Source organism: Pleuronectes platessa, chromosome 19, assembly GCF_947347685.1.
Source record: "Pleuronectes platessa chromosome 19, fPlePla1.1, whole genome shotgun sequence".
In the NCBI taxonomy this organism is placed as follows: domain Eukaryota; kingdom Metazoa; phylum Chordata; class Actinopteri; order Pleuronectiformes; family Pleuronectidae; genus Pleuronectes; species Pleuronectes platessa.
The window spans coordinates 3,801,375-3,870,502 of record NC_070644.1 but is presented as its reverse complement, the minus strand read 5'-3'; the positions used below and the strand labels follow the sequence as shown (position 1 = coordinate 3,870,502).

The window sequence follows — 69,128 nt, the reverse complement described above, 5'->3', positions numbered from 1 at the left end:
AATCCAGGCCGAGTATAATTTTAAATAGTTCATATGTTTAAAAGTAGGCTAAACCAAATTGTATTAAGCAATATTTGCAATATTATTTTGGCCAACACACATGTTGCGTAAATGTTCGTTAAAGACTGCATGAAAGTTGCAGTTATCTGATTTGCGTTGGTTCACACATTCCAACAAATATGACTAGATATAGGCTCATAATGCACTGACAGTAACAACATGGATAACTTCGATTTTTACTTGCTTCTTGATTTTCATTGCACAGAATACAAAACGAGAGAGAAGAAGGATAAATGGCTTTCGGATCAGTCCGCGCAATTGCGTTTTTGTAAATATAGCCAGTGTTGGGGAGTAACGGAATACATGTACCGGCGTTACGTATTTAGAATACAAATTATGAGTAACTGTATTCCGTTACAGTTACAAATTAAATAGATGGTATTCAGAATACAGTTACATTGTTGAAATCAGTGGATTACATGACGGTACTTCTCTGTTTCACGAGTTTATTCACTCTCTCGTAAATCCACCGGCGGCAAAGCCCCCAGGAAGCAGCTGGAGACCAGGGCTGCCGTAAGAGCGCCCCGGCCCCCGTCGGCGTGAAGAAGCCTCACCGCTACCGGCCCGGGACCGTTACAGGCCCGGGACCGTGGCTCTGAGAGAGTTCCGTCGCTACCAGAAATCTACGGAGCTGCTGATCCGCAAGCTGCCCTTCCAGCGCCTGGTGAGAGAAGACTGACCTGCGCTCCCAGAGCTCCGCTGTCATGACTCTGCAGGAGGCCAGCGAGGCTGATGCCGGGTTCACACCGGACGCTGAGGCGCCGGGCAGCGCTAATATCACCCGTTGACCCAGTAGTATAAAAGCATATGGTCACTTGTTGCTCCAACATTAACTGCAACAGCGTCCTAATTTAATGTCATCCATATTCAAGAACTTCTCCGCTGTTTGCTCCGTTCAATGTCGGGTGTCGAGGGTAAATTACGTACTCTCCACTCAAGCCAATGGGGAGCCCCCCCCTCTCTTTTTATCTTTATGACTGCTTGTAGTGGATGGGCAGAGGGGGGCATTTAATAATGTGATTGGTAAAATTGGTAAAATTAAAACTCCAGGACAACAGAAGGGGAATACAAACTATGGGATGCATACTTTATCATTTATATCATATAAAATATGTCATCAATATCGTTTAAAATCATTTTTCAGTGTGTTTACTGGCGCGATACGCTCGCGTCAAGCGCAAACAAAAATAGACTCGACGCCGAAACAATCGCTGCAAGGCGCGAGGCAGCCTTGGCGCAGCGCGACCCCTCAGCCTCCGGTGGGACCCGCACAGAGCTGGGAGTGGATGGGAGCCGGACATCCAGCTGGCCCGCCGCATCGGCGGAGAGAGAGTTTAAACTGCTGCTGCTCCACTGACAATAACAACGCCGCAATCCTACACTTAAAAAATGCAATACAAACCGGAAGTATTCCAAGTATTCAGAATATACGTTACTCAGATTAGTTAATGTAATGGAATACGTTACAGATTACATTTTTAGGCATGTATTCTGTATTCTGTAACGAAATACGTCTTGAAAGTATCCTTCCCAACACTGAATATAGCCTATAGGCATAAAAACGTCGGTTCGTCTTTCTTTCTTTGATTCTTTAATTGTAAGCCTTTTCTCACGCTTCTGCTCCTTTTTCAATAATTCTCTACATCGTGTAGGTCCAGGCCAAACGAAAAGGAGAGCATTTTAAGACGTCTGTTGATTTAGAACTTTTTATTTAATTATTTCTGTATCTGCCGACGAGGATTGATACACCGGTGGCCATGACTGATCAAAGCGAAACACAAGATGGTCTATCTGTTCAAACAGTCATTTTTTGCCACAACTCAACTTAATCCGAAACACTAGCTAAATTGCCAAACACAAGAAAACCAAGCACAACGCATGGGGATTTATTTCCAATGCTCTGCCAACGCATGGATTTTTTTTTTAAATGCCGCGTCAACTTATCCATTCAAACATGAGAAAGACGCAAGGCATGGTTCACAAACAAAAGGTTAAAAAAATCACAGCTGATTGGTGAAGTTATGCAAATCATATCAGTGTTACACCCCCCCCCCCCTATTTTTTTTTCTCTTCGGATCTGCATCGATCTCATTTTTAGCCTTATGCGAGCGGAGTTGACGGAAATCCGTCATAGCGACGGAAAACTTTAATCCATGTGTTTCATTATCCTCGTTGTCAAGATTCTTTTCAAGAGTGTTGTAGACTTCCAGTGCCTCTTCACCCAGTGCATGCAGTAGAATTGCTACCTGGATCTTCTTGTCCTTTCCTTCTGCACCACTCACGGTCATATATATTTGGAAGCGCTGTTCCCATCGTCTCCAATTTTCTCCCAAGTTGCCGGTTAACACCAACGGCGACGGTAGCTTAAACTGTTCCATTTTCAGTTAGCTGTTAGCTTTTCTCTCATCGCTAGTCTCCGTCCCGATTAGGGGTGGACATAATTAATCGACGATCGATTAATTGATCATTAAGAATTTCGTCGATGAAATAATTTTTTCATAGAGAAATTCGCTAATTACACATTTGACCACGGGGGGCAGTGTTTGAAAAAAATGCCACAGTCCTACTCAGTTACCTGCGACTGGCTGCGAGTTACCGTGTAGTTCCATTTACAAAGTAAACATCAAGAGGTCACGGCGAAGTGTTGCGTGGGACCATTTTGAGTTAAAAAATGACTTGGTTCACTGCCAACACTGCGAAGCTATCCCAGAGGCTGGGGGAGAGAAGGAGCCTGCGTTGTCTGACACGGACGAGGGGAGCGCAAACACCGGAGCCGCGGCCAGGCTAGCTAAGTTAGCACGGAGCTACCTGTGTATCACGGCGACGTCAGTCCCCTCAGAGCGGGTTTTTCTGCGGCTGGACTGACGGTCACCAGGCTGCGTTAGCGTCTGACCCCAGAGCATGTTAACATGCTCATCTGTCTCAACACAAATCCGTAGGCTGGTGCTGAAGTTGTATGTGAGTTACTGGTTATTTTTATGAAGCTTTCTCGACTCGGTACCTTGTTTGATAGATTTGAGTTACATTTGGCAAAACCTGTCAGACCTAAGTATTATATATTTGTAGTTGTTGTTTAACATTATGTTTTTTTAAATTATTATTATTTTATTTTGGAGGATAAAAAAATGAGGGTCAGTTGTGTTTAGTAGCATCGGCTTCTAGCTGTCGGCTCCGCTGCTTAAGATTACGGCAGCACATATTTTGTTCATCTTGTAATAAAGATCTCAATGAGGAAACACGCTTTTTTGCATTTCTGCATTTTAATGTAGCTTATAAATAGTGAATTTTTGAACTTGAAAATATTAATGATTAATCGAAAATTCGTCATTAACTCTCCCGACGATCGACGAAGACCATTTAATCGAACGCCCATCCCTAGTCCCGATACACGTTAGCTGTAGCTTCCTCTTCAGAGAAAAAAAAAAACTCGGTGTATATTCCTCAGGCAAAAAAATACGAATTGGACCACTTCTGACACCATGTAATAGTTTGTTATAACCACTGGAGACCGGAATGAAGATAATGAGATGACTTCTTTATTGCGTGCTTCAGCTCCAAAATACAGCAGCATCAAGTGCGTTCCCAGACGCCTCACATTGTGTAACACTCCGCGACTGTTGAGAACCCGAAACAGTGTTAGTGCGCGGCACTATATCCTACAATTGGCCACCACTTTTTCTAAGATTTTAGACATGAAGGGGAGATTAGATATTGGTCTGTAATTAGCTAAAACCTCTGGGTCTAGAGTGGGTGCTGAAGTGAGCGTGAGAGGCGGAAACACGGTGACGCTGCCCGGACCGGGTTTCATTCATTTTGTGCACGAAAACACGAGAAAAACACGAATAAAGGGGTGCGTTTGTTTCTGGTGAAACAGGGAGCGCGGTCGGGCGGTGAAAGGACTCCAGCGTTAGCATTAGCCAAACGGATAAAAGATCAAATTAATTTCACTTTGCCCGGAGTGGGGGGGGGAAAGGAGCGGACACCCAGCGGCCCCTGCGTGTTCTCCGGTACCTGCTCCGTGTATCTATGATCCCGGCGAACAACGAACGACACCGCGGGACGAACTCACCTCAAGAGTCCGAATAAAAGTGAAAGAGTTTGTACTTTGAATCCTGCACGATCCTTTATTTAGATTCCTGCTCAGTGGCCCCGCCCCATTACGACCGTGAAGTCGCTGCGCGCACGTCACGTCGCAGGTGTCCCATAGTCATGGCGCCGGCCGACCGCCGGGGGGCGCTGTTTCCCCTCCAAAGTTTAAAATATATTCAAAAACACGGTGCAAGTGTGAGGAGCCTGATTAAATATATAGATAAATATACGAGGAATTTTATTCTATGTGCAACTTTGTGTCGATTAACTGATTCGACAAATGTCATCTTGGTTTTAAGTTACTCCTTTTTTCTGGAACAAATGCGTCTAAACAATAATCTAATGATCTTGGATTTGTGGGCTGCTATGATTGTATTTATGTTTGTTTATATTTTATTTCATTTATAGATATTGAAACTTTAAAAAAATGAGAATCTAATAATACAATTGAATCTAATAAAAAATTTTACCATCTAATTTATAAAAAATATAGGTATATATTTTAAGAGAAAATCAAAATCAAAAAATGTAAAATTTTATAAAAATATATCAATGTAATTATTAAAACCTATATGTAACATATGAAACATAGCCATATAATAATTACAAAATATGTATAAATCTGAAAAAAATTGTATATTTGCTGATGCTACCATTTGTTTTTCATATTATTTCTATACATCTTTACATGTATATATAGATATCTTGGAGAGAGAAGCATCCGTCAGGTTCATTGTAATTGAATATGAAGATAATGAAGATCTTTGAACCCTGAAACTATCTACCTCCGAAACATTTTGATGGGATGTCTGTCTGCTAAGACTCATGGGAGAAAAGAAAATAGAAAAACAACTCCAGTGAAAACCGATAAAAGTAAAACCTTCATGGGAAATAAAGTGGAACAAACATCTGGTTACCTCTGTCTAATGATGACACAACAAAACAACTTCTTGTGATCAGCAGTGGTAGACAACCATTTTGTATCTGTAAACATAAGTCACTTGTTTCAAGAGTAAAAAAAACAAACCCCTTAAGAACACACACACACTGAACAGAGAACTCATATCCTGAAACATGAGCGTTTGACCTTCACTGAGAAAAAGCAACAGTGATAATATAAAACATTTGTACTAGGCGAGCAAGATGGCGCTGCGTGAGTGGCAGCCTGTTACAGCAGCTCTCACTTTCCGTACCTCTTTTTAGTGTGTAAATAGTGTTTTTAGTGTATTTTTCTTGTTGTTTTTTTTTTTACCACATTGACACTCTAAGCAAGTGCGCAGCTATGGATGTTCACATTTTAACATTCGTAGTTTGCTCCTTGCTGTTTTCGGCACTTTTTGGTGTGGCTGTGGGGAACCCATTCAACCAAGGCTCCATTGTTTACACCCGTGATCAGCTGTTGGGCCTGCGCCACACACCCCTTCTCTGCGCGGAGCGGCCGGAGATCCTCGAGGAGTTACGGAGGAGGAAAAGAGGATGCAGAGCGGGAGTGAAGCGCAGGGAGCGGAAAAGACGGTTTAAACCATGTTTACCGTCTGTCATCATGGGGAATGTAAGATCTCTCCCAAACAAGATGGAAGAGTTGACGGCGCTGACCCGACTGCAGAGGGAATACAGGGTATGCAGCCTCATGTGCTTCACAGAGACGTGGCTGACTGAACTTTCTCCGGACTCACACGTAAATCTGGACGGCTTCCAACTCGTACGAGCGGACCGAAAAGCAACGGAGTGCGGTAAGAAGAAAGGAGGGGGGATCGCTGTGTTGGTTAACGATAGATGGTGCCACCCGGGACACATCAGCGTGAAGGAGATACTCTGCACCAGAGATTTGGAGCTGTTAGCGGTCAGCATGCGGCCATACTATCTCCCGAGGGAGTTTTCACATGTTATTGTTGTGACTGTGTACATCCCCCCCTCGGCGGTCGCTGCTGTAGCTTCAGATCGTATCCACACAGTTATCTCGCATCTTCAAAGCCAGCACCCCCAAGCCCTCCTCCTCATCTCCGGTGACTTCAACCATGCCCCTCTGTCCTCTGCTCTTCCCACATTCACCCAGTACGTGAACTGCCACACTAGAGAAAATAAAACTTTGGACCTACTGTATGCAAACATCAAGGATGCATACACCTCATCCCCCCTCCCCCCGCTTGGTCGCTCGGATCACAACCTCGTTCACCTCGTCACGGACTACACCCCTGTGGTGAATAAACAACGACCTGTGAAGAGGCTTGTTAAGGAGTGGTCTGAGGAGACCAGTGCTAGGCTCAGAGACTGCTTCGAGACTACAGACTGGGATGCACTCTGCAGCCCCCACGGCACTGATATTGACAGCATGACCCACTGTATCACTGTTTATATTAACTTCTGCGAGGAGAACACTGTGCCCTCCAAGCTGGTACGGTGTTTTCCCAACAACAAACCCTGGGTGACCCCCGAGATAAAGACCCTGCTGAACGAGAAGAAGAGGGTCTTCAGTTCGGGGGACAAAGAGGAGCTGCGCAGAGTCCAGAAGGAACTCCGGCTGATGATCAGGAAGGGGAAGGACAGCTACAGGAAGAAACTGGAGAAGCGGCTGGAGCAGAACAACGCCAGGGACGTCTGGAGAGGGCTGCAGACCATCGCAGGCCACGGAAAAGGTGTGGGAAGACAACAACCCAGCGGGGACAAGGACTGGGCAGACAAACTGAATCTGTTCTTCAATAGATTTGATTCCCCTCCCCCCGCCCCCTCTTCACACCTCTCCTGGCCAGCCCCCCCCCCCCCCCCCCCTCCTCAGCCTGCCACCTTCGACACCTGACCCCCACCAGCCCACCCCCACCCCATCTCCAGATCATCATCCCCCCTTGATACTCTCACCACTCCTCACCCCCACACCCCCACCCCAATCATCCTCCACCCCCCTCTCTATAACAGATGATCAGGTGAGAAGCCAACTCAAGAAGATCAAGGCTAGGAAGGCCCCGGGCCCGGATGGTATCAGCCCAAGACTGCTCAAGGACTGTGCTGACCAGCTCTGTGGTGTGATCAGGCATTTGTTCAATCTAAGCCTGAGCCTGGAGAAAGTCCCAGCCCTGTGGAAGACCTCCTGTGTGGTCCCGGTGCCGAAGACGCCGCGCCCCAAGGAGCCAAACCACTTCAGGCCAGTTGCCTTGACTTCTCACCTGATGAAGACGATGGAGAGGATTATCCTGAGACACCTACGACTGCTGGTGGGCACACAGCTGGACCCCCTGCAGTTTGCTTACCAGCCTGGGATTGGGGTGGACGACTCAGTTACCTACCTGCTGCACAGATCCCTGCTACACCTGGAGGACAGCAGGAACACTGTGAGGGTCATGTTTTTTGACTTCTCAAGTGCATTCAACTCCATCCAGCCTTCACTGCTCAAAGTGAAGATGGAGAACGTGGGAGTGGACCAACACCTGGCTGCATGGACAACGGACTACCTCACAAAGAGACCACAGTATGTGAGGCTCCATCACTGTGTGTCTGACGTGGTGCTCTGCAGCACAGGTGCCCCTCAGGGTACGGTGCTCTCCCCTTTCCTCTTCACCCTCTACACCTCCGACTTCACCCACAACACCACACACTGCCACATCCAGAAGTTCTCTGATGACACAGCCATCGTTGGATGTGTTCCGGAGGGGAATGACCTGGAGTACAGGGCGGTCATCACAGACTTCGTCAGCTGGAGTGAGCTGAACCAGCTTCAGCTGAACACCAGCAAGACGAAGGAGATGATCGTGAACTTCCGGAAAAAAGCATCCTACTTAACACCAGTGAACATCCAGGGATTGGACATAGAGGTGGTGGAGAGCTACAAATTCCTGGGTGTTCACCTCAACAACAAACTGGACTGGTTGGACAACACACATGCCCTCTATAAGAAGGGCCAGAGCCGCCTCCATCTGCTGAGGAGGCTGAGGTCCTTCGGAGTGTGCAGGGCTCTCCTCAGGACTTTTTATGACTCTGTGGTGGCCTCAGCCATCTTCTACGCGGTGGTCTGCTGGAGGGGGGGTAGCACGGACAGAGACAGGAGCAGGCTCAACAGACTGATAAGAAGAGCGAGCTCTGTCCTGGACTGTCCTCTGGACTCCATTGAGGAAGTGGGGGACAGAAGGATGTTAGCCAAGCTGGCGTCCGTCATGGGCAACACCTCTCACCCCCTACATGACATTGTGGGGTCCCTGAGCAGCTCCTTCAGCAGCAGACTGTTACACCCACGGTGTAAGAAGGAGAGGTTCCGCAGGTCCTTCATCCCGGCCGCAGTCAGGCTCTACAACACCAGCACCACCTGATAATGTTGTAGTCCCTGTCGATTATCTCTATCTCCACTCAACCTCTCACCATAGCTGTATTTGTATTTTTATTTTTCTTATTTATGTTTGTATTTTTTGTTTTACTCAGTCCACTACCATGCACAATATTTATTTACAACACTTTACATCTATATTTATATCATGGTCACTTAAAATGGTTACATTGCATTATTTATATTTCCTGTATGCTATGTTGTAGTATTATTTATATTATGGTCACTTACTTTTTAATTATTTTTCTGTATCATGGTCACTACTGTTGCAATATTACTTATAATATTTTTGTTTTCATTACAATAACACTTACATCATTCCACTTTATCCCCAGCACCTGCTTTTGCACAGTGTCTGTTTTGCAGGTTGTTTGTTATCTGTTTGTTATCTGTACTCTTATTATGTGTAGTCTGAGTAGTGTACATATTGTGATCTTTTTTATTTGTGCTTCGGCACTGTTACTTTAATTCTGTTTTCCTTTATTGCTGTAACAAGTGAATTTCCCCATTGTGTGGATAAATAAAGAAATCTAATCTAATCTAATCTAATACAATATTTTCATATTTCAGCCTTTTACCACTTTTGACGTATTTAACTGTAAAGTGAATATTTCAGGGTTTTGTGTCTAATCTTCAGTTCTTGAAAATACCTGTGAAACAATTATATACAGTCATATTTAACAGTGCAAGATTATTGCTTGGACATTACCTAAATAATTGCCAATAAATTGAGTCATCAGTTAACCAATACGTCTCCAGTATCCATGTTCACAGTGGGTGTGTTTTGGGCGATCTGGTGGTCACGTGACCACATTATGCCGGACAACACTCAAACATGTCATGGCTTCATAAACACACAATCTAGATACACACATACAAAAGATGGTACAAATAAGAAATATATGAGGCGACAAAATGCTGAGACACTTTCAACGACACGGTGCTGTTTGATTGTTTGGGCTTCGATGACTAAACAGACCAAACGAGTGGAACCTGTGTCATTGATCCTGAGGAGCCGGCAGCTCATCGCTCAGCTGCTCCTCCTGGTCTGATCACACAGGTCATATGACGATGCTATGGCAACTTCCAACACAACACAACTGTCTCAGTTCATCACACACAGACACACACACACACACTGAATCGTATCCCCTTTAAGCACCAAACCATGGAAAGAACTAATCATGAGAATGAGCATTTTTTACTACCTTTTATTATTAATAAATTAAAAAGTGCGGAACGTTGCAAAAGAAAAAGAAAAATTCCAAATTGACGAGTTTGGAATCCAATCTCGTCAATTGTCTTCTGACTCCGCCTCCCGCAGCCAGGTGAAGAAGGCTGTGACGGTCTTCAGGGCCACGCCCTTATCCAGCTGATTGGCCGGGTCTTTTCTTGTCCCCGACTTGCAGAATGCGTCCTCGTCGTACATACACTCGAAGAATATCTGGAGGAGGTCTGGAGAACAAATACATGTCAGTCATCGTTTCAGCTATGACGAAACTGAAATAAATCTCATTTTTCTGTGAGGTGAGACAAATTCCTAATGTTATCAATTCAAGTAATTCAAGGGATTTGTATCTAGATAAGAAACCAAAAATTGATGTATTAGAAATAACTGAAGACGGCATTGTGTTTAGCAAAAGTTATTTGGAGTGATGTTCCTCAAATGAACGAATCAAGTTAATGTCAGTGCAGAAAAAATTTGAGATTCAAAGTTTTAATCCAAACTTTTCAAATGTCCTTAAAAAATAGACGGAAATATGAAAATCTCCAATTCCATATCACAAGGCGAAGTTCTTCTGCTGATGAGAATCATGTGACAAGAACTAAAGCTCCAGAAAAGCTACTAAATGGACCTTGTAGTGAGATTGAACTGTTCCACTGGTTGGATCACAACTGAGAACTTGTTACACAGTTTATTCTTAAGAAACAAAGAAAAGGGATGATGTGTGAGTTTCATTTGGAGTGAACTCTGACGCAGAACTTACTTGGAGGATGATCGAGGGCGACGATCAGCGACTGAAGTTCCTGAAGAGCATGCAGCTGTCGCTCACTCTCTGAGTTCCGGTACTGGAGCAATACAGGTAATCTCTTTTGAATGAGGGCCGTGTGCACTCGACAGTTGGTGTTATCTGCACAGTGAAGAAGGAGGCAGAGTAAATTCATTCGCCCGGCAGAGAATAAATATTGTAATCAGCGGTGCGATTTGAGCAGAGGAGTCTTTGCTCCGGCTGGTGGAGAGCTTACTTTTCACTGCTGCCTTACACACAGCCGTCATCAACGCCCTCAGGTAGGGAGACGAGCTCAGGTGAGATTCAGCCAGGTTCTCCTGAGAAACAGAGAGATCAGAGGAGGAGGAGGAGTAAAAACACGGCGTCTGTAAAATTCACAAGAATCAGCTCAGAAGTGATGACACTGAAGAGCAGTAAACACAGAGTTCAAAGTATGTAGATGTGTAACTAACGTATTTCTGGTCTAGAACTGGAGCTTATGTTTTCATTTGTTTAGTCAGTTTGTCAGCAGGATTCATCAAAAGCTACTGAAATGATTTCCATGAATATTTGTGGACCCAGGGAGGAAACCGTACAATTTTGGAGCACAGGTGGATCCAGGAATTGTATTGATGAGATCTTACCAACAGTCGTGGACCAACATTAGCTTCAAGGTCCGAAATATAATTATATTCAGTTACTTTACAACGAGGTGTAACTTAGCCCCACTCTGTCTGCCCTTCAGGATTTTTACTACTAACTCGCAGAGACTGGTTGATTTCACTTTCGTACCTTCACACATTTGGCGTCGAAGTCTTGGTTCTGTTGAGGAGTGGTGTCAGAAGGCAAAGTTTCAGAAGAGGCCTCTCTGTAAGCAGGACTAGAGACACTGCTGCCCTCTGGCTCAGGTTTGTGCTCTGAGACATTCGGTCTCCTAGGCACTGCTCCCTCTGGCTCGCTGTCTCTTGGCGGCTCCTCCAGGGTTGGACTCTCCAGCAGCTCCTTTGAGCTGCTTCCCCTGGTGTACAGATCCGGCTGAGACGATGCAGAGCTCAGCGGCTTTGCGCTGCGCTTTCTGTTCTTCCTGCGCTTCCTGCCTGTACGGCTACGAGTGGTGGGGGACCAAAAAACAAAGAGTCAGGAAGGATGTCAGTGTAAATGAGAAACTCTGAATATCAAGCTTTTCAACCAATTTGGAAAATACTACAAATTATTATCAGTGACCTAAACAGAAGCGAAATAAAACCCTAATAACAAACGGATTTTTTAAGTCAATGGAAACTAGTTAATCAGAGTTATAAATATCCTGCTAGCAGGAGAGATAAATATCAGAATCACAGACACTCTCCTCATGCTTCAGAGAAACCTAACACCAACAGGATCTTTCAAATCAGACAGCGTTGTCATCTCATACCTTCCCAGAGTTGTCCCGGCGTCGAAGTTGGGGTTCTGTTGAGGAGTGGTGTCAGCAGGCAAAGTTTCAGAGGAGGCCTCTCTGTAAGCAGGACTAGAGGCTTGCCGCTGTAGTGAAGGGGGGGGCATGAGAGAAGGCTCAACGGCGGCTGTCTCCAGCTCAGTCTCTGACTCTGCAAGGCTGTTCAAAGCCTGCATGTTTGGCGCATCATCTGGAAGAAGGAAAAGTACAGATGAATACATTTCTTCAGAATTCAATCAGCAATAGGTAATATTTACACTTAACAGTTCTTCACATATAAGTAATGTGAAATGGGCCAAACAGTTACAGATCTTAATTAAATTGAATGTGCTGATTTGGTCACATGAGAAACACATGGGACTGAAAATCTGACTGGTCATATCTCCTTTAACATGAGAAATAAACAACCACAGTCACAACAGTGTGATTAATGACAGAGAGTGAATGTGTCTGTATTGTCGTCCTGTCTCTCCGGTGTTGGACAGTGACGTGCGTCTCACCAGGCTCTCGGACACTGCTGCCCTCTGGCTCAGGTTTGTGCTCTGAGACACTCGGACTCTGTGGCTGAAGAAACTGGAGTTTCTGTTTGAGTGGAGACAACATTGATATGGTGAGGAAGTATAGAAGAGAAGGACGGCTTGGAAACAATACAAAAAACATTAGAAAGTTCTTATTTGTCTCAATTAGTTAAAAAGTCTTCAAACAGCTGATAGATGGTAACAGAGGGTTTCCCTCCATTGATATTTCTTGGGCCTTGATGAGTGTTGACCTTCATCACTGACCTGTTGTGAGATGAAAGCCTGGACTTCCTCTTCCTCCGGCAGAAGGTCAGTCCAGTTGAGGCCGGATTCTTCCCACAGAGAAGCCACAGTACGATGGGCCTGTGGACACGAGACCAGACAACGTCACAAACCTATGCTCTGAAATGTCTTTTCTATTACGTCTAATTTACAGCAGGGAGAAATATTTCATTCATAAACTTACTTAATGAATTAGAAAATATTTGCTTCAAATCAAAAGATCAAATCAGCCTAGTTGATTTCAATGAGATTTTTCATTTAACTGGTTTATAATGATTATAACAGAATCATAATAATAACACTGAGTGAATAATACAAAAAAAAAGATGCTACAGTGAACTCCAGTGCAGTGCAACAGTAAAATATTTCAATATAGATTGTATACAAGTCAATAATCTATGTGTATTTAAATGATATCTACAGCTGAGTCACTGGTTATAATCCACCTGCTTCATAATGAGAACAGGTAACAGGAAAAAAGAGTGAAGAACAGACTGAAGTGTTTCTTACCATTTGTTTGCATAGTATGAGCAGTATTTCAGAGATCAAGATCCCAGCTTTTCCCACAGGAAGCAAAGGTTTGCTTAATTCACTGTGAACAAACAGAACATGACAGAAATTTAAATAAATCTTGAAAGTCTGAGCAGATCTTTACTTCATACACAGCTTAGTTTAGAGCAGAGTTCATCACAGTCAACACGTTTGTGGTCTCGTACCTAAAGAGCTCTCTCATAGAGAAGCCCCCCTCCTTCAGCACAGGGCTGAGCAGCTCGGCCAGGTACAGCCAGATGTGGGGAACGTCGATGGCCATGTCGTCCGCTTGCTCCAGCGTGTCTGCAAACCTGGGAAAAGAAACAAGGACGTTGTGGTTAGGAAAAAGAGCCGCTCCGAAACAGGGACCAGCATCGAATTATTGAGCAAAAACAAATGAGTTCTTATACTCAATTTAAATTCAGTAAGTTTAGAAGCAGAAAATGTTTACATGTTCCCCAAAGAAATAAATGAACGACCACATGGTCTTTTAGAAAACCAAAAACCACGGAAAATTGACCGTCATTCTTGCTTATTCTTGTATCGACATGTTTTGAAAATGAATTAGCAGGAAGATAAATGGCTGGACAACATCAAATAAATCTTTTTATTTCACCCCAGCCAATGTAGAAGGAAAGGCTGTGTACATTTGCAAATACTATGCAAAGACCTCTGTTAAGAATGACACAAAGATGCAGAGGCATATAGTCAAGTGCCCAAAGTTTCCTCAGGGCTCAAATCAGCCTATGACAAAACAAAATGTTTATATTTATGTCTGTATATGACAAGGTAAATACAGTTAGTATAAATTAGCCACACAATGTCCAGTTTATTCCCGTATATTCCCGTATATTCCGATTGAAAGTTTCCAGCTTTTAATATTCCCGGAATTTTGCAACCCTAAGTAGAACTGAGCAGGGGAACTGACCCTTTGTAGAACTGGGGTTTGGGCAGGATTCCCTTCTGCGCCAGCTGGAAGAGGAGCTGGCCCAAGTGGTCCCGTGTGATCTGACTGCGCTCCAGAGTCGACTCCACCCCCACGCGTATGAAGATGTGCGACTGAGAGCCCAGATCAAGTTCCACCACACACTGGACAGCCTCCTGCAACAAAACAAAGACACATGTTCAAGACTTATACTTAAATTTTCCCCTTTAAGAAGGTTTATTCTATGAAATTGAAATGAAAAAAATCAGTTATCAGTTGACTGGATCTCATCACCTTGAAATCTTTAAGGTGCAGGAACTCGTCGATGATGGACTTGCACTTCCTCTTGATCTCCTCCTCAGACCGAGCAGGTTCCTCTATCGTCTGGACAGGCTCAGGTTTCACTGTCGATGCAAATAAACAACCACAGTCACAACAGTGTGATTAATGGCAGAGAGTGAATGTGTCAGTGTTATTGTCCTGTCCATCCGGTGTTGGACAGCAAGGTGTGTCTCACCAGGCTCTCGGACTCTGCTACGCTCTGGCTCAGATTCGACCTCGGTGACTTTCGGTGCAGAGATCAGCGGCTTGTTGCTGCACTTTTTTTCTGTACTGCTACGACTGGTGGGGAACGGATAAACAAAGAGTCAGGAAGGATGTCAGTGTAAATGACCATAAAGCTTTCTAACCAATTTGGAAACTACTACAAATTATTATCACTGCCCTAAACAGAGAGGAAACAAAACCCTATTAACAAAACTGATTTATTTTTTAAGTCAATGGAAACTAGTTAATCAGAGTTATAAATATCCTGATAGCAGGAAAGATAAATATCAGGATCACAGAGACACTCTCCTCATGTTTCAGAGAAACCTAACACCAACAGGATCTTTCAAATCAGACAGCGTTGTCATCTCATACCTTCCGTGAGTTGTCCCGGCGTCGAAGTCTGGGTTCTGTGGAGGAGTGGTGGAGGGTTGAGGTGAGGGGTCGAACTGCAGCACCGAGAAGCGGTTGAGGACCGCTGTGCGTGAAAGTTCTGCTACAGAGATGAAATCATAAGAAAGATAAGTGAAAAATAACGAGCGTGGATGATCAGAGACAAGGTCCAGTCATTAAGAGGAAGATACGTCACCTGACCCTGTATACAGGATATATTGTAAGTTACAGTTTTATATCAGGGTTTCATCAAGTTACATTTTAAAACCTTTTTAAGAAAATAATGAAGGAAATTCTCGTAAAATGTAATAGATATGAAAGACTATCACACTCCCAGATTTTTAACAGGCTTAATATCTTAGATGAATCAGTGACAACTACAGCTAAACAGAGCGGAACAGTCGTAACATTGTGAAGTGTGTGACACCCTTCCATCGTTAAGTGTAGTATGAACTCCAAACAGTTACAAGACTCCTGATCAGCAGGTCATGTAGTGTGAACTGCACAGTGATCCGACAGCTTTAAAAGTCATGTGGTGTGACCTCACCTGAGTCATTGGCCTTGGCTCCTCCACCGCTGCCCTTCACCCATGTGACTTGAGCCCGGGGGCCCAGCTGGATCTTCTCGTCCATCTGTAGAAAGAGAAACAGACCATCAGGCACCAAAAAATGAGCCTTACAACTTTTCACGTTGTCTGTGATCAGTTTCTACTCAGAGGTCACTGCTGATTTCACAAAATATACTTTATTCAGCTTCTCTTGTTTTGAAATTGTTTTACATTATTAAACTCATTATACAAATCATTATGTATATTGTATATTGAAATTGTGGGCATGAGGGAGAAGCAGGAACAAATCGACACAAATGCCCCTGTTATGAGTCTTTTATCAGTAATAAGTAGAAAATCTAAGAAACTTGTTTACCAATATCTGTATAAATCATAAAATATTACATATTTCTGATTATACAAGAGAAACTTAACAAGTCCTGACTCTGCTTTAGGTTCCAGCTTTAATTCAAATTCAAATTTCAAATCTCTCAGATCAAACCATCATTAAATCAAAATTAGTTAAGTTATTTAAATGTTTAAAGTCTGTAGCCAATTCTCCAGATTTTACCCGGAGGTCACGCCTGACAACGGCTTAAGTTTCCATGGAACACGACCAGTTACCGAATGGTAATTGTTTGTCATTGTTTTTGTGATTCCAATGTAGAGATATGAGCAAATCAACTATGAGGGACAGAAAGTAAATAGCAGCTTCATGTCTCCTGTAGCAGTGCATTTGTACAAACCTCACAGTAGAAGGTAAGAAAAAGGTAAAATGGTAAGATCTGTGTCGAAGCCTCGGAAAGCTCGTCCCACCTTGGAGATCTTTGGGATCTTGTTGGGGTCGATGGTCCTGCCATTCTTCCTCATGGGCACAGTGTTCCAGGTCTCCTCTCCCTGTACTTCCGGATCTCTCTGCTCTCTCTGCTCCCTCTGCTCTCTCTGCTCCCTCTGATCCCTCTGCTCTCTCTGCTCTCTCTGATCTCTCTGCTCTCTCTGCTGTCTCTGCTGTCTCTGCTCTCTCTGCTCCCTCTGCTCCATCTGCTCTCTCTGCTGTCTCTGATCTCTCTGCTCTCTCTGCTGTCTCTGCTGTCTCTGCTGTCTCTGCTCTCTCTGCTCTCTCTGCTCTCTCTGCTCCCTTGGATCTGTGGAGACACACCCACACAAAAAAACAAGAAACAAACAGGGAAATACAGGTTTAAGATTAGTTCACAGTAAATACAGTGGAGTCAAACGGCTGTGAAAGTGGCAGACAGAGAGACATTTCTGACTGTTTTAGTGGCATGCTGCGTTACAAGATGAAATATTATAGGTCAGCTAGCAGATGGGAGGGAGCTAGGGGGCTTCCTGTCTGCTGTTGGGCACAATAGCATCTCTGCAGGCTATAGGGACAGGAAGTCTACAGCCTGTCTTCCTAAGTCACTATAGCTGTGCCAATGTAATTCTAAACCTTAAAGAGGATTTAGACTGCAGGCCTGACCTGGCCGTCTCCTGGTGTCCTTGAAGTACAGTTGCTGCTGCACTTTTCTCTGCTCCTCTTCCTCTTCAAGCTTTGCCTCCTCGTGGATCTGATCAATTGTCTTTGGACCCTGGTTGGCTCTTCTTGACACCCATTTGTGCTGAAGAAAAAAAAATGTACAGATCAACAATGACTTCAAACCTGAATCAGACAGATTCTGTAGTGTTAAACAGATGTCTTAGCTCAGTCAATCACAGAGGAATATTCTAATGACTGGGGACACACTGATGAATTCATTAAAGATCAATAGTTATCACATATTCCTCAGGTTTCAACCATTTTTCCCTGTTCGTTGTTTCTATGGAATTTTCTTACATTTCTTCGCCATTATCTATGTATCCATCTATATCAGTCCTTCTAAAAAGCATTAGAACTCCTTAACAACAGCAGTGTAGATATTCATTAAACAGAATAGGACCAGAATATATAGTATATTGTTCCTGGTCATCAGAGAGATCGATGAAATAAATCTCTCTGGTAAAATCCATTTTACGGTTAAGAATTTGATTCTTGGACTCTTTACAATTGTGCAAATGAAAGAAAAATCACGAAGACCCACTCACCAATCTCAGGTCTATGGTATCCTGCAACATGAACCGTGTCCGTGAAGGCGTCTTCCCCTCTCTGGTGATTTTTTCCATCTGCTTAAAATAGTGATCCATCCGAGGCTGGTGAGACACAGAGGGAGAGAGACGGTTAATTTGAGACATGAAAGTCATGTTCAGCATGTCTCCATTCAATCTACCAGACAGCAGGTTGCAGATACTATTATTTTCAGAGTTGACCAATTGTCCAGTTTATCACTTGGAACAGTCCTGACCGCCTGAGATGAAACCGGAACATTTCATCAACAGCCGTAAAAGCCGTAAAGCTTCCGTGCTGAGGAAACGACCACAACCTACTTGTAAGCAGCTGCTGTGGGATTGTAAATCAGAATCACCTACTAAATCACTTATTTGACATTTCCAGAAGAAAACATCTTAGTGGGATGAAAGCAGAGACATGAACTGATCTTTGGCTGCCCTAATGTCAAAAACACTGCTGACAAAAAGTTCTCATCATATCTTCATCCCTGCAAACAATGCATTTCTCTTAATATTTAATTTGAAAGGGAAACCAGCCGCATATTATCCTGTAGATTATATTCAAAGTTTTCAATCTGTAGCCCCTCAGACCTTTCTAAGACCGTAATAAAAGAAATTTAAGATTTATGTAAAATGTACAACCATCAGCTCACCTTGGCCTTCACTAAATCAAAGTCCTTGCCGATGGTGGTGAGCAGTCTGCAGAGACACTCCAGGGAATCTTCGTCGTGGTTCCCCAGCAGCTTCACCACGCAGTCATGCATGATGGCCTCCGTTAGCATCTTTAGCTTGAACAGTTCACCAATGAACTTTATGTTGCCCGGCGGCTGATGGATCGCCGCCGGGCAATGTCCTTGGCCTCCTGCAGCTCTACCTGAAGTCGGTCACGCTCCGTCTAATGGGACCAAGGAAACAAACCTCTTGAACAGAGTTGAAACAGAAACTAAAAAATGTTTTGGTAAAGATCCGGTGTCACACTTACCGATGCAGCAGAGTCCAGCTCCTTCTGCTTCCTCTCAAACACCACATCATCCACCTTGTCTTTCTCAAATTCTTTCTGGCAGCGGCTTAACAGCAGCTTTTGAAAGTTCACTGTGTTGTTGGGAGCGTCAGTGATGGGCACTTTGAGCTGCACATGAAAAGTAAGTGGAATGAATTCAGTAGAGAACATAAGCATTCAAATAAAATAAGTAATGAACTAACCGTGAAAAAAGTTTTCAGCGGTTTAACATTTCTTTTTATATTTCGCAAATTAATATTTTCATATCTGGATTATTTAGATTTTAATGACTGATATATTTTTAAGGTTATGTTATCAAATGACGGAAGACAGAAAATGTAATAGTTTCTCTAGAACTCTTGTTAATAGTGTCTATAATTAAGGATATGCACGTTTAATAAATTGTGTTTTAAAGGATTATTTGTGACTGATTTTCAAACTCCTTAATAATAGTGTCGTCTGGTGTACACTCTAGAGGCATCAAAACAATAAAACCTCATCATCACACTGTACTGAATTGTGTTGCTTTTCACAGCATTATTCTGCATCAAGGCAGAGCTGAATATGAACCAATTGATCCATTTGCTGCATAAACATTTAGCAAATTGTTGACTGCATATTGAGACACAGTGTGCACACCCCTCCAATAGATGGTTTAAAGATTACACTTAATTCCTCCATCGTGTTTTTGCATCTGATGAATGCGGCAGTTTACGAAAAAGCTATATTTAAGTACTTCTCCAAATCCAATTCAAACAATTACATTGCAAACACAAGACTCTCTCGTTCCAAAGTCGACACACTTCTGTGCTCAACTAAGCGACCAGCTTACCGTGGCGAGGCAGCGGCACATGTTCCCGTAGGCCACCGAGAAGCTGGGCTCGTCGATGGCCTTTTCAAACACCAGGTCGATGACTCCTTTGAGCCGCTCCTCAGTGTCGATGGTCAGGTCCCACACCTGCTTCACCAGCTGGCTGAACTTCTCCGGCGTCAGCTTGTTCAGGATGCTGCGAACCTTCTTGAACAGGTCCTGAGGGAGTAGGTCATAACAGGTACTTAAACTCTGAGGTCATCGATCACAAACACCAATCTCTCACTCCACATGAAAAACTAGTCCTCTTGTAAAGCTACTAGTAATACGGAAATTAAATACTCACAATGATTTTCCTATATTTACAGATTTAAACAACATTTTTACTGGAATTTCCAATACTTTGAAAATCTTCAATCATGCAGACTAACATTTATTATCAGAAAATTCTGTATATGTAATTTCTATATATGCCCACTGCTTTGTGGATTTCAGATTGTGTATATTTGGTCGTACCTGTGTTTTGTTGGACTCTGGTTCCGCTGGGAGGCTTTCCCTCTTCATGCCTGGTTTCCAGGCATTCTCTGATTTCTTCAGCTGAACATCGTTGTGCAAAGACAGGCCCATGATGATTTTCCTGGGTGGTGGTCGCCGGGCCCCAAGGTTTTTAAGCTTAACACAGGAAAAAAGGGAAAAACAGTATTATTACCATGACTCAATATCTTTTAAAGAAAAAGACAGGGGGGAGCCAGAGAGAATGAAGACCAAGGTCGGAAGAATGGGTAGATACAAAAATAAAAGGGTCGAAAATAGATAGAAAAAGAGAGAAAGGCTAGGGTGATATGTGATCAATATTTAGCATGGCCCTTGAAGGAGATTCTAAATATTGAAATGGCCCTTGATAGAAAAAAAGGTTCCCCTACCCCTGAATGAGAGCAACCATCAACTGTAAACAGGTCAGTGTGTTTCTTTCACCTGTGCAGCCCGCAGGGAAGGGAAAGGCATGGGTGCCATGGGCTTCATGATTGGCTGATTAGTTGGGTAGACGGCTAGAGGAGTCTGTGAGACAGGCTGTTTGGAAGACGTGTTTGTCGGGATGGTGGGCCTAGCAGTCTGTATCTGAGTCCTCTGGAAAAACTGTAGGTAAGATGGAAGAGAAACACAGAAGACATTAAGAACGATCCCAGAGACAGCTGACTCATTTCTGCAGGCTGCCATGCTTTGATCTAAAGTACAAACAAGTTCAGTTTTTTAGACGACTATTCTTCTTATGTTTAAGTCAAAGTTCAGATGGACATCTATTAAATAACATTATATACAATTCCAAAAAGTTTTACAAATAACCGGGGAATAATTACCTGATGATGTGTCTGTCACGTCTCAGTAGCAATCTGTTGGGTTTCTGATATATCACCTAGCCCTTGATCTTTAGTGGACAAAGTCAAAAGCCAAAGTTTAGCAAATAGTACAGGGAGCTAGGCACAAAAACCATATCAATAATTATCGTAATATAATTCTCATCAATAATTGAATAACTCAAGACATTCCCTTGTATCTTTGTCTTCTGACACTGGGAAAAGATATGGTTATGATGATGATGGTGGAAGAAGAGAAGCAGGAGGGAACTTACAGTTGGGTAAATTACCAGATGATGCGTCTGTCGTGACTGTAGCAAACTGGTGGGTTGTGAGTAGATGTCCAGCAATGAGGGAGAGAAGGAATGATGACAAATAAACGTCAAAGGAATAACAGAGCACATTATAGAACAGAGAGCATCACTCTGGAGAGAAAAAATATCTGCCTATAAACTTACAAAAAAAAAATGAATTGTGTCATTTATCATGATAATTCCTGATATATCACCTAGCCCTTGATCTTGTTGTTATAATGTTGCTATGGCAACAGTAAACGACGTTAGCAGCTCTTAGCTAGCTTAGCTAAATCATCTGAACAATAATAACCCATAATATCACAATTCGGCATATTAAAACAAAATCAAAAACGTTTTCTACTTTGTTTTGGACATGTCTCAAAAATGTTACTTACCATGTCGGCCTCCACTCGCTCATCATTGTCGAGTCCTGCTCGCTCGTCTCCCGGTGCACCTGCTGCTGCTGGGCTGGTGAACCGGCTCCAAACAGGTCCGTCAGTTTGGCACATCGAGCAGCCTCCACCTCCAGAGACTTCAGCTTTTTTTTCCGATGCTTCTCAGCGCCACCCGGGCGTTTTTTACTCTTATTATCCATTTTAAGTTTCTGTCTCAGCAGCAGCCCGTCCCGCGACTCCCCCCGCCAATGCCATGAGGTCCCGCCCCACCCTGGTTTGTGTTGTGATTGACAGCACTGTCAGGGCTCTCTGAGCCTGTCAGCCCATGACTGATTGACAATGACAAACAATAGACCAATAATATGTGTCGATGCTGCCAACACACTGCCAGCCCTCTGTAGCCAATTGTCCGGCCCAATGGGAGGGAATTTAGAGAGGAAGAAGAGAAAAAAAAAAACATAGCGGACCAGACCGGCCCACATTGGGTCAACGGCCCACCACGATGCCCGGTATGCCAGATGGCCAGTCCACCCCTGTCTGTATCTGTATAGTCGTTTTCTAGTCTTGATGACCTCTCAAAGTGCTTTAGTACTGTTCTTGCCATTCAACAATTCACACATCAACATGCAGCACTTTCAAGATGAGAAGGTGCAAATTTGGGGATTTAGCACCTGGCCCAAGGACACTAAGGCATGCAAATGGAGAAGACTGGGATTGTACTGGTAACCTTCTGGTCAGAGGACGACCACTCTAGCCCGAGATAGTCATCTGTTGACAGTCTTAGTGTTTTCTCAGGGGATAACTCGTGGAAGTTGATGAAAGGAGGGCTCTGGAGCTCAGGTGATGCTCGACACCGGGGCCCTCACCTTTCTCTGCGGCAGCGGAGGGGGCCTTCTCCTGGGTTGGAGGCGCTGCTGCTCGGCGTATCGGCATCACGCACACGGGATGAATCTGCATGGAGGAGAACAATCAATCAATCAATCAAATTTTATTTGTATAGCCCATATTCACAAATTACAATTCGTCTCATAGGGCTTTAACAGGGTGTGACATCCTCTGTCCTAAACCCACAGCAAGAGTAAGGTAAAACTACTAAAAACCCTTTTAACAGGGTAAAAATACGTAGAAACCTCAGAGAGAGCCACATGTGAGGAATCCCTCTCCCAGGACAGACAGAAGTTCAATAGATGCCACGTGCAGGAAAACATCATCAAGATTAAAGTTTTCAAGATTAAAGACTAAAGTCTCTAGCAGCATTTGATGAGGGTAGACATCCCGAAGGACAACCCCAACATGACATGCCAAGTAGTTCCGCTATGATCACAGTCCATGGTCAGCAACCAGCAGGACCACGATCCACCATCCAGACCAGACGCCACTCCAGACCTCAGTCACCGTCCACCGCCACCCACCACGAGCCACCACCGCGGTCCTGGTCCAATGCCCGTACCTGATGCCAACGCGACACAGGGTCCGCCACCACGATCAGCCCACATAACTCAGAATCCGCCACACTGGGTCCACCACCACGACCCCCAGTGCGCGATCAACAAACCGCAATCCATGGTGCGGCCACAGAGGCCCTGGATCTACGGGTGATAAAGCAAAGGGATTCCGGGGAAGGGGTATAGGGATTGAGAAGAGGAAGGAGAAGCTGGAAAAAGAAGCTCCTTGTCTCATGTGTCATAAAATAGAACAAGTAACGTTCTGCCGCACTAATTAGCTCTAACTATAAGCTTTATCAAAAAGGAAGGTTTTGAGCATACTCTTAAACGAAAAGATGGTGTCTGCCTCCCGAACCAGGTTTTTATGTCGTTGAGACATGCTCGAAGTTTAGTTAATTGATTACTTTGTTCAGGCTTTATTGATAAGTATAACTGTGTGTCAACCGCATAGCAGTGGAAATTTACCGAGTGTGTCCTGATAATGTATATATATATATAATAAGAATAAAATTGGGCCGAGCACAGAGCCCTGGGGAACATCTTGGTTTACTTTGGTGCGCACAGATGACTCATTAATTTGCACGAATTGGGAGTGATCAGAAAAGTACGATTTAAACCAGTTAAGGGCGGTTCCATTAATGTTAATTAACTGTTTGAGTCTTTGTAATAGAAATTGATGGTCAATGTGTTGAATGCTGCACTGAGATCTAACAGAACGAGGACAGACACAAGTCCCTGATCTGAGGCTATTAAAAGGTCATTAGTGACTTTTGCCAAGGCTGTCTCTGTACTGTGATTGGCTCTAAACCCCGACTGAAAGTTTTCAAATATATTATTTTCCTGGAGAAACTCACAAAGCTGATTGGCTACCACTTTTTCTAAGATTTTAGACATGAAGGGGAGATTAGATATTGGTCTGTAATTAGCTAAAACCTCTGGGTCTAGAGTGGGTGCTGAAGTGAGCGTGAGAGGCGGAAACACACGGTGACGCTGCCCGGACCGGGTTTCATTCATTGAGGCCCAGTGCACGAAAACACGAGAAAAACACGAATAAAGAGGTGCGTTTGTTTCTGGTGAAACAGGGAGCGCGGTCGGGCGGTGCAAGGACTCCAGCGTTAGCATTAGCCAAACGGATAAAAGATTAATTTCACTTTGCCCGGAGTAGGGGGGGGGGGGGGTAGCGGACACCCAGCGGCCCCTGCGTGTCCCCGGTACCGGCTCTGTGTATATATGAGGCCGGCGAACAACGAACGACACTGCGGGACGAACTCACCTCAAGAGTCGGAAGAAAAGTGAAAGAGTTTGTAGTTTGAATCCTGCACGAGAAACAATTGAAGCAATTTGATAAAATAAAATCAACACAAACATTAACTGAAACAATATTAGTCTTAAAACTAGTTTAAAAACATATCACCATTAAATGGTTTATGGAAGATCCTACATAGATGATATTCTTCTTCACTGATGCAAACTGGAAAGAAACCTTCAATGAATTAAATTATGTAGTGATGCCATGGAGGGAAAACCTTTGGCTTTTGGGATCCTTGTGTTAGTTTCCCACTTTGCTCAGTTGGTAATCCAGCCATGGGTAGACCAACATATTGAACTTAATAAACTGTGAATATAGACTTTCAACTCCAGTAAAAAACGATAAAAGAAAACCTTCATGGGAAATAAAGTGGAACAAACATCTGGTTACCTCTGTCTAATGATGACACAACAAAACAACTTCTTGTGATCAGCAGTGGTAGAAAACCGTTTTGTATCTGTAAACATAAGTCACTTGTTTCAAGAGTAAAAAAACAAACCCCTTAAGAACACACACACACTGAACAGAGAACTCATATCCTGAAACATGAGCCTTTAACCTTCACTGAGAAAAAGCAACAGTGATAATATAAAACATTTGTACAATATTTTCATATTCCAGCCTTTTACCACTTTTTTCGTATTTAACTGTAAAGTGAATATTTCAGGGTTTTGTGTCTAATCTTCAGTTCTTGAAAATACCTGTGAAACAATTATATACAGTCATATTTAACAGTGCAAGATTATTGCTTGGACATTACCTAAATAATTGCCAATAAATTGAATCATCAGTTAACCAATACGTCTCCGGTATCCATGTTCACAGTGGGTGTGTTTTGGGCGATCTGGTGGTCACGTGACCACATTATGCCGGACAACACTCAAACATGTCATGGCTTCATAAACACACAATCTAGATACACACATACAAAAGATGGTACAAATAAGAAATATATGAGGCGAAAAGCTGCTGAGACACTTTCAAAGACACAGTGCTGTTTGATTGTTTGGGCTTCGATGACTAAACAGACCAAACGAGTGGAACCTGTGTCATTGATCCTGAGGAGCCGGCAGCTCATCGCTCAGCTGCTTCTCCTGGTCTGATCACACAGGTCATCTGACGATGCTATGGCAACTTCCAACACAACACAACTGTCTCAGTTCATCACACACAGACACACACAAACACACTGAATCGTATCCCCTTTAAGCACCAAACCATGGAAAGAACTAATCATGAGAACGAGCATTTTTAACTTCCTTTTATTATTAATAAATTAAAAAGTGCGGAACGTTGCAAAAGAAAAAGAAAAATTCCAAATTGACGAGTTTGGAATCCAATCTCGTCAATTGTCTTCTGACTCCGCCTCCCGAAGCCAGGTGAAGAAGGCTGTGACGGTCTTCAGGGCCACGCCCTTATCCAGCTGATTGGCCGGGTCTTTTCTCGTCCCCGACTTGCAGAATGCGTCCTCGTCGTACATACACTCGAAGAATATCTGGAGGAGGTCTGGAGAACAAATACATGTCAGTCATCGTTTCAGCTGTGACGAAACTGAAATAAATCTCATTTTTCTGTGAGGTGAGACCAATTCCTAATGTTATCAATTCAAGTAATGGGATTTGTATCTAGATAAGAAACCAAAAATTGATGTATTAGAAATAACTGAAGACGGCATTCGGTGTGGCAAAAGTTATTTGGAGTGATGTTCCTCAAATGAACGAATCAAGTTAATGTCAGTGCAGAAAAAATTTGAGATTCAAAGTTTTAATCCAAACTTTTCAAATGTCCTTAAAAAATAGACGGAAATATGAAAATCTCCAATTCCATATCACAAGGCGAAGTTCTTCTGCTGATGAGAATCATGTGACAAGAACTAAAGCTCCAGAAAAGCTACTAAATGGACCTTGTAGTGAGATTGAACTGTTCCACTGGTTGGATCACAACTGAGAACTTGTTACACAGTTTATTCTTAAGAAACAAAGAAAAGGGATGATGTGTGAGTTTCATTTGGAGTGAACTCTGACGCAGAACTTACTTGGAGGATGATCGAGAGCGACGATCAGCGACTGAAGTTCCTGAAGAGCATGCAGCTGTCGCTCACTCTCTGAGTTCCGGTACTGGAGCAATACAGGTAATCTCTTTTGAATGAGGGCCGTGTGCACTCGACAGTTGGTGTTATCTGCACAGTGAAGAAGGAGGCAGATTAAATTCATTCGCTCGGCAGACAATAAACATTGTAATCAGCGGTGCGATTTGAGCAGAGGAGTCTTTGCTCCGGCTGGTGGAGAGCTTACTTTTCACTGCTGCCTTACAGACAGCCGTCATCAACGCCCTCAGGTAGGGAGACGAGCTCAGGTGAGATTCAGCCAGGTTCTCCTGAGAAACAGAGAGATCAGAGGAGGAGGAGGAGTAAAAACACAGCGTCTGTCAAATTCACAAGAATCAGCTCAGAAGTGATGACACTGAAGAGCAGTAAACACAGAGTTCAAAGTATGTAGATGTGTAACTAACGTATTTCTGGTCTAGAACTGGAGCTTATGTTTTCATTTGTTTAGTCAGTTTGTCAGCAGGATTCATCAAAAGCTACTGAAATGATTTCGATGAATATTTGTGGACCCAGGGAGGAAACCGTAAAATTTTGGAGCACAGGTGGATCCAGGAATTGTATTGATGAGATCTTACCAACAGTCGTGGACCAACATTAGCTTCAAGGTCCGAAATATAATTATATTCAGTTACTTTACAACAAGGTGTAACTTAGCCCCACTCTGTCTGCCCTTCAGGATTTTTACTACTAACTCGCAGAGACTGGTTGATTTCACTTTTCGTACCTTCACACATTTGGCTTCGAAGTTGGGGTCCTGTTGAGGAGTGGTGTCAGAAGGCAAAGTTTCAGAGGCGGCCTCTCTGTAAGCAGGACTAGAGACACTGCTGCCCTCTGGCTCCGATTCGTCCTCAGAGACATTCGGTCTCCTAGGCACGGCTCCCTCTGGCTCGCTGTCTCTTGGCGGCTCCTCCGGGGTCGGACTCTCCAGCAGCTCCTTTGAGCTGCTTCCCCCGGTGAAGAGATCCGGCTGAGACGATGCAGAGCTCAGCGGCTTTGCGCTGCGCTTTCTGTTCTTCCTGCGCTTCCTGCCTGTACGGCTACAAGTGGTGGGGGACGAATAAAAAAAACATAAGCATATTTTTTAAGTCAATGGAAACTAGTTAATCAGAGTTATAAATATCCTGCTAGCAGGAGAGATAAATATCAGAATCACAGACACTCTCCTCATGCTTCAGATAAACCTAACACCAACAGGATCTTTCAAATCAGACAGCGTTGTCATCTCATACCTTCCCAGAGTTGTCCTGGCTTCGATGTCTGGGTTCTGTTGAGGAGTGGTGTCAGCAGGCAAAGTTTCAGAGGCGGCCTCACTGTAAGCAGGACTAGAGGCTTGGGGCTGTAGTGAAGCGGGGGGCATGAGAGAAGGCTCAACGGCGGCTGTCTCCAGCTCAGTCTCTGACTCTGCAAGGCTGTTCAAAGCCGTGGGGGCTGCTCCAGACAAGGCAGCCGGAGTTCCATGGGCGTCTAAGAGAGGCTTGTCTGTGTTCAGAGTCTGAGGTAGCACCAAAGAGGGTTTCAGCTCCTCGACTGAGGACAAGTGAGAAGAGGCTGGTTTCTTGGCTGAGGGACGCTCACTTGAGTTGGCCGCTTCAGGTGGGTTGGCCTGCTGTTTTGGCGCATCATCTGGAAGAAGGAAAAGTACAGATGAATACATGTCTTCAGAATTCAATCAGCAAAAGGTAATATTTACACTTAACAGTTCTTCACATATAAGTAATGTGAAATGGGCCAAACAGTTACAGATCTTAATTAAATTGAATGTGCTGATTTGGTCACATGAGAAACACATGGAACTGAAATTTGTCATATCACAGATCTTATCTAATGAAGATATGGGCTTTCCAAGATGATTATTTAGGGGTAATCTGACTTTGACTGGTCATATCTCCTTTAACATGAGAAATAAACAACCACAATCACAACAGTGTGATTAATGGCAGAGAGTGAATGTGTCAGTATTATCGTCCTGTCTGTCCGGTGTTGGACAGCGACGTGCGTCTCACCAGGCTCTCGGACACTGCTGCCCTCTGGCTCAGGTTTGTGCTCAGAGACATTCGGTCTCCTAGGCACAGCTCCCTCTGGCTCGCTGTCTCTTGGCGGCTCCTCCGGGGTTGGACTCTCCAGCAGCTCCTTTGAGCTGCTTCCCCTGGTGTACAGATCAGGCTGAGACGGTGCAGAGCTCAGCGGCTTTGCGCTGCGCTTTCTGTTCTTCCTGCGCTTCCTGCCTGTACGGCTACGCGTGGTGGGGGACGAATAAACAAAGAGTCAGGAAGGATGTCAGTGTAAATGAGAAACTCTGAATATCAAGCTTTTCAACCAATTTGGAAGATACTACAAATTATTATCAGTGACCTAAACAGAAGCGAAATAAAACCCTAATAACAAAACTGATTTTTTTAAGTCAAAGGAAACTAGTTAATCAGAGTTATAAATATCCTGCTAGCAGGAGAGATAAATATCAGAATCAAAGACACTCTCCTCATGCTTCAGAGAAACCTAACACCAACAGGATCTTTCAAATCAGACAGCGTTGTCATCTCATACCTTCCTAGAGTTGTCCCGGCGTCGAAGTTGGGGTTCTGTTGAGGAGTGGTGTCAGCAGGCAAAGTTTCAGAGGCGGCCTCTCTGTAAGCAGGACTAGAGGCTTGGGGCTGTAGTGAAGCGGGGGGCATGAGAGAAGGCTCAACGGCGGCTGTCTCCAGCTCAGTCTCTGACTCTGCAAGGCTGTTCAAAGCCGTGGGGGCCTCTCCAGACAAGGCAGCCAGAGTTCTAGGGGCGTCTAAGAGAGGCTTGTCTGTGTTCAGAGTCTGAGGTGGCACCAAAGAGGGTTTCAGCTCCTCGACTGAGGACAAGTGAGAAGAGGCTGGTTCCTTGGCTGAGGGAAGCTCACTTGAGTTGGCCGCTTCAGGTGGGTTGGCCTGCATGTTTGGCGCATCCTCTGGAAGAAGGAAAAGTACAGATGAATACATGTCTTCAGAATTCAATCAGCAAAAGGTAATATTTACACTTAACAGTTCTTCACATATAAGTAATGTGAAATGGGCCAAACAGTTACAGATCTTAATTAAATTGAATGTGCTGATTTGGTCACATGAGAAACACATGGAACTGAAATTTGTCATATCACAGATCTTAATTAATGGAGATATGGGCTTTCCAAGATGATTATTTAGGGGTAATCTGACTTTGACTGGTCATATCTCCTTTAACATGAGAAATAAACAACCACAGTCACAACAGTGTGATTAATGGCAGAGAGTGAATGTGTCAGTATTGTCGTCCTGTATGTCCGGTGTTGGACAGTGACGTGTGTCTCACCAGGCTCTCGGACACTGCTGCCCTCTGGCTCAGGTTTGTGCTCTGAGACATTCGGACTCTGTGGCTGAAGAAAACGGAGTTTCTGTTTGAGTGGAGACAACATTGATATGGTGAGGAAGTATAGAAGAGAAGGACGGCGTGGAAACAATACAAAAAACATTAGAAAGATTTGTCTCAATTAGTTAAAAAGTCTTCAAACAGCTGATAGATGGTAACAGAGGGTTTCCCGCCATTAATATTTCTTGAGCCTTGATGAGTGTTGACCTTCATCACTGACCTTTTGTGAGATGAAAGCCTGGACGTCCTCTTCCTCCGGCAGAAGGTGAGTCCAGTTGAGGCCTGATTCTTCCCACAGAGAAGCCACAGTACGATGGCCCTGTGGACACGAGACCGGACAACGTCACAAACATATGCTCTGAAATGTCTTTTCTATTACGTCTAATTTACAGCAGGGAGAAATATTTCATTCATAAACTTACTTAATGAATTAGAAAATATTTGCTTTAAATCAAAATATCAAATCAGCCTAGTTGATTTCAATGAGATTTTTCATTTTACTGGTTTATAATAATTATAACAGAATCATTATAATAACACCGAATGAATAATGCTACAGTGAACTCCAGTGCAGTGCAACAGTAAAATATTTCAATATAGATTGTATACAAGTCAATAATCTATGTGTATTTAAATGATATCTACAGCTGAGTCACTGGTTATAATCCACCTGCTTCATAATGAGAACAGGTACCAGGAAAAAAGAGTGAAGAACAGACTGAAGTGCTTCTTACCATTTGTTTGCATAGTATGAGCAGTATTTCAGAGATCAAGATCCCAGCTTTTCCCACAGGAAGCAAAGGTTTGCTTAATTCACTGTGAACAAGCAGAACATGACAGAAATTTAAATAAATCTTGAAAGTCTGAGCAGATCTTTACTTCATACACAGCTTAGTTTAGAGCAGAGTTCATCACAGTCAACACGTTTGTGGTCTCGTACCTAAAGAGCTCTCTCATAGAGAAGCCCCCCTCCTTCAGCACAGGGCTGAGCAGCTCGGCCAGGTACAGCCAGATGTGGGGAACGTCGATGGCCATGTCGTCCGCTTGCTCCAGCGTGTCTGCAAACCTGGGAAAAGAAACAAGGACGTTGTGGTTAGGAAAAAGAGCCGCTCCGAAAAACATAGTCAATATAAATTCAGTAAGTTAAGAAGCAGAAAATGTTTACATGTTCCCCAAAGAAATAAAAGAACGACAACATGGTCTTTCAGAAAACCCCAAACCACGGAATTGACCGTCATTCTCGTTTATTTTGGTATCGACATGTTTTGAAAATAATTAGCAGGAAGATAAATGGGTGGACAACATCAAATAAATCTTTTTATTTCACCCCAGCCAATGTAGAAGGAAAGGCTGTGTACATTTGCAAATACTATGCAAAGACCTCTGTTAAGAATGACACACAGATGCAGAAGCATATAGTCAAGTGCCAAAAGTTTCCTCAGGGCTCAAATCAGCCTATGACAAAACAAAATGTTTATATTTATGTCTGTATATGACAAGGTAAATACAGTTAGTATAAATTAGCCACACAATTTCCAGTTTATCCCGTATATTCCCGTATATTATTGTATATTCCCATGGAAAGTTTCCAGCTTTTAATATTCCCGGAATTTTGCAACCCTAAGTAGAACTGAGCAGGGGAACTGACCCTTTGTAGAACTGGGGTTTGGGCAGGATTCCCTTCTGCGCCAGCTGGAAGAGGAGCTGGCCCAAGTGGTCCCGTGTGATCTGACTGCGCTCCAGAGTCGACTCCACCCCCACGCGTATGAAGATGTGCGACTGAGAGCCCAGATCAAGTTCCACCACACACTGGACAGCCTCCTGCAACAAAACAAAGACACATGTTCAAGACTTATACTTAAATTTTTCCCTTTAAGAAGGTTTATTCTATTAAATTGAAATGAAAAAAATCAGTTATCAGTTGACTGGATCTCATCACCTTGAAATCTTTAAGGTGCAGGAACTCGTCGATGATGGACTTGCACTTCCTCTTGATCTCCTCCTCAGACCGAGCAGGTTCCTCTATCGTCTGGACAGGCTCAGGTTTCACTGTCGATGCAAATAAACAACCACAGTCACAACAGTGTGATTAATGGCACAGAGTGAATGTGTCAGTGTTATTGTCTTGTTACTCCGGAGTTGGGCAGCAACGTGTGTCTCACCAGGCTCTCGGACTCTGCTACGCTCTGGCTCAGATTCGATCTCGGTGACATTCGGTGCAGAGATCAGTGGCTTGTTGCTGCGCTTTTTTTCTGTACAGCTACGACTGGTGGGGAACGGATAAACAAAGAGTCAGGAAGGATGTCAGTGTAAATGAACATAAAGCTTTCTAACCAATTTGGAAACTACTACAAATTATTATCACTGCCATAAACAGAGAGGAAACAAAACCCTAATAACAAAACTGATTTATTTTTTAAGTCAATGGAAACTAGTTAATCAGAGTTATAAATATCCTGATAGCAGGAGAGATAAATATCAGGATCGCAGAGACACTCTCCTCATGTTTCAGAGAAACCTAACACCAACAGGATCTTTCAAATCAGACAGCGTTGTCATCTCATACCTTCCGTGAGTTGTCCCGGCGTCGAAGTCTGGGTTCTGTGGAGGAGTGGTGGAGGGTTGAGGTGAGGGGTCGAACTGCAGCACCGAGAAGCGGTTGAGGACCGCTGTGTGTGAAAGTTCTGCTACAGAGATGAAATCATAAGAAAGATAAGTGAAAAATAACGATTGTGGATGATCAGAGTCAAGGTCCAGTCATTAAGAGGAAGATACGTCACCTGACCCTGTATACAGGATATATTGTAAGTTACAGTTTTATATCAGGGTTTCATCAAGTTACATTTTAAAACCTTTTTAAGAACATAATGGAGGAAATTCTCGTAAAATGTAATAGATATGAAAGACTATCACACTCCCAGATTTTGAACAGGCTTAATATCTTAGATGAATCAGTGACAACTACAGCTAAACAGAGCGGAACAGTCGTAACATTGTGAAGTGTGTGACACCCTTCCATCGTTAAGTGTAGTATGAACTCCAAACAGTTACAAGACTCCTGATCAGCAGGTCATGTAGTGTGAACTGCACAGTGATCCGACAGCTTTAAAAGTCATGTGGTGTGACCTCACCTGAGTCACTGGCCTTGGCTCCTCCACCGCTGCCCTTCACCCATGTGACTTGAGCCCGGGGGCCCAGCTGGATCTTCTCGTCCATCTGCAGAAAGAGAAACAGACCATCAGGCACCAAAAAATGAGCCTTACAACTTTTCACGTTGTCTGTGATCAGTTTCTACTCAGAGGTCACTGCTGATTTCACAAAATATACTTTATTCAGCTTCTCTTGTTTTGAAATTGTTTTACATTATTAAACTCATTATACAAATCATTATGTATATTGTATATTGAAATCGTGGGCGTAAGGGAGAAGCAGGAACAAATCGACACAAATGCCCCTGTTATGAATCTTTTATCAGTAATAAGTAGAAAATCTAAGAAACTTGTTTACCAATATCTGTATGAATCATAAAATATTACATATTTCTGATTATACAAGAGAAACTTAACAAGTCCTGACTCTGCTTTAGGTTCCAGCTTTAATTCAAATTCAAATTTCAAATCTCTCAGATCAAACTATCATTAAATCAAAATTAGTTAAGTTATTTAAATGTTTAAAGTCTGTAGCCAATTCTCCAGATTTTACCCGGAGGTCACGCCTGACAACGGCTTAAGTTTCCATGGAACACGACCAGTTACCGAATGGTAATTGTTTGTCATTGTTTTTGTGATTCCAATGTAGAGATATGAGCAAATCAACTATGAGGGACAGAAAGTAAATAGCAGCTTCATGTCTCCTGTAGCAGTGCATTTGTACAAACCTCACAGTAGAAGGTAAGAAAAAGGTAAAATGGTAAGATCTGTGTCGAAGCCTCGGAAAGCTCGTCTCACCTTGGAGATCTTTGGGATCTTGTTGGGGTCGATGGTCCTGCCATTCTTCCTCATGGGCACAGTGTTCCAGGTCTCCTCTCCCTGTACTTGCGGATCTCTCTGCTCTCTCTGCTCCCTCTGATCCCTCTGATCCCTCTGCTCTCTCTGCTGTCTCTGCTCTCTCTGCTCTCTCTGCTGTCTCTGCTCTCTCTGCTCCCTCTGCGCCCTCTGCTCTCTCTGCTCCCTTGGATCTGTAGAGACACACCCAAACAAAAAAACAAGAAACAAACAGGGAAATACAGGTTTAAGATTAGTTCACAGGAAATACAGTGGAGTCAAACGGCTGTGATAGTGGCAGACAGAGTGACATTTCTGACTGTTTTAGTGGCATGCTGCGTTACAAGATGAAATATTATAGGTCAGCTAGCAGATGGGAGGGAGCTAGGGGGCTTTCTGTCTGCTGTTGGGCACAATAGCATCTCTGCAGGCTATAGGGACAGGAAGTCTACAGCCTGTCTTCCTGAGTCACTATAGCTGTGCCAATGTAATTCTAAACCTTAAAGAGGATTTAGACTGCAGGCCTGACCTGGCCGTCTCCTGGTGTCCTTGAAGTACAGTTGCTGCTGCACTTTTCTCTGCTCCTCTTCCTCTTCAAGCTTTGCCTCCTCGTGGATCTGATCAATTGTCTTTGGACCCTGGTTGGCTCTTCTTGACACCCATTTGTGCTGAAGAAAAACAAATGTACAGAACAACAATGACTTCAAACCTGAATCAGACAGATTCTGTAGTGTTAAACAGATGTCTTAGCTCAGTCAATCACAGAGGAAAATTCTAATGACTGGGGACACACTGATGAATTCATTAAAGATCAATAGTTATCACGTATTCATCAGGTTTCAACCATTTTTCCCTGTTCGTTGTTTCTATGGAATTTTCTTACATTTCTTCGCCATTATCTATGTATCTATCTATATCAGTCCTTCTAAAAAGCATTAGATCTCCTTAACAACAGCAGTGTAGATATTCATTAAACAGAATATGACCAGAATATATTGTATATTGTTCCTGGTCATCAGAGAGATCGATGAAATAAATCTCTCTGGTAAAATGCATCTTACGGTTAAGAATTTGATTCTTGGACTCTTTACAACTGTGCAAATGAAAGAAAAATCACGAAGACCCACTCACCAATCTCAGGTCTATGGTATCCTGCAACATGAACCTTGTCCGTGAAGACGTCTTCCCCTCTCTGATGATTTTTTCCATCTGCTTAAAATAGTGATCCATCCGAGGCTGGTGAGACACAGAGGGAGAGAGATGGTTAATTTGAGACATGAAAGTCATGTTCAGCATGTCTCCATTCAATCTACCAGACAGCAGGTTGCAGATACTATTATTCTACAGAGTTGACCAATTGTCCAGTTTACCACTTGGAACAGTCCTGACCGCTTGAGATGAAACAGGAACATTTCATCAACAGCCGTAAAAGCCGTAAAGCTTCCGTGCTGAGGAAACGACCACAACCTACTTGTAAGCAGCTGCTGTGGGATTGTAAATCAGAATCACCTACTAAATCACTTATTTGACATTTCCAGAAGAAAACATCTTAGTGGGATGAAAGCAGAGACATGAACTGATCTTTGGCTGCCCTAATGTCAAAAACACTGCTGACAAAAAGTTCTCATCATATCTTCATCCCTGCAAACAATGCATTTCTCTTAATATTTAATTTGAAAGGGAAACCAGCCGCATATTATCCTGTAGATTATATTCAAAGTTTTCAATCTGTAGCCCCTCAGACCTTTCTAAGACCGTAATAAAAGAAATTTAAGATTTATGTAAAATGTACAACCATCAGCTCACCTTGGCCTTCACTAAATCAAAGTCCTTGCCGATGGTGGTGAGCAGTCTGCAGAGACACTCCAGGGAATCTTCGTCGTGGTTCCCCAGCAGCTTCACCACGCAGTCATGCATGATGGCCTCCGTTAGCATCTTTAGCTTGAACAGTTCACCAATGAACTTTATGTTGCTGATGGATCGCCGCCGGGCAATGTCCTTGGCCTCCTGCAGCTCTACCTGAAGTCGGTCACGATCCGTCTAATGGGACCAAGGAAACAAACCTCTTGAACAGAGTTGAAACAGAAACTAAAAAATGTTTTGGTAAAGATCCGGTGTCACACTTACCGATGCAGCAGAGTCCAGCTCCTTCTGCTTCCTCTCAAACACCACATCATCCCCCTTGTCTTTCTCAAATTCCTTCTGGCAGCGGCTTAGCAGCAGCTTTTGAAAGTTCACTGTGTTGTTGGGAGCGTCAGTGATGGGCACTTTGAGCTGCACATGAAAAGTAAGTGGAATGAATTCAGTAGAGAACATAAGCATTAGAATAAAATAAGTAATGAACTAACCGTGAAAAAAGCTTTCAGCGGTTTAACATTTCTTTTTATATTTCGCACATTAATATTTTCGTATCTGGATTATTTAGATTTTAATGAGTGATATATTTTTAAGGTTATGTTATCAAATGATGGAAGACAGAAAATGTAATAGTTTCTCTAGAACTCTTGTTAATAGTGTCTATAATTAAGGATATGCACGTTTAATAAATTGTGTTTTAAAGGATTATTTGTGACTGATTTTCAAACTCCTTAATAAATAGTGTCGTCTGGTGTAGACTCTAGAGGCATCAAAACAATAAAACCTCATCATCACATTGTACTGAATTGTGTTGCTTTTCACAGCATTATTCTGCATCAAGGAAGAGCTGAATATGAACCAATTGATCCATTTGCTGCATAAACATTTAGCAAATTGTTGACTATATATTGAGACACAGTGTGCACACCCTTCCAATAGATGGTTTAAAGATTACACTTAATTCCTCCATCGTGTTTTTGCATCTAATGAATGCGGCAGTTTACGAAAAAGCTATATTTAAGTACTTCTCCAAATCCAATTCAAACAATTACATTGCAAACACAAGACTCTCTCGTTCCAAAGTCGACACACTTCTCTGCTCAACTAAGCGACCAGCTTACCGTGGCGAGGCAGCGGCACATTTTCCCGTAGGCCACCGAGAAGCTGGGCTCGTCGATGGCCTTTTCAAACACCAGGTCGATGACTCCTTTGAGCCGCTCCTCAGTGTCGATGGTCAGGTCCCAGACCTGCTTCACCAGCTGGCTGAACTTCTCCGGCGTCAGCTTGTTTAGGATGCTGCGGACCTTCTTGAACAGGTCCTGAGGGAGTAGGTCATAACAGGTACTTAAACTCTGAGGTCATCGATCACAAACACCAATCTCTCACTCCACATGAAAAACTACTCCTGTTGTAAAGCTACTAGTAATACGGAAATTAAATACTCACAATGATTTCCTATATTTACAGATTTAAACAACATTTTTACTGGAATTCCCAATACTTTGAAAATCTTCAATCACGCAGACTAACATTTATTATCAGAAAATTCTGTATATGTCATTTCTATATATGCCCACTGCTTTGTGGATTTCAGATTGTGTATATTTGGTCGTACCTGTGTTTTGTTGGACTCTGGTTCCGCTGGGAGGCTTTCCCTCTTCATGCCTGGTTTCCAGGCATTCTCTGATTTCTTCAGCTGAACATCGTCGTGCAAAGACAGGCCCATGATGATCTTCCTGGGTGGTGGTCGCCGGGCCCCAAGGTTTTTAAGCTTAACACAGGAAAAAAGGGAAAAACAGTATTATTACCATGACTCAATATCTTTTAAAGAAAAAGACAGGGGGGAGCCAGAGAGAATGAAGACCAAGGTCGGAAGAATGGGTAGATACAAAAATAAAAGGGTCGAAAATAGATAGAAAAAGAGAGAAAGGCTAGGGTGATATGTGATCAATATTTAGCATGGCCCTTGAAGGAGATTCTAAATATTGAAATGGCCCTTGATAGAAAAAAAGGTTCCCCTACCCCTGAATGAGAGCAACCATCAACTGTAAACAGGTCAGTGTGTTTCTTTCACCTGTGCAGCCCGCAGGGAAGGGAAAGGCATGGGTGCCATGGGCTTCATGATTGGCTGATTAGTTGGGTAGACGGCTAGAGGAGTCTGTGAGACAGGCTGTTTGGAAGACGTGTTTGTCGGGATGGTGGGCCTAGCAGTCTGTATCTGAGTCCTCTGGAAAAACTGTAGGTAAGATGGAAGAGAAACACAGAAGACATTAAGAACGATCCCAGAGACAGCTGACTCATTTCTGCAGGCTGCCATGCTTTGATCTAAAGTACAAACAAGTTCAGTTTTTTAGACGACTATTCTTCTTATGTTTAAGTCAAAGTTCAGATGGACATCTATTAAATAACATTATATACAATTCCAAAAAGTTTTACGAATAACCAGGGAATAATTACCTGATGATGTGTCTGTCACGTCTCAGTAGCAAGCTGTTGGGTTTCTGATATATCACCTAGCCCTTGATCTTTAGTGGACAAAGTCAAAAGCCAAAGTTTAGCAAATAGTACAGGGAGCTAGGCACAAAAACCATATCAATAATTATCGTAATATAATTCTCATCAATAATTGAATAACTAAAGACATTCCCTTATATCTTTGTCTTCTGACACTGGGAAAAGATATTGTTATGATGATGATGGTGGAAAAAGAGAAGCAGGAGGGAACTTACAGTTGGGTAAATTACCAGATGATGCGTCTGTCGTGACTGTAGCAAACTGGTGGGTTGTGAGTAGATGTCCAGCAATGAGGGAGAGAAGGAATGATGACAAATAAACGTCAAAGGAATAACAGAGCACATTATAGAACAGAGAGCATCACTCTGGAGAGAAAAAATATCTGCCTATAAACTTACAAAAAAAAAATGAATTGTGTCATTTATCATGATAATTCCTGATATATCACCTAGCCCTTGATCTTTAGTGGGCAAAGTCAAAAGCCAAAGTTGGCTAATAGTACAGGGAGCTAGATACAAAAATGATATCAATAATTAACGTAATATAATTCTCATCAATAACTGAATAACTAAAGACATTCCCTTATATCTTTGTCTTCTGACACTGGGAAAAGATACGGTTTTGATGATGATGGTGGAAGAAGAGAAGCAGGAGGGAACTTACAGTTGGGTAAATTACCAGATGATGCGTCTGTCGTGACTGTAACAAACTTGTGGTTTGTGAGTAGATGTCCAGCAATGAGGGAGAGAAGGAATGACTACAAATAAACATCAAAGGAATAACATAGCACATTATAGGACAAAGAAAAATCTTCCTTTAAGCCGAGGCGCATCATGGACAAAGAAAAATCTGCCTTTAAGCCGAGGCGCATCTTGGACAAGCTGCAGTTCACTGGGTGGCCACTAGTGGCGGGCTCCAAGAAGGGGTCAATTCCCATGTTAATGAAAAGAAACTCACTGTAAAATAATGTTATGTGTTGTGTATGTTCCATCCGGTTCTTATAGTTTATTCTGTGTTCAGCAGGTGGAAGCACCACAGATTTTCAAACAGAACCGATGTACTGGGCTCTGGGTTTGTATCCTCATGGTTAAATGCACATATTGTAAGACGCTTTGGATAAACGTATTGAAAGAAATAAAACATTGTACAAATAGATAAAATGTCTTTCTACCTCATCTGTAATATTCAAGGTGATAATCTCCCACAGAGCTGTTGATAACAGTCCACATCAAGTCTCTCCACTTCTCTCTGAAGACATAATTATACACTTAATATTAGAACGGTTTACAACACCGGTGTGTGCAGATTATAATCATATCTAAACTGTAACCAAAAAGAGGGGGATGAGTGTGGCGGTGACAGGTCACATGTCAAAATCACGATTGTTTGCTGTCCTGGCTCCTAAATGGTGGAATGAGCTCCCCATCGACATCCGGACACCAGAAAGTTCACACATCTGCCGCAAACTAAAAACTTACCACTTCCGACTATACCTTGAATAAAAATTTGAAACTAACAATTTAGTAGCACTTAAAATGCACTTACTTATAGCACTTTGTAGTTTTGCTTTATTTTTGAAGAAATTGTACTTTCTTGATTCTTGTTGTTCTAGGTTTGTACCATCAGGGTTGAATGCACTTATTGTAAGTCTGTTTGGATAATAGCGTCAGCTAAATGTAATGTAATGTAATCTTGTGGAAATGCAACGCTGCGACCATGAGGAGCAGTCTGCAGTTATCCAGCAAAGGTAAGGATCATATAAACATATAAAAGTGATATCAAAGTGAAATATCGCTGTGTTCCGAGTTGACAAACTCGTTCTCTGGTTGAGACTCACTTTCTTCTCTGTGCCCTTTCCTTCCTTCTCCTCCCCGGCTTCATCATCGGCCTTCTGCTCTCCGTTCTCTGTGGGCCCTGCATCGCCTGCCGCCGCCTTGCTGTCACCCTCCTTAGTCTCGGCCTCCTTGGTTGAAGATGCCACCGGCTCGTCCTCCATGGCTTCGGGCTCTGAGGGGGAGACAAGAATGAGCTGCCCTCTTTTTTTAAACTTAAATTATAGTTAATAGTGAACAGAGGACCCTTTAAGTATTTTTGTATCCACTGGTAGAGATGTTCAGTTGTGACAAAACGAGATAATTAAAGACGTCATCCAGTGTTTTCACCGCTGTCAAATTACTCAAGAACAACTGCAAAGGGGGAGCAGCACACTAAGTGGAAAGAAGCAGATAAGAGAATATCAGAGAAGAACCAATTACATGTGGAGCAGATCTGATTTGGGGGGGGGGGGCGTCTTCTCTCATGCATACTACTGTTACCACCTAGCCCATATTTTGCAACAAGAAGGGAGGCCACACACAAACCTCTCAAGCCAAAAGTAAATTTATTTAACTCCAAATAGATAGCTCTAACTACGTAGTGGGATGTGTAAAATATGTTACGTGTCAGTGGTGTTAACAGTGTTTGGATGTGTGAAAATAAGGTGTGATGTATGTTGTAAGGTGCAGAAGCAAAGAAAAACAAGGCTGAGGGCCCCATGCCCCTGGAAGCAGCCTTTAGATCTGCAGCTGAAGCCTAGCCCAAAAGGGCAGGCCCAGGGTGACGCCCCTGCCAGCTCTACCTGGGTCTGGAAAACAACTCCTCAGGCTCTCACATGTCAAGTGGTCAACCTGAGAAGGACGTGGATACATTATAATGTCTCTAATCATCACAAATTAAGTATGATTTCATAAAACATAAAAAACTATAAACTCACCAGACTAGAGGAGACTCAACAGACAAACTTTGGTACAGTGAAGGCAGAGAGTGGAGGCAGACAGAGAGCAAGTCCTCGAACATGGACAGAGGGGGAACAACTCCTCAGGCTCTCACATGTCAAGTGGTCAACCGGAGAAGGACATGGATACATTATAATGTCTGAAAAATAAAGAAAATGTTTTCCTCTGTCCTGCACCTAGAGTTGAGAACTTTTTGGATGTGTGTTTCTTTTAAAACCTTTTGAAAATTATTATAATTATGAAGTATGAATTTATACATTAAAAAATACATGATAAACTTACCAAATTCTAACAGTGGTCCCAAATGTCCACATATAAAACAGAGGGAGAACGACTCCTCAAATATATCACAACAACCTGTATTAATTGATCATTTAGTGTACATGATCACACCATTAAGGATCAACACATAACTCTCATCTCTATTTACAGCTCAGAAAGTTTACTGTTGCTATGGCAACAGTAAACGACGTTAGCAGCTCTTAGCTAGCTTAGCTAAATCATCTGAACAATAATAACCCATAATATCACAATTCGGCATATTAAAACAAAATCAAAAACGTTTTCTACTTTGTTTTGGACATGTCTCAAAAATGTTACTTACCATGTCGGCCTCCACTCGCTCATCATTGTCGAGTCCTGCTCGCTCGTCTCCCGGTGCACCTGCTGCTGCTGGGCTGGTGAACCGGCTCCAAACAGGTCCGTCAGTTTGGCACATCGAGCAGCCTCCACCTCCAGAGACTTCAGCTTTTTTTTCCGATGCTTCTCAGCGCCACCCGGGCGTTTTTTACTCTTATTATCCATTTTAAGTTTCTGTCTCAGCAGCAGCCCGTCCCGCGACTCCCCCCGCCAATGCCGTGAGGTCCCGCCCCACCCTGGTTTGTGTTGTGATTGACAGCACTGTCAGGGCTCTCTGAGCCTGTCAGCCCATGACTGATTGACAATGACAAACAATAGACCAATAATATGTGTCGATGCTGCCAACACACTGCCAGCCCTCTTTAGCCAATTGGCCGGCCCAATGGGAGGGAATTTAGAGAGGAAGAAGAGAAAAAAAACAAGAAAAAAAAAACATAGCGGACCAGACCGGCCCACATTGGGTCAACGGCCCAACGGGACGATGCCCGGTATGCCAGATGGCCAGTCCACCCCTGTCTGTATCTGTATAGTCGTTTTCTAGTCTTGATGACCTCTCAAAGTGCTTTAGTACTGTTTTTGCCATTCAACAATTCACACATCAACATGCAGCACTTTCAAGATGAGAAGGTGCAAATTTGGGGATTTAGCACCTAGCCCAAGGACACTAAGGCATGCAAATGAAGAAGACTGGGATTGTACTGGTAACCTTCTGGTCAGAGGACGACCAATCTAGCCCGAGATAGTAATCTGTTGACAGTCTTAGTGTTTTCTCAGGGGATAACTCGTGGAAGTTGATGAAAGGAGAGCTCTGGAGCTCAGGTAATGGTCGACCCCGGGGGCCTCACCTTTCTCTGCGGCAGTGGAGGGGGCCTTCTCCTGGGTCGGAGGCGCTGCTGCTCGGCGTATCGGCATCACGCACACGGGATGAATCTGCATGGAGGAGAACAATCAATCAATCAATCAAATTTTATTTGTATAGCCCATATTCACAAATTACAATTCGTCTCATAGGGCTTTAACAGGGTGTGACATCCTCTGTCCTTAACCCACAGCAAGAGTAAGGAAAATCTACTAAAAACCCTTTTAACAGGGTAAAAATATGTAGAAACCTCAGAGAGAGCCACATGTGAAGGATCCCTCTCCCAGGACAGACAGAAGTTCAATAGATGCCACGTGCAGGAAAACATCATCAAGATTAAAGTTTTCAAGATTAAAGACTAAAGTCTCTAGCAGCATTTGATGAGGGTAGACATCCTGAAGGACAACCCCAACATGACATGCCAAGCAGTTCCGCTGCGATCACAGTCCATGGTCAGCAACCAGCAGGACCACGATCCACCATCCAGACCAGAACGCCACTCCAGTCCTGTCACCGTCCACCGCCACCCACCACGAGCCGCCGCTGCGGTCCTGGTCCAATGCCCGTACCCGATGCCAACGCGACACAGGGTCCGCCACCAGCACCACGATCAGCCCACACGACACAGAATCCGCCACACTGGGTCCACCACCACAACCCTCGGTGAGCGATCAACAAACCGCAATCCATGGTGCGGCCACAGAGGCCCTGGATCTGCGGGTGATAAAGCAAAGGGATTCCGGGGAAGGGGGATAGGGATGAAGAAGAGGAAGGAGAAGCTGGAAAGAGAAGCTCCGTGTGTCATAAAATAGAACAAGTAATGTTCTGCCGCACTAATTAGCTCTAACTATAAGCTTTATCAAAAAGGAAGGTTTTGAGCCTACTCTTAAACGAACAGATGGTGTCTGCCTCCCGAACTGAAAGTGGTAGATGATTCCACAGCAGAGGGGCTTGATGGCTAAAAGCTCTGGCTCCTACTCTACTTTTAGAGACTTTAGGGACGACAAGTAGGCCTAAATTCTGGGAGCGGAGTGTTCTAGTGGGTTTATAAGGTACTAACAGCTCTTTAAGGTAAAAAGGCGCTATATTATTAAGGGCCTTGAAGGTGAGGAGGAGAATTTTAAATTCTATTCTAGATTTAACTGGAAGCCAGTGTAGCGATGCTCATACGTGCTGCGGCATTTTGGACAAGCTGTAGAGTCTTTAACGACTTACTGCTGGACCCTGATAATAATGAATTACAATAGTCCAGTCTCGATGTAACAAAGGCGTGGACTAGTTCTTCTGCATCTTTTTGCGAAAGGACATGTCTGATTTTTGAGATATTACGCAAGTGGAAAAAGGCGGTTCTAGAAATTTGTTTTAAGTGACTATTAAAGGATAAATCAGGATCGAAGATCACTCCCAAGTTCCTGACTGTTTCGTTGGAAGCAAGGGCAATGTCGTCTTGCGCAGCTATATCATTAGATAATGTATCTCTAAGGTGTTTGGGGCCAAGTATTATAACCTCTGTTTTGTCTGAGTTTAATAAGAGAAAATTGCGGGTCATCCAGGTTTTTATGTCCTTGAGACATGCTCGAAGTTTAGTTAATTGATTACTTTGTTCAGGTTTTATTGATTATAACTTGATTATACTTGATTATTTATTAAGTATAACTGGGTGTCATCCGCATAGCAGTGGAAATTTACCTTGTGTGTCCTGATAATGTTTCCGAGTGGAAGCATATATAATGAGAATAAAATTGGGCCGAGCACAGAGCCCTGGGGAACACCATGGTTTACTTTGGTGCGCACAGATGACTCATCATTAATTTGCACGAATTGGGAGCGATCAGAAAAGTAAGATTTAAACCAGTTAAGGGCGGTTCCATTAATGTTAATTAACTGTTTGAGTCTTTGTAATAGAATTTGATGGTCAATTGTGTCGAATGCTGCACTGAGATCTAACAGAACGAGGACAGACACAAGTCCCTGATCTGAGGCTATTAAAAGGTCATTAGTGACTTTTGCCAAGGCTGTCTCTGTACTGTGATTGGCTCTAAACCCGACTGAAAGTTTTCATATATATTATTTTCCTGGAGAAACTCACACGGCTGATTGGTGTAATAGTTTGTTATAACCACTGGAGACCGGAATGAAGATAATGAGATGACTTCTTTATTGCGTGCTTCAGCTCCAAAATACAGCAGCATCAAGTGCGATCCCAGACGCCTCACATTGAACACCTTGTGTAACACTCCGCGACTGTTGAGAACCTGAAACAGTGTTAGTGCGCGGCACTATATCCTACATCCTCCTTTCTTAACATGGAGATAAACTTCATCATTTTAATTGCTTAACAACCTCAAATGAAATTAAACTGATGCACTAATGAACTCATATCAACACAAAGTTTGTTGTTCTTCTAATAGGATTACATCAACAAAACTGACTAAATGACATCTATCTGTTTGTTTTATCTCTCTGTAAGAAGAACACAATAAGTAACTAAGAATATCATAAGAGAACATTTCAGATATTCAAGCATTTCACTTTTCAAGTAGACCTTATTACTTACCGTAAACAGTTAACCATTTCAACACTGAACATTTCACAACTTAAATCATTTTAAATTCCCTTTTTTTTTATTTTATTTTTTTTACTGATCATACAGACTAGACTGTAAGCTTGCGTTTACGCCATTTTACCACAGTCCTTAATGTTGATTCATTTGAAAGTCTTCGAACCTCTTGGGGGGTCTGATGACTCGGCCACTCCTGGTTTGATTCAGGTCTGGTGTGGATGAGGAATTACAGTCCATAGTCTCTGCTGTGCTTGTAGATGGCGAACTTGGCAAATCCTCATCCTCGCAGTCCGAACCTGAGCCTGAATTCACCTGGGTGCAGGCGGGTGTCTTCCTCAGATGACGCCTGTTGCGCCTGTAGCGTTGCCCAGATGATGTCTGTATGTTGTAGGAACGAGGTTCAGCTCACCCTGCTGTAACTACAGCTGGACGCCAACCCTGTGCAGTCTCCATGTGCACAGTGTTGCCAGGGCTCAGTTCAGGAAGCTGCTTCGTGCCTCTGTTGTAGTAGTGTTGCTGTCTTCTCTGTAGGCATTGGAGCGCAGAGTATGCATCCTAGGGCACTGCGGGCTGGAGAATGGCGCTGGAGCTTGGCAGTGTGCTCCTCAGTATCCTGCCCATGAGCATTTGAGCAGGAGAGTAGATCATACCCGTAACAGGTGTGTTCCGCAGGGTGAGAAGTGCAAGATGATGGTCTGTCCTAGTTTGATGTGCCTTTTTGATCACCTGCTTCACAGTTTTCACATTTGTCTCCGCTAGGCCGTTAGACTGTGCATAGCCAGGGCTAGAATGAGTGAGTGTTATGCCCCATGATGTTGCAAAGTTTTGCATCTCCTGACTTGCAAATGGAACATGGTCACATACTATCTCTTTTGGAATTCCCAGTCTGGAAAACACTGACTTCATTTTCATGATGACGGTGTAGGCGGTCTTGTCCCTAATGTTCAATACTTCTGGGTATTTTGAGAAGTAGTCCACTATCAAGAGGTAGGACTGACCTTGTATTTCGAAGATATCTGCTCCCAGCTTGTGCCACGGGAGCTCAGGAATGTCATGTGAAATCATCGGCTCTCTCTGGTTTCTGGGCTGGAGCTGTTGACATGTACTGCAGGCCTCGACCATTTGTTCTATGTCTCTCGCTATTCGTGGCCAGTAAAAATGTCTTTTTGCCAGTGCTTTTGTTCTCTGCACTCCTTGATGCGCCATGTGTAGCTTTTGCAGCATCTCTTGTCTCAGCACATTCGGGATGATAATTCTGTCACCGGCAAACATTATACCATCTCTCAAAGACACAGTGTGTCTGATGGGCCAGTATTGTGCCATTCGCATGTCCACCTGTTTCTTGTGGTGTGGCCAGCCTTTTCTGTGTGTGCTTTGAAGAAGTTGCAGTGCGTCGTCTTTCTGTGTCTCACCTTTCAGATTTTCTAGGTACTCTGTGCTGAGAGCGTCCATGGGCTCCAAGGTGTAGATCACTCTCTCATCAGCCATGTCGTCTTCTGATGTATCTTGTTCCTGAATGACTGCTCGGGACAGCGTGTCTGCAATTAGCATCTCTTTACCTGGCTTGTAGATGACATTCAGGTCATATCGCTGTAGCTGCAGTAGCAGTCTTTGCAGTCTGGATGGTGCTGCACCCAAGGGCTTTCTCAGGATGTTCTCTAGTGGCTTATGGTCTGACTGGACAATAACTCTCACGCCATAGGCGTATTGATGAAACTTTTTGACAGCGAACACGATTGCCAAGAGCTCTTTTTCTATCTGAGCATAATTCTGCTCCGATCCAGTCAGTGCTCTTGATGCATAGGCTATTGGGTGTCCATCTTGAAGCAAAAAAAAAAAACTTGAGCACCGGTTCATTTGTAAGGGCCTCTTTGAGTCTCTTGATAGCCTCATCATGTTCGTGTTGCCACAGCCACACCATGTCTTTGCGCAGCAGCTGTCTCAAAGGTGCTGTGAGGGTGGCCTCACCTGGGATATATTGAGCGAGATATTTTATCATGCCCGACATTCGCTGTAGCCCTGCTTTGTCCTCAGGTGATGGCATCGCTGTGATGGCTTTTATTTTCGTGTCGTCCGCCTTCACTCCTTCTGCAGTGACCACGTGCCCCATGTACTTGACACTGTTCACTTTGAATTGTATCTTTTCTTTGTTGAATTTTACATTTGCTTCTTTTGCTCGCGTTATAACCTTTTGTAGTATATCATCATGTTCCACTTCTGTGGATGCTGTGATGATCATATCATCTGCTATGACATGGACTCCCTTAATGTCACAGAACGTTTCACAGTTGCGCTGTTGGAAAACTTCACTTGCTGATTTGATTCCAAAAAGCATGCGTTTGAATCTGTATCTCCCCCACGGGGTGTTGAATCTGCACAGCCGCGATGAGGCCTCGTCCAGCTTCACCTGCCAGTAACCATCTTTCTCATCAAGCACAAAAAATATTTTCTTCCCAGCCAGTTTGCTCAGCACATCATCAGTCGTGGGAATGGAGTAATGCTGTCTCAGGATCGCTTTATTTAAGTCACTGGGATCCAGACAGAGCCGTAGCTTGCTCTTGTCTTTCTTTTCAGTGACTACTAGGCTGTTTACCCATGATGTGGGCTCAGTCACTTTTGCAGTAACATCAGCTTGCAGCAGGCTATCAAGTGTGACTTTCAGTCTGTCCATAATTGCAAGTGGTATTTTCCTACATCCATGTATGACTGGTGCGACGTTGGGGTCTATGTGAATGTGATATTCTCCATCAAACTCACCGAGTCCATTGAAGACTGATGGATGCTGGGCTATCAGTTCTTCCTTTGTCGCTGGATGTTTCACTGCCAATGTGTAGATGTCCACTCTTTTGATCAGGCTGAGCTCTTCACAAGCTTCCCTGCCGAGGATGGGTACGGTGGAGTGCCTTGACACATAAAATGTGAGGTCTGCCTGGGCCTTTGACGTCGAACATGTGAGCGTGAGCGTCCCGTGAGGCTCCATCCTCGTCCCTCCATACGCTATCAGCACTGTTTTCGTTGGTTTCAGAGAAAACTTTCCACTCTTCTCCCGTCTGGTCTCCCTCGCCATGGAGTTGAATACTTTAAGTGGTAGGACATTTGCCTCTGCTCCTGTATCCAGTTTAAACTGGACAGGCATGTTGTCAACTGTTATGCTTGAAATCCAGGACTTGTCTCTTCTGGATTGTAGTTGGTCAAGTCCCACTGTGCCAATAAACAGTCCGTCTAATTCTGTGTCTATTTCGTGCACTGTTTTCCGTGTCTGTGTCTGACCTGTCCTGCACATTCTTGCATAATGGTTCTGCTTTCCACATTTGTTGCATGTTGCTCCATATGCAGGACATTGGCGTGGTTGGTGTGACCTCCCACAATTTCGGCATATTGTGCTCGGTCCTTTGCTTTGCATGTATGTTGCTGAAGGTTTCACTTTATTCAGTGTTTGCTTGTCCCACGTTTTACGTTCGTGTAGCACGTGCACCACTGTCTCGTTTCTGGATGCACCCATAGCCTGTATCTGAGCCTTCGTGGTCTCTGCAGCGCGACACGTATCTATCGCTCTCTCCAACGTGAGATTAGGCTCTCTCAAAAGTCTCTCCTTTAAGCGCTGATCGCTCAGGCTGACACAATCTTGTCTCTGATCATGTCATTCTCCGAGGCGCCAAATTTACAGTCTTTACTTTTCTTCTTCAGTTCAGTTACATGCTTTTCAATTGTTATGTCCTCAGCTATAGGATGCGCCCAAAACTGGTATCGTTCAAACACTGTATTTTTCTTCGGTAAACAGTTTGCTTTGAAGGCTGCCAGAATTCCACTCACTGTTTCCAGGGATTAAAGCAAAAAAAAAAATCATCTGACTGAAAAAAAAAATCGGCACTCACTTTGGGTCGTGGCTGCTTACCGCCTCGATATTTGAACTTCACGTGGTCCATTATCACTTACTAGTTTAAAGCTAGGGCATAAAACCAATATTTTTTTGCAAGACTTCACCATTCGTGTTAATGGGCTATAAATGACAAAACGTCTGCACAAGTTGTCAGAGCAAGCATTTATTTCCACAATGCTTTCAAGAACAATTATATTAAAGAGAACAATGTTTGAACAAAACGGTGTAACACAAAAAGGTAACTTAAAACTTAAAAGATAACAGTACTAAATAAGTTAAAACACTGAGACCCAAGAAGAGAAAATGAAAAGGTCTACTTCTTTGGCCTTTTAGTGGTGAATCCAAAGTCATCTAACTTCAGGACACCTGATGCCCGTTTCTGGGGAGGTTTTTTTGGCCCAGGAGGAGAGGAAAAGGGTTTTCCTGCAGGTGTGGCTTTAAATGAGCCAGAGGAGGAGGAGGAAGAGGGAGTTCCAACAGAAGTGCCTTTTGAGGAGGAGGTTCCTGCAGGAGTTCCTTTTGAAGAGAGGGGTTTTCCTGCAGGGTTAGAGGAGGAGGAGGTTCTAGCAGGAGTGCTTTTTGAGGAGCTGGGTTTTCCTGCAGGGGTAGATAAGGAGGAAGAGGAGGAGGAGGTTCCTGCAGCAGTTCCTTTTGAGGAGAGGGGTTTTCCTGCAGGGGTAGAGGAGGAGGAGGAGGTGGAGGGGGTTCTAGCAGGCGTGCTTTTTGAGGAGAGGGGTTTTCCTGCAGGGATAGAGGTGGAGGAGGAGGAGGAGGAGGAGGAGGTTCCTGCAGTAGTGCCTTTTAAGGATTTTCCTGCAGGGGTAGCTTTTCCAGATGATGAAGATGGGAAGTGGCCTGCAGGGGTAGCTTTTCTGGATGTGAAAGATGGGAGGTGGCCTGCAGGGGTAGCTTTTCCAGATGAGGGAGATGAGGAAGAGGAGGAGGGGGGGTGGCCTGCAGGGGTAGCTCCTCTGGTTTTGGAGGATAAAGGGTGGGAAGATTTGGTTGCACACATGGCTCTTCTTGAGCTGTATGAGTGGGAGGCTCTAGTGGAGGAGGAGGAGTGTCTGGCAGCAGAAGTAGATGAAGATGATGAAGAGGTGGAAGCTTTTTTCACCTTCTTCGCCCTCACTGCTGAGAGGACTTTTAATGCTTCCCTGATTTTCCGATCCTTCTCTTCATTCATTTTCTCTTTCTTCTTCTCAAGATGGCATTTGTACCGGTGAAATGATGAGAGACACGAACTCCTCATTGCAGCACTAATTGTCATCTTAGAGGCTGTTTGTTCTGCTGCCTTCAGGTGTGTTTTGATCACAGCCAAGCCTTCATAGGTCTCAATGTTTAACCTGGTCCTATCCTTCTCAATGATATCATCCATTATATTGAATGAACCTTCAACGAGAGGGCCAGTAAACAAAGAGAGCAGTGCCCTCACCAATTTGCCCAAGACAGGAAATCTGATTGAGCCTTCTGGTGTCTTCATTACAAAGATTTCCCTCCACCAGTCAGCATCAATACGTGCAGAATTCTCATCAAAACCTTTAGCCTTGTCCTCCAGATCCAGGTCAGTCTGGTAGGCCCTCACCTCTTCATCCAGCTCGCCCAGTTCATTAGTGGTGATGACATTTGACAGAGCCTTGGCCAAAGTGCTAAATGCAGTAAGCACGTTTTGGTCCTGGATCAACGAAGGTGACAGTGCAGACAAAGAGGAAATGATGACGTTGCTCAAGGGGAGGTTTTTTATCAGGAATGCAGCTGCCTTGATGTAGCCCTCTCTGAGTGAGGTGTATAACTCCTTCACCCAAGGTTTCTTCTCCACTCTGGCCTTGTTGACTACACAATGGCTGAATTTCCCAACCGACAACAATTTATCTGGATACTGCAGGTCTTTGTTCTGTATATCCAGATTAATCAAGCTCTTCACATCCAAAGGGATGGCATCGGGCTTCATAAACTTGGAGAGAACGTCTCTCACCAGCAGCACCATTTCGACATGCAGAACATGAAGCATAGGCTTTTCATACTGCAGTTTTTTGAGGAAGACCTGGAAGGATGGGAGTATACCTCTGTATAGGTCTATAATGGCTGTGAGCTTACTGAGGTTTGACCCTTTGTTGATTTGGCAAGTTGTTGATGTAGTACATCCATCCTAGCCTTTTCCTCAGCTGTAACCCCATGCTTCTGCAGAACCTGGTTGAGCAGCCATCTGTAAAACATTTAAATACAAACATAGGACATACATAAGACTAAGAGGAGTAAGCAGAGTAAATACAATTATTGCATTTGACCTGACTTTAAATTTAATTTAACACATTTGATGAAGAAAATATTGAAAGGAAAGACTAGACTACTGGCATCGCACCTGTATTTGCGCTGATCATGGGGTGACAGGAAGCTGAAATAGTGTGCAATCAGTGGATCCACTAGCTCCCTTATCCTGTTGCACACCTCCAGCATCTGAAGGAACCTGCTGCTGATGGGGCGGAGCAGGCTCTTGTTCTTCATGTGTAGAAGAGATTGAAACTCTCCAAACAGCTCCTTCTGCTTTGGAAACATTTCAATGTCATAATACACATCCGTACAGAATTCTTCAACACAACTCTTGAATGGATTCAAAAGGGCCTTGGCAGAATTTGACACCATATGCACCGTGTCTCCACTGATGTCAAGGAGTGCATTGTTTTCTTTCCTGATCTGGGTCTCCACTCCAGATCGCTTTCCTCTCATGACGCTGCAGTTGTAAAGCAAAACAGACATGACCTGATCCCAGTTCAAATTGTATGAGTTGAGGATTTCTTCGATTGCATTTTTGAGGGTTGAGGCATCTGCAATGTTGACTTTCCTTGATCCAAAATGCTGGGTCACAACTTTACCCAAATCCTCATCAAAGAACCGTACAAGCACATTTAAAATCTTGTCCATATTAACATTAGTTGCCTCATCTGCATTCAAAGAGAACATCTTTGTTTGTAGCTTCATGGACAACTCTGTTTTGCAATAGGCTGCAATGCCATGTGTGCACAAGTAGGAGGCGTATGCGTTGCACAATGACAGCCTGGAGAGTGCGCTCTGGTCTTCTGCAACTGATCGAATCAGGTTGACAAGGGGCTGTGATATGGTCAGGGACAGGTCATGCTCTGCTATGAAAGAGCAAATTCGCACTTTCTGCGTGCAGACACGATCAGCCATGGAGGGACCTACTTCTGTTGTGGTGACTGCAGCACCAGGCAATGATGATGTGTGCCGAAGAGCTCTAACATTAGCCTTATGGCTAGCTTCAGACTGATGGCGTGAAAGGACTTTCTTGCCATTGCTCCCATACACTATTTTTTTATGGCACACCACACAAAAGCAAACTCCTGGCATTTTCATTTTTTTGCACCAAGAGCTAAATGGCTTGCCATTATCACCTACTTCGCATAGCCAAGCCCATCTCCACTTATTTTTTACCGTTTTATCGATTTCCGACACATCAGTGCCTTCCTTCAGTAGAAGGGCGTCCATGCTGCCAAAACCGAAAGCAAAGTGACTGCTGCTTTGATAGCAGTGGCGGCCTTTCCTACAGGCGGTATAGGCGGCCGCCTGGAGCGCCATCTAGAGGGGGAGCGCCAAATAATGCTCCCCCCAAAAAAACAACACAATTATAATTTTTTATTTTTTTCCCGGGCGCGTATTTTGGCGCCCGTTCTATATCTCCAACCAATATTTTGACATTAAAAAATAAATCTAACAGTAAGGTAAAATGAGCCAAAAATCGAAAACGGAGGGGTGTGTTCTTCATTGGTGTTGTCGGAACATGCGGCGTGCATGAGTAGACGGGCCGGATTACTGAACTCATCAATTTGCTCTCCTTACCGTTGTGAAGACAGGTGTAAGTATGAAAATGTTTGGATGTGCTCCAAAATCCAGGCCGAGTATAATTTTAAATAGTTCATATGTTTAAAAGTAGGCTAAACCAAATTGTATTAAGCAATATTTGCAATATTATTTTGGCCAACACACATGTTGCGTAAATGTTCGTTAAAGACTGCATGAAAGTTGCAGTTATCTGATTTGCGTTGGTTCACACATTCCAACAAATAGGCCTAGATATAGGCTCATAATGCACTGACAGTAACAACATGGATAACTTTGATTTTTACTTGCTTCTTGATTTTCATTGCACAGAATACAAAACGAGAGAGAAGAAGGATAAATGGCTTTCGGATCAGTCCGCGCAATTGCGTTTTTGTAAATATAGCCAGTGTTGGGGAGTAACGGAATACATGTACCGGCGTTACGTATTTAGAATACAAATTATGAGTATCTGTATTCCGTTACAGTTACAAATTAAATAGATGGTATTCAGAATACAGTTACATTGTTGAAATCAGTGGATTACATGACGGTACTTCTCTGTTTCACGAGTTTATTCACTCTCTCGTAAATCCACCGGCGGCAAAGCCCCCAGGAAGCAGCTGGAGACCAGGGCTGCCGTAAGAGCGCCCCGGCCCCCGTCGGCGTGAAGAAGCCTCACCGCTACCGGCCCGGGACCGTTACAGGCCCGGGACCGTGGCTCTGAGAGAGTTCCGTCGCTACCAGAAATCTACGGAGCTGCTGATCCGCAAGCTGCCCTTCCAGCGCCTGGTGAGAGAAGACCGACCTGCGCTCCCAGAGCTCCGCTGTCATGACTCTGCAGGAGGCCAGCGAGGCTGATGCCGGGTTCACACCGGACGCTGAGGCGCCGGGCAGCGCTAATATCACCCGTTGACCCAGTAGTATAAAAGCATATGGTCACTTGTTGCTCCAACATTAACTGCAACAGCGTCCTAATTTAATGTCATCCATATTCAAGAACTTCTCCGCTGTTTGCTCCGTTCAATGTCGGGTGTCGAGGGTAAATTACGTACTCTCCACTCAAGCCAATGGGGAGCCCCCCCCCTCTCTTTTTATCTTTATGACTGCTTGTAGTGGATGGGCAGAGGGGGGCATTTAATAATGTGATTGGTAAAATTGGTAAAATTAAAACTCCAGGACAACAGAAGGGGAATACAAACTATGGGATGCATACTTTATCATTTATATCATATAAAATATGTCATCAATATCGTTTAAAATCATTTTTCAGTGTGTTTACTGGCGCGATACGCTCGCGTCAAGCGCAAACAAAAATAGACTCGACGCCGAAACAATCGCTGCACGGCGCGAGGCAGCCTTGGCGCAGCGCGACCCCTCAGCCTCCGGTGGGACCCGCACAGAGCTGGGAGTGGATGGGAGCCGGACATCCAGCTGGCCCGCCGCATCGGCGGAGAGGGAGTTTAAACTGCTGCTGCTCCACTGACAATAACAACGCCGCAATCCTACACTTAAAAAATGCAATACAAACCGGAAGTATTCCAAGTATTCAGAATATACGTTACTCAGATTAGTTAATGTAATGGAATACGTTACAGATTACATTTTTAGGCATATATTCTGTATTCTGTAACGAAATACGTTTTGAAAGTATCCTTCCCAACACTGAATATAGCCTATAGGCATATAAACGTCGGTTCGTCTTTCTTTCTTTGATTCTTTAATTGTAAGCCTTTTCTCACGCTTCTGCTCCTTTTTCAATAATTCTCTACATCGTGTAGGTCCAGGCCAAACGAAAAGGAGAGCATTTTAAGACGTCTGTTGATTTAGAACTTTTTATTTAATTATTTCTGTATCTGCCGACGAGGATTGATACACCGGTGGCCATGACCGATCAAAGCGAAACACAAGATGGTCTATCTGTTCAAACAGTCATTTTTTGCCACAACTCAACTTAATCCGAAACACTAGCTAAATTGCCAAACACAAGAAAACCAAGCACAACGCATGGGGATTTATTTCCAATGCTCTGCCAACGCATGGATTTTTTTTTTAAATGCCGCGTCAACTTATCCATTCAAACATGAGAAAGACGCAAGGCATGGTTCACAAACAAAAGGTTAAAAAAATCACAGCTGATTGGTGAAGTTATGCAAATCATATCAGTGTTACACCCCCCCCCCCCCCTATTTTTTTTTCTCTTCGGATCTGCATCGATCTCATTTTTAGCCTTATGCGAGCGGAGTTGACGGAAATCCGTCATAGCGACGGAAAACTTTAATCCATGTGTTTCATTATCCTCGTTGTCAAGATTCTTTTCAAGAGTGTTGTAGACTTCCAGTGCCTCTTCACCCAGTGCATGCAGTAGAATTGCTACCTGGATCTTCTTGTCCTTTCCTTCTGCACCACTCACGGTCATATATATTTGGAAGCGCTGTTCCCATCGTCTCCAATTTTCTCCCAAGTTGCCGGTTAACACCAACGGCGACGGTAGCTTAAACTGTTCCATTTTCAGTTAGCTGTTAGCTTTTCTCTCATCGCTAGTCTCCGTCCCGATTAGGGGTGGACATAATTAATCGACGATCGATTAATTGATCATTAAGAATTTCGTCGATGAAATAATTTTTTCATCGAGAAATTCGCTAATTACACATTTGACCACGGGGGGCAGTGTTTGAAAAAAACACCACAGTCCTACTCAGTTACCTGCGACTGGCTGCGAGTTACCGTGTAGTTCCATTTACAAAGTAAACATCAAGAGGTCACGGCGAAGTGTTGCGTGGGACCATTTTGAGTTAAAAAATGACTTGGTTCACTGCCAACACTGCGAAGCTATCCCAGAGGCTGGGGGAGAGAAGGAGCCTGCGTTGTCTGACACGGACGAGGGGAGCGCAAACACCGGAGCCGCGGCCAGGCTAGCTAAGTTAGCACGGAGCTACCTGTGTATCACGGCGACGTCAGTCCCCTCAGAGCGGGTTTTTCTGCGGCTGGACTGACGGTCACCAGGCTGCGTTAGCGTCTGACCCCAGAGCATGTTAACATGCTCATCTGTCTCAACACAAATCCGTAGGCTGGTGCTGAAGTTGTATGTGAGTTACTGGTTATTTTTATGAAGCTTTCTCGACTCGGTACCTTGTTTGATAGATTTGAGTTACATTTGGCAAAACCTGTCAGACCTAAGTATTATATATTTGTAGTTGTTGTTTAACATTATGTTTTTTTAAATTATTATTATTTTATTTTGGAGGATAAAAAAACGAGGGTCAGTTGTGTTTAGTAGCATCGGCTTCTAGCTGTCGGCTCCGCTGCTTAAGATTACGGCAGCACATATTTTGTTCATCTTGTAATAAAGATCTCAATGAGGAAACACGCTTTTTTGCATTTCTGCATTTTAATGTAGCTTATAAATAGTGAATTTTTGAACTTGAAAATATTAATGATTAATCGAAAATTCGTCATTAACTCTCCCGACGATCGACGAAGACAATTTAATCGAACGCCCATCCCTAGTCCCGATACACGTTAGCTGTAGCTTCCTCTTCAGAGAAAAAAAAAAACTCGGTGTATATTCCTCAGGCAAAATTACGAATTGGACCACTTCTGACACCATGTAATAGTTTGTTATAACCACTGGAGACCGGAATGAAGATAATGAGATGACTTCTTTATTGCGTGCTTCAGCTCCAAAATACAGCAGCATCAAGTGCGTTCCCAGACGCCTCACATTGTGTAACACTCCGCGACTGTTGAGAACCCGAAACAGTGTTAGTGCGCGGCACTATATCCTACAATTGGCCACCACTTTTTCTAAGATTTTAGACATGAAGGGGAGATTAGATATTGGTCTGTAATTAGCTAAAACCTCTGGGTCTAGAGTGGGTGCTGAAGTGAGCGTGAGATGCGGAAACACGGTGACGCTGCCCGGACCGGGTTTCATTCATTTTGTGCACGAAAACACGAGAAAAACACGAATAAAGGGGTGCGTTTGTTTCTGGTGAAACAGGGAGCGCGGTCGGGCGGTGAAAGGACTCCAGCGTTAGCATTAGCCAAACCGATAAAAGATCAAATTAATTTCACTTTGCCCGGAGTAGGGGGGGGGGAAGGAGCGGACACCCAGCGGCCCCTGCGTGTTCTCCGGTACCTGCTCCGTGTATCTATGATCCCGGCGAACAACGAACGACACCGCGGGACGAACTCACCTCAAGAGTCCGAATAAAAGTGAAAGAGTTTGTACTTTGAATCCTGCACGATCCTTTATTTAGATTCCTGCTCAGTGGCCCCGCCCCATTACGACCGTGAAGTCGCTGCGCGCACGTCACGTCGCAGGTGTCCCATAGACATGGCGCCGGCCGACCGCCGGGGGGCGCTGTTTCCCCTCCAAAGTTTAAAATATATTCAAAAACACGGTGCAAGTGTGAGGAGCCTGATTAAATATATAGATAAATATACGAGGAATTTTATTCTATGTGCAATTTGTGTCGATTAACTGATTCGACAAATGTCATCTTGGTTTTAAGTTACTCCTTTTTTCTGGAACAAATGCGTCTAAACAATAATCTAATGATCTTGGATTTGTGGGCTGCTATGATTGTATTTATGTTTGTTTATATTTTATTTCATTTATAGATATTGAAACTTTAAAAAAATGAGAATCTAATAATACAATTGAATCTAATAAAAAAATTTACCATCTAATTTATAAAAAATATAGGTATATATTTTAAGAGAAAATCAAAATCAAAAAATGTAAAATTTTATAAAAATAAATCAATGTAATTATTAAAACCTATATGTAACATATGAAACATAGCCATATAATAATTACAAAATATGTATAAATCTGAAAAAAATTGTATATTTGCTGATGCTACCATTTGTTTTTCATATTATTTCTATACATCTTTACATGTATATATAGATATCTTGGAGAGAGAAGCATCCGTCAGGTTCATTGTAATTGAATATGAAGATAATGAAGATCTTTGAACCCTGAAACTATCTACCTCCGAAACATTTTGATGGGATGTCTGTCTGCTAAGACTCATGGGAGAAAAGAAAATAGAAAAACAACTCCAGTGAAAACCGATAAAAGTAAAACCTTCATGGGAAATAAAGTGGAACAAACATCTGGTTACCTCTGTCTAATGATGACACAACAAAACAACTTCTTGTGATCAGCAGTGGTAGACAACCATTTTGTATCTGTAAACATAAGTCACTTGTTTCAAGAGTAAAAAAAACAAACCCCTTAAGAACACACACACACTGAACAGAGAACTCATATCCTGAAACATGAGCGTTTAACCTTCACTGAGAAAAAGCAACAGTGATAATATAAAACATTTGTACAATATTTTCATATTTCAGCCTTTTACCACTTTTGACGTATTTAACTGTAAAGTGAATATTTCAGGGTTTTGTGTCTAATCTTCAGTTCTTGAAAATACCTGTGAAACAATTATATACAGTCATATTTAACAGTGCAAGATTATTGCTTGGACATTACCTAAATAATTGCCAATAAATTGAATCATCAGTTAACCAATACGTCTCCGGTATCCATGTTCACAGTGGGTGTGTTTTGGGCAATCTGGTGGTCACGTGACCACATTATGCCGGACAACACTCAAACATGTCATGGCTTCATAAACACACAATCTAGATACACACATACAAAAGATGGTACAAATAAGAAATATATGAGGCGACAAGCTGCTGAGACACTTTCAACGACACGGTGCTGTTTGATTGTTTGGGCTTCGACGACTAAACAGACCAAACGAGTGGAACCTGTGTCATTGATCCTGAGGAGCCGGCAGCTCATCGCTCAGCTGCTCCTCCTGCTCTGATCACACAGGTCATATGACGATGCTATGGCAACTTCCAACACAACACAACTGTCTCAGTTCATCACACACAGACACACACACACACACACTGAGTCGTATCCCCTTTAAGCACCAAACCATGGAAAGAACTAATCATGAGAACGAGCATTTTTTACTACCTTTTATTATTAATAAATTAAAAAGTGCGGAACGTTGCAAAAGAAAAAGAAAAATTCCAAATTGACGAGTTTGGAATCCAATCTCGTCAATTGTCTTCTGACTCCGCCTCCCGCAGCCAGGTGAAGAAGGCTGTGACGGTCTTCAGGGCCACGCCCTTATCCAGCTGATTGGCCGGGTCTTTTCTCGTCCCCGACTTGCAGAATGCGTCCTCGTCGTACATACACTCGAAGAATATCTGGAGGAGGTCTGGAGAACAAATACATGTCAGTCATCGTTTCAGCTGTGACGAAACTGAAATAAATCTCATTTTTCTGTGAGGTGAGACAAATTCCTAATGTTATCAATTCAAGTAATTCAAGGGATTTGTATCTAGATAAGAAACCAAAAATTGATGTATTAGAAATAACTGAAGACGGCATTCGGTTTGGCAAAAGTTATTTGGAGTGATGTTCCTCAAATGAACGAATCAAGTTAATGTCAGTGCAGAAAAAATTTGAGATTCAAAGTTTTAATCCAAACTTTTCAAATGTCCTTAAAAAATAGACGGAAATATGAAAATCTCCAATTCCATATCACAAGGCGAAGTTCTTCTGCTGATGAGAATCATGTGACAAGAACTAAAGCTCCAGAAAAGCTACTAAATGGACCTTGTAGTGAGATTGAACTGTTCCACTGGTTGGATCACAACTGAGAACTTGTTACACAGTTTATTCTTAAGAAACAAAGAAAAGGGATGATGTGTGAGTTTCATTTGGAGTGAACTCTGACGCAGAACTTACTTGGAGGATGATCGAGAGCGACGATCAGCGACTGAAGTTCCTGAAGAGCATGCAGCTGTCGCTCACTCTCTGAGTTCCGGTACTGGAGCAATACAGGTAATCTCTTTTGAATGAGGGCCGTGTGCACTCGACAGTTGGTGTTATCTGCACAGTGAAGAAGGAGGCAGAGTAAATTCATTCGCTCGGCAGAGAATAAATATTGTAATCAGCGGTGCGATTTGAGCAGAGGAGTCTTTGCTCCGGCTGGTGGAGAGCTTACTTTTCACTGCTGCCTTACACACAGCCGTCATCAACGCCCTCAGGTAGGGAGACGAGCTCAGGTGAGATTCAGCCAGGTTCTCCTGAGAAACAGAGAGATCAGAGGAGGAGGAGGAGTAAAAACACGGCGTCTGTAAAATTCACAAGAATCAGCTCAGAAGTGATGACACTGAAGAGCAGTAAACACAGAGTTCAAAGTATGTAGATGTGTAACTAACGTATTTCTGGTCTAGAACTGGAGCTTATGTTTTCATTTGTTTAGTCAGTTTGTCAGCAGGATTCATCAAAAGCTACTGAAATGATTTCCATGAATATTTGTGGACCCAGGGATGAAACCGTAAAATTTTGGAGCACAGGTGGATCCAGGAATTGTATTGATGAGATCTTACCAACAGTCGTGGACCAACATTAGCTTCAAGGTCCGAAATATAATTATATTCAGTTACTTTACAACGAGGTGTAACTTAGCCCCACTCTGTCTGCCCTTCAGGATTTTTACTACTAACTCGCAGAGACTGGTTGATTTCACTTTCGTACCTTCACACATTTGGCGTCGAAGTCTTGGTTCTGTTGAGGAGTGGTGTCAGAAGGCAAAGTTTCAGAAGAGGCCTCTCTGTAAGCAGGACTAGAGACACTGCTGCCCTCTGGCTCAGGTTTGTGCTCTGAGACATTCGGTCTCCTAGGCACTGCTCCCTCTGGCTCGCTGTCTCTTGGCGGCTCCTCCAGGGTTGGACTCTCCAGCAGCTCCTTTGAGCTGCTTCCCCTGGTGTACAGATCCGGCTGAGACGATGCAAAGCTCAGCGGCTTTGCGCTGCGCTTTCTGTTCTTCCTGCGCTTCCTGCCTGTACGGCTACGAGTGGTGGGGGACCAAAAAACAAAGAGTCAGGAAGGATGTCAGTGTAAATGAGAAACTCTGAATATCAAGCTTTTCAACCAATTTGGAAAATACTACAAATTATTATCAGTGACCTAAACAGAAGCGAAATAAAACCCTAATAACAAACGGATTTTTTAAGTCAATGGAAACTAGTTAATCAGAGTTATAAATATCCTGCTAGCAGGAGAGATAAATATCAGAATCACAGACACTCTCCTCATGCTTCAGATAAACCTAACACCAACAGGATCTTTCAAATCAGACAGCGTTGTCATCTCATACCTTCCCAGAGTTGTCCTGGCTTCGATGTCTGGGTTCTGTTGAGGAGTGGTGTCAGCAGGCAAAGTTTCAGAGGCGGCCTCTCTGTAAGCAGGACTAGAGGCTTGGGGCTGTAGTGAAGCGGGGGGCATGAGAGAAGGCTCAACGGCGGCTGTCTCCAGCTCAGTCTCTGACTCTGCAAGGCTGTTCAAAGCCGTGGGGGCCTCTCCAGACAAGGCAGCCAGAGTTCTAGGGGCGTCTAAGAGAGGCTTGTCTGTGTTCAGAGTCTGAGGTGGCACCAAAGAGGGTTTCAGCTCCTCGACTGAGGACAAGTGAGAAGAGGCTGGTTCCTTGGCTGAGGGAAGCTCACTTGAGTTGGCCGCTTCAGGTGGGTTGGCCTGCATGTTTGGCGCATCCTCTGGAAGAAGGAAAAGTACAGATGAATACATGTCTTCAGAATTCAATCAGCAAAAGGTAATATTTACACTTAACAGTTCTTCACATATAAGTAATGTGAAATGGGCCAAACAGTTACAGATCTTAATTAAATTGAATGTGCTGATTTGGTCACATGAGAAACACATGGAACTGAAATTTGTCATATCACAGATCTTAATTAATGGAGATATGGGCTTTCCAAGATGATTATTTAGGGGTAATCTGACTTTGACTGGTCATATCTCCTTTAACATGAGAAATAAACAACCACAGTCACAACAGTGTGATTAATGGCAGAGAGTGAATGTGTCTGTATTGTCGTCCTGTCTGTCCGGTGTTGGACAGTGACGTGTGTCTCACCAGGCTCTCGGACACTGCTGCCCTCTGGCTCAGGTTTGTGCTCTGAGACATTCGGACTCTGTGGCTGAAGAAAATGGAGTTTCTGTTCGAGTGGAGACAACATTGATATGGTGAGGAATTATAGAAGAGAAGGACGGCGTGGAAACAATACAAAAAACATTAGAAAGATTTGTCTCAATTAGTTAAAAAGTCTTCAAACAGCTGATAGATGGTAACAGAGGGTTTCCCGCCATTAATATTTCTTGAGCCTTGATGAGTGTTGACCTTCATCACTGACCTTTTGTGAGATGAAAGCCTGGACGTCCTCTTCCTCCGGCAGAAGGTGAGTCCAGTTGAGGCCTGATTCTTCCCACAGAGAAGCCACAGTACGATGGCCCTGTGGACACGAGACCGGACAACGTCACAAACATATGCTCTGAAATGTCTTTTCTATTACGTCTAATTTACAGCAGGGAGAAATATTTCATTCATAAACTTACTTAATGAATTAGAAAATATTTGCTTTAAATCAAAATATCAAATCAGCCTAGTTGATTTCAATGAGATTTTTCATTTTACTGGTTTATAATAATTATAACAGAATCATTATAATAACACCGAATGAATAATGCTACAGTGAACTCCAGTGCAGTGCAACAGTAAAATATTTCAATATAGATTGTATACAAGTCAATAATCTATGTGTATTTAAATGATATCTACAGCTGAGTCACTGGTTATAATCCACCTGCTTCATAATGAGAACAGGTACCAGGAAAAAAGAGTGAAGAACAGACTGAAGTGCTTCTTACCATTTGTTTGCATAGTATGAGCAGTATTTCAGAGATCAAGATCCCAGCTTTTCCCACAGGAAGCAAAGGTTTGCTTAATTCACTGTGAACAAGCAGAACATGACAGAAATTTAAATAAATCTTGAAAGTCTGAGCAGATCTTTACTTCATACACAGCTTAGTTTAGAGCAGAGTTCATCACAGTCAACACGTTTATGGTCTCGTACCTAAAGAGCTCTCTCATAGAGAAGCCCCCCTCCTTCAGCACAGGGCTGAGCAGCTCGGCCAGGTACAGCCAGATGTGGGGAACGTCGATGGCCATGTCGTCCGCTTGCTCCAGCGTGTCTGCAAACCTGGGAAAAGAAACAAGGACGTTGTGGTTAGGAAAAAGAGCCGCTCCGAAAAACATAGTCAATATAAATTCAGTAAGTTAAGAAGCAGAAAATGTTTACATGTTCCCCAAAGAAATAAAAGAACGACAACATGGTCTTTCAGAAAACCCAAAACCACGGAATTGACCGTCATTCTCGTTTATTTTGGTATCGACATGTTTTGAAAATAATTAGCAGGAAGATAAATGGGTGGACAACATCAAATAAATCTTTTTATTTCACCCCAGCCAATGTAGAAGGAAAGGCTGTGTACATTTGCAAATACTATGCAAAGACCTCTGTTAAGAATGACACACAGATGCAGAAGCATATAGTCAAGTGCCAAAAGTTTCCTCAGGGCTCAAATCAGCCTATGACAAAACAAAATGTTTATATTTATGTCTGTATATGACAAGGTAAATACAGTTAGTATAAATTAGCCACACAATTTCCAGTTTATCCCGTATATTCCCGTATATTATTGTATATTCCCATGGAAAGTTTCCAGCTTTTAATATTCCCGGAATTTTGCAACCCTAAGTAGAACTGAGCAGGGGAACTGACCCTTTGTAGAACTGGGGTTTGGGCAGGATTCCCTTCTGCGCCAGCTGGAAGAGGAGCTGGCCCAAGTGGTCCCGTGTGATCTGACTGCGCTCCAGAGTCGACTCCACCCCCACGCGTATGAAGATGTGCGACTGAGAGCCCAGATCAAGTTCCACCACACACTGGACAGCCTCCTGCAACAAAACAAAGACACATGTTCAAGACTTATACTTAAATTTTTCCCTTTAAGAAGGTTTATTCTATTAAATTGAAATGAAAAAAATCAGTTATCAGTTGACTGGATCTCATCACCTTGAAATCTTTAAGGTGCAGGAACTCGTCGATGATGGACTTGCACTTCCTCTTGATCTCCTCCTCAGACCGAGCAGGTTCCTCTATCGTCTGGACAGGCTCAGGTTTCACTGTCGATGCAAATAAACAACCACAGTCACAACAGTGTGATTAATGGCACAGAGTGAATGTGTCAGTGTTATTGTCTTGTTACTCCGGAGTTGGGCAGCAACGTGTGTCTCACCAGGCTCTCGGACTCTGCTACGCTCTGGCTCAGATTCGATCTCGGTGACATTCGGTGCAGAGATCAGTGGCTTGTTGCTGCGCTTTTTTTCTGTACAGCTACGACTGGTGGGGAACGGATAAACAAAGAGTCAGGAAGGATGTCAGTGTAAATGAACATAAAGCTTTCTAACCAATTTGGAAACTACTACAAATTATTATCACTGCCATAAACAGAGAGGAAACAAAACCCTAATAACAAAACTGATTTATTTTTTAAGTCAATGGAAACTAGTTAATCAGAGTTATAAATATCCTGATAGCAGGAAAGATAAATATCAGGATCGCAGAGACACTCTCCTCATGTTTCAGAGAAACCTAACACCAACAGGATCTTCCAAATCAGACAGCGTTGTCATCTCATACCTTCCGTGAGTTGTCCCGGCGTCGAAGTCTGGGTTCTGTGGAGGAGTGGTGGAGGGTTGAGGTGAGGGGTCGAACTGCAGCACCGAGAAGCGGTTGAGGACCGCTGTGCGTGAAAGTTCTGCTACAGAGATGAAATCATAAGAAAGATAAGTGAAAAATAACGATTGTGGATGATCAGAGTCAAGGTCCAGTCATTAAGAGGAAGATACGTCACCTGACCCTGTATACAGGATATATTGTAAGTTACAGTTTTATATCAGGGTTTCATCAAGTTACATTTTAAAACCTTTTTAAGAACATAATGGAGGAAATTCTCGTAAAATGTAATAGATATGAAAGACTATCACACTCCCAGATTTTTAACAGGCTTAATATCTTAGATGAATCAGTGACAACTACAGCTAAACAGAGCGGAACAGTCGTAACATTGTGAAGTGTGTGACACCCTTCCATCGTTAAGTGTAGTATGAACTCCAAACAGTTACAAGACTCCTGATCAGCAGGTCATGTAGTGTGAACTGCACAGTGATCCGACAGCTTTAAAAGTCATGTGGTGTGACCTCACCTGAGTCACTGGCCTTGGCTCCTCCACCGCTGCCCTTCACCCATGTGACTTGAGCCCGGGGGCCCAGCTGGATCTTCTCGTCCATCTGCAGAAAGAGAAACAGACCATCAGGCACCAAAAAATGAGCCTTACAACTTTTCACGTTGTCTGTGATCAGTTTCTACTCAGAGGTCACTGCTGATTTCACAAAATATACTTTATTCAGCTTCTCTTGTTTTGAAATTGTTTTACATTATTAAACTCATTATACAAATCATTATGTATATTGTATATTGAAATCGTGGGCGTAAGGGAGAAGCAGGAACAAATCGACACAAATGCCCCTGTTATGAATCTTTTATCAGTAATAAGTAGAAAATCTAAGAAACTTGTTTACCAATATCTGTATGAATCATAAAATATTACATATTTCTGATTATACAAGAGAAACTTAACAAGTCCTGACTCTGCTTTAGGTTCCAGCTTTAATTCAAATTCAAATTTCAAATCTCTCAGATCAAACTATCATTAAATCAAAATTAGTTAAGTTATTTAAATGTTTAAAGTCTGTAGCCAATTCTCCAGATTTTACCCGGAGGTCATGCCTGACAACGGCTTAAGTTTCCATGGAACACGACCAGTTACCGAATGGTAATTGTTTGTCATTGTTTTTGTGATTCCAATGTAGAGATATGAGCAAATCAACTATGAGGGACAGAAAGTAAATAGCAGCTTCATGTCTCCTGTAGCAGTGCATTTGTACAAACCTCACAGTAGAAGGTAAGAAAAAGGTAAAATGGTAAGATCTGTGTCGAAGCCTCGGAAAGCTCGTCTCACCTTGGAGATCTTTGGGATCTTGTTGGGGTCGATGGTCCTGCCATTCTTCCTCATGGGCACAGTGTTCCAGGTCTCCTCTCCCTGTACTTGCGGATCTCTCTGCTCTCTCTGCTCCCTATGATCCCTCTGCTCCCTCTGATCCCTCTGATCCCTCTGCTCTCTCTGCTGTCTCTGCTCTCTCTGCTCTCTCTGCTGTCTCTGCTCTCTCTGCTCTCTCTGCTCTCTCTGCTCCCTTGGATCTGTGGAGACACACCCAAACAAAAAAACAAGAAACAAACAGGGAAATACAGGTTTAAGATTAGTTCACAGGAAATACAGTGGAGTCAAACGGCTGTGAAAGTGGCAGACAGAGAGACATTTCTGACTGTTTTAGTGGCATGCTGCGTTACAAGATGAAATATTATAGGTCAGCTAGCAGATGGGAGGGAGCTAGGGGGCTTTCTGTCTGCTGTTGGGCACAATAGCATCTCTGCAGGCTATAGGGACAGGAAGTCTACAGCCTGTCTTCCTGAGTCACTATAGCTGTGCCAATGTAATTCTAAACCTTAAAGAGGATTTAGACTGCAGGCCTGACCTGGCCGTCTCCTGGTGTCCTTGAAGTACAGTTGCTGCTGCACTTTTCTCTGCTCCTCTTCCTCTTCAAGCTTTGCCTCCTCGTGGATCTGATCAATTGTCTTTGGACCCTGGTTGGCTCTTCTTGACACCCATTTGTGCTGAAGAAAAACAAATGTACAGAACAACAATGACTTCAAACCTGAATCAGACAGATTCTGTAGTGTTAAACAGATGTCTTAGCTCAGTCAATCACAGAGGAAAATTCTAATGACTGGGGACACACTGATGAATTCATTAAAGATCAATAGTTATCACGTATTCATCAGGTTTCAACCATTTTTCCCTGTTCGTTGTTTCTATGGAATTTTCTTACATTTCTTCGCCATTATCTATGTATCTATCTATATCAGTCCTTCTAAAAAGCATTAGATCTCCTTAACAACAGCAGTGTAGATATTCATTAAACAGAATATGACCAGAATATATTGTATATTGTTCCTGGTCATCAGAGAGATCGATGAAATAAATCTCTCTGGTAAAATGCATCTTACGGTTAAGAATTTGATTCTTGGACTCTTTACAACTGTGCAAATGAAAGAAAAATCACGAAGACCCACTCACCAATCTCAGGTCTATGGTATCCTGCAACATGAACCTTGTCCGTGAAGACGTCTTCCCCTCTCTGATGATTTTTTCCATCTGCTTAAAATAGTGATCCATCCGAGGCTGGTGAGACACAGAGGGAGAGAGATGGTTAATTTGAGACATGAAAGTCATGTTCAGCATGTCTCCATTCAATCTACCAGACAGCAGGTTGCAGATACTATTATTCTACAGAGTTGACCAATTGTCCAGTTTACCACTTGGAACAGTCCTGACCGCTTGAGATGAAACAGGAACATTTCATCAACAGCCGTAAAAGCCGTAAAGCTTCCGTGCTGAGGAAACGACCACAACCTACTTGTAAGCAGCTGCTGTGGGATTGTAAATCAGAATCACCTACTAAATCACTTATTTGACATTTCCAGAAGAAAACATCTTAGTGGGATGAAAGCAGAGACATGAACTGATCTTTGGCTGCCCTAATGTCAAAAACACTGCTGACAAAAAGTTCTCATCATATCTTCATCCCTGCAAACAATGCATTTCTCTTAATATTTAATTTGAAAGGGAAACCAGCCGCATATTATCCTGTAGATTATATTCAAAGTTTTCAATCTGTAGCCCCTCAGACCTTTCTAAGACCGTAATAAAAGAAATTTAAGATTTATGTAAAATGTACAACCATCAGCTCACCTTGGCCTTCACTAAATCAAAGTCCTTGCCGATGGTGGTGAGCAGTCTGCAGAGACACTCCAGGGAATCTTCGTCGTGGTTCCCCAGCAGCTTCACCACGCAGTCATGCATGATGGCCTCCGTTAGCATCTTTAGCTTGAACAGTTCACCAATGAACTTTATGTTGCTGATGGATCGCCGCCGGGCAATGTCCTTGGCCTCCTGCAGCTCTACCTGAAGTCGGTCACGATCCGTCTAATGGGACCAAGGAAACTAACCTCTTGAACAGAGTTGAAACAGAAACTAAAAAATGTTTTGGTAAAGATCCGGTGTCACACTTACCGATGCAGCAGAGTCCAGCTCCTTCTGCTTCCTCTCAAACACCACATCATCCCCCTTGTCTTTCTCAAATTCCTTCTGGCAGCGGCTTAGCAGCAGCTTTTGAAAGTTCACTGTGTTGTTGGGAGCGTCAGTGATGGGCACTTTGAGCTGCACATGAAAAGTAAGTGGAATGAATTCAGTAGAGAACATAAGCATTAGAATAAAATAAGTAATGAACTAACCGTGAAAAAAGCTTTCAGCGGTTTAACATTTCTTTTTATATTTCGCACATTAATATTTTCGTATCTGGATTATTTAGATTTTAATGAGTGATATATTTTTAAGGTTATGTTATCAAATGATGGAAGACAGAAAATGTAATAGTTTCTCTAGAACTCTTGTTAATAGTGTCTATAATTAAGGATATGCACGTTTAATAAATTGTGTTTTAAAGGATTATTTGTGACTGATTTTCAAACTCCTTAATAAATAGTGTCGTCTGGTGTACACTCTAGAGGCATCAAAACAATAAAACCTCATCATCACATTGTACTGAATTGTGTTGCTTTTCACAGCATTATTCTGCATCAAGGCAGAGCTGAATATGAACCAATTGATCCATTTGCTGCATAAACATTTAGCAAATTGTTGACTATATATTGAGACACAGTGTGCACACCCCTCCAATAGATGGTTTAAAGATTACACTTAATTCCTCCATCGTGTTTTTGCATCTAATGAATGCGGCAGTTTACGAAAAAGCTATATTTAAGTACTTCTCCAAATCCAATTCAAACAATTACATTGCAAACACAAGACTCTCTCGTTCCAAAGTCGACACACTTCTCTGCTCAACTAAGCGACCAGCTTACCGTGGCGAGGCAGCGGCACATTTTCCCGTAGGCCACCGAGAAGCTGGGCTCGTCGATGGCCTTTTCAAACACCAGGTCGATGACTCCTTTGAGCCGCTCCTCAGTGTCGATGGTCAGGTCCCAGACCTGCTTCACCAGCTGGCTGAACTTCTCCGGCGTCAGCTTGTTTAGGATGCTGCGGACCTTCTTGAACAGGTCCTGAGGGAGTAGGTCATAACAGGTACTTAAACTCTGAGGTCATCGATCACAAACACCAATCTCTCACTCCACATGAAAAACTACTCCTGTTGTAAAGCTACTAGTAATACGGAAATTAAATACTCACAATGATTTCCTATATTTACAGATTTAAACAACATTTTTACTGGAATTCCCAATACTTTGAAAATCTTCAA

At 43.2% G+C, this 69,128-nt stretch overlaps 3 protein-coding genes and 1 long non-coding RNA gene across 4 annotated transcripts in view; all 4 read right to left on the bottom strand.

Moving 5' to 3' along the window:
• Window positions 1-9,703: 9,703 nt before the first annotated feature.
• LOC128425180 (eukaryotic translation initiation factor 4 gamma 3-like) lies at window positions 9,704-20,548 on the bottom strand. Its single transcript, XM_053411707.1, is given in 22 exon segments — window positions 9,704-9,916; window positions 10,450-10,593; window positions 10,709-10,790; window positions 11,245-11,557; window positions 11,867-12,077; window positions 12,657-12,768; window positions 13,198-13,279; window positions 13,404-13,529; window positions 14,147-14,319; window positions 14,438-14,547; window positions 14,661-14,764; window positions 15,065-15,182; window positions 15,630-15,714; window positions 16,446-16,567; window positions 17,110-17,248; window positions 17,712-17,816; window positions 18,386-18,562; window positions 18,565-18,627; window positions 18,715-18,861; window positions 19,565-19,762; window positions 20,060-20,215; window positions 20,519-20,548. Coding segments are annotated over 22 exon segments (2,958 nt in total). The 3' UTR covers window positions 9,704-9,755.
• A 1-nt stretch (window position 20,549) lies between these two features.
• On the bottom strand, window positions 20,550-21,356 carry LOC128425274 (uncharacterized). The gene is made up of 3 exons (XR_008333103.1): window positions 21,174-21,356; window positions 20,902-20,969; window positions 20,550-20,680 (listed from the first exon to the last, which is right to left on the bottom strand). It is a non-coding gene; the product is annotated as an uncharacterized LOC128425274 (long non-coding RNA).
• Window positions 21,357-25,537: 4,181 nt separating this feature from the next.
• On the bottom strand, window positions 25,538-37,982 carry LOC128425179 (eukaryotic translation initiation factor 4 gamma 3-like). The gene is made up of 23 exons (XM_053411706.1): window positions 37,740-37,982; window positions 37,281-37,436; window positions 36,787-36,984; window positions 35,936-36,082; window positions 35,615-35,848; window positions 34,940-35,044; window positions 34,367-34,476; window positions 33,773-33,887; window positions 32,957-33,041; window positions 32,392-32,512; window positions 31,988-32,091; window positions 31,765-31,874; window positions 31,474-31,646; window positions 30,766-30,891; window positions 30,560-30,641; window positions 30,033-30,144; window positions 28,995-29,388; window positions 28,538-28,683; window positions 27,680-28,073; window positions 27,175-27,487; window positions 26,638-26,719; window positions 26,379-26,522; window positions 25,538-25,849 (listed from the first exon to the last, which is right to left on the bottom strand). The coding sequence occupies exons 1-23, from the start codon at window positions 37,980-37,982 to the stop codon at window positions 25,689-25,691; spliced, it is 3,855 nt and encodes a 1,284-aa protein (XP_053267681.1). The 3' UTR covers window positions 25,538-25,688.
• Window positions 37,983-61,938: 23,956 nt separating this feature from the next.
• The window catches only part of LOC128425174 (eukaryotic translation initiation factor 4 gamma 3-like), a 7,991-nt gene continuing 801 nt past the window's right edge, over window positions 61,939-69,128 (bottom strand). Inside the window, exons 3-16 of the mRNA XM_053411703.1 lie at window positions 68,734-68,931; window positions 67,883-68,029; window positions 67,562-67,795; window positions 66,887-66,991; window positions 66,285-66,423; window positions 65,711-65,949; window positions 64,895-64,979; window positions 64,330-64,450; window positions 63,926-64,029; window positions 63,703-63,812; window positions 63,412-63,584; window positions 62,704-62,829; window positions 62,498-62,579; window positions 61,939-62,082 (exon numbers count right to left, since the gene is read on the bottom strand). Coding sequence (XP_053267678.1) covers window positions 61,939-62,082; window positions 62,498-62,579; window positions 62,704-62,829; window positions 63,412-63,584; window positions 63,703-63,812; window positions 63,926-64,029; window positions 64,330-64,450; window positions 64,895-64,979; window positions 65,711-65,949; window positions 66,285-66,423; window positions 66,887-66,991; window positions 67,562-67,795; window positions 67,883-68,029; window positions 68,734-68,931 — 2,007 coding nt within the window. The remainder of the gene's footprint in view (window positions 62,083-62,497; window positions 62,580-62,703; window positions 62,830-63,411; window positions 63,585-63,702; window positions 63,813-63,925; window positions 64,030-64,329; window positions 64,451-64,894; window positions 64,980-65,710; window positions 65,950-66,284; window positions 66,424-66,886; window positions 66,992-67,561; window positions 67,796-67,882; window positions 68,030-68,733; window positions 68,932-69,128) is intronic.

Bases quoted from the DNA above. Each gene is read 5' to 3' on its own strand.
- LOC128425179 (XM_053411706.1), bottom strand. From the start codon at position 37,982: ATGGCAGCCTGCAGAAATGAGTCAGCTGTCTCTGGGATCGTTCTTAAT. The intron at 31,875-31,987 runs GTGAGACACACG...TTGCATCGACAG, and splicing joins TAGCAGAGTCCGAGAGCCTG to TGAAACCTGAGCCTGTCCAG. The intron at 30,642-30,765 runs GTACGAGACCAC...GCTTGTTCACAG, and splicing joins TCTATGAGAGAGCTCTTTAG to TGAATTAAGCAAACCTTTGC.